General features: G+C 36.8%; 2 protein-coding genes across 2 annotated transcripts; both read right to left on the bottom strand.

The window, feature by feature from the left end:
- Positions 1-13,416: 13,416 nt before the first annotated feature.
- LOC141496845 (selenide, water dikinase 2-like) lies at positions 13,417-14,993 on the bottom strand. Its single transcript, XM_074199426.1, has one exon. The coding sequence runs from the start codon at positions 14,772-14,774 to the stop codon at positions 13,503-13,505; it is 1,272 nt and encodes a 423-aa protein (XP_074055527.1). The 5' UTR covers positions 14,775-14,993; the 3' UTR covers positions 13,417-13,502.
- A 3,348-nt stretch (positions 14,994-18,341) lies between these two features.
- Positions 18,342-50,765, bottom strand: SERPINB12 (serpin family B member 12). Its single transcript, XM_074199427.1, has 8 exons — positions 50,729-50,765; positions 36,107-36,292; positions 29,181-29,297; positions 28,290-28,433; positions 26,366-26,483; positions 22,462-22,604; positions 21,172-21,339; positions 18,342-19,802 (listed from the first exon to the last, which is right to left on the bottom strand). Exons 2-8 carry the CDS (start codon positions 36,272-36,274, stop codon positions 19,398-19,400), a joined length of 1,263 nt encoding a protein of 420 aa, XP_074055528.1. The 5' UTR covers positions 36,275-36,292; positions 50,729-50,765; the 3' UTR covers positions 18,342-19,397.
- Positions 50,766-72,089: the final 21,324 nt, after the last annotated feature.

Raw genomic sequence — 72,089 nt, 5'->3', positions numbered from 1 at the left:
ATCCTCCTGATATCATTGGTCCTCTTTGAGAATAAAAGGACAAACAACAATAATCTCTCCTGTGAAATGTTTTACTTATCTGTACAAAGCTACTACAGAATGCTGTTGATTGACTATGTACTCTAAGTAAGCCTGAAAGGGTTTTTGGGGTTTTTTTTGGTTTTGCCTGAAAGGTTTTAAAAGCCAAATCTGTATCCTAGAAAGTTGAAGATGATATTCAATAAGAGCAGTATTCCTTAGCATGGGAATAAACTTTCAGATTTCCAGTGTGGTCTCCTATCTTTGATCCACAGTCATCAGACCTTCACCAATCAGTACACCTGTCCCAAGAGGTATCATTTCTCTTAGTCCAGAAAATTCCCATATCTCCCAGGCTGTTGAGAAGATAAATTGAAAAATAAGTAAACTGTTTTGCAAACCTTAAAGTACTATGTAAATGATAACTATTATTATTATTCTTTGTGGTATTTAATATTTCGAACTACCTTTTCCTTATGGACCAGGTTTCCTCTCTTGGCTTCTGTGACATTGACCCTAAATCCTTTAATATCTCTGACTACTGTATTTTTTGTCTTCATCACCTACTCTTCATCCTTTTCATATCATTTAAATTTAGGTGCCCCAAAATTTTATCCTTTTAATTTTTATCTCCTTTCTAATGTTCTCAAGGCAGTTAGGTGGCACAGTGGATAAAATGTTAGACCTGGGTTTAAATCTACTCTCAAGCACTTATTAGGCATATAACCCTAGACAAGTCACTTAATTTGTCTGTTAGTTATATGGCTAATATGAGAAATTCAGTGGATAAAGGGGAAATGTGAAAGAGAACATTTTAAGTGGAAGAAATCAGACACTTTTACTTAAGGAGCTTCCCTTATATCTGAGGTTTAGCCTATCCAAAAGGAACCCCTCTGAAACGAAGAATCATCCATACTAAATGATTTCAAACTGTGAAAGGCTTCAGAGGACATTTCTTTCAACTCCCTCACTTTACAGATGAGAAAACTGAGTCAGAAAGGTTAAGTGATTTGTAAGGTCATAGCAGGAACAGCTTCCATTTCTAGCTCAAAGGTAAATGAGATTTTAAACCACAAGGGACCTGACGTTATTTAATATGAAGGTAAAAACTCTTTTGTAACCTGAAAAGAAAGCTCCTCTGGTTTCAGATGATCATTTATTAAACACTCACTATGTTCCAGACACCATGCTAAGTGCTGAGCACATAAATAAATAAGACAGAGCTTCAGTTTCTAATCTTTAGTAGCACAGCATATCCAAGTTTCTTAAAATAGTCATGGGTTGTCTTTGTACTTTTCCAAAGCATTTGTTCCCTATTGCACCTTGCTTTCCACTGTCTTTTACCTCTCCAGGTTACATTGCAAAAGCAACATCTTTTATGTAAGAAAAAGAGGTGTGGGCACCAAGATCTGATGGCCTTGCATAAGATTCAGAAATTACACATAGGCTCAGCTGTATTACATTATGGCAACTATTGTGTCCTAGATAATTAAATAATACTACATAATCCCCGAAATTAAAAATGAGTAAAGAAATTTTGAATGACCCAACTAAAACATTTGTAGAGGCCAAATGCTGTTAGATGCCAAACCTAGGCAAAAATTAAGGATCCTCCCCTTTCTATGGCATGTTTCCATTTTCTCTAGAAGGATCACCAGGACCCACCTTTCATTTGATAGTTACCTTCCAACTAAAAATCATTCCTCAATAGGTACCAAACAAATGTTATAAACAAAGAATACTTAAAAGAAATATAAACTTTACAACTATAGGAAAGAATGTTTCAAACTACAAATAATAATAAAATGTAAATCAAAAGAACTCTGGGGCTTCACCTCACACCCAGAAAATTGACAAAAAAGAGAAATTAAGAAATGTTGGAGGAGCTATGAAAGGAGAGATTAATACACTATTGGTGGAACTGTAAATTGGTCCAACCATTCTGGGAAGCAATTTGGAATTATGTTAGAAAGTCCTAAAATATACCCATGAACATTCATTCGTTCAGAAATCCCATTGCTAAGCAAATACCTCAAGAAAGTCAATAATAAATATTTTTTATTAACAAAATACTGAAAACAAAATACATCCCTATCATTGGGAAAATGGCTAGATGAACTGTGAAACATGAACATAATAAAATAATATTGTGTTCTAAAAACTGAATTTTATGAACACATATATTATATACCTGTATATACACACATACATACAGAAAAACTTGGAAAGATATATGAACTGACACAAGATAAAGTAATAAAAACCAGGAAAATAATATTAATAAATAGAAAGAACACCCACTAAAACAACTGAAATTTAATTTAAACCAATTAAAAAATTTGATCCCAATCTATCCTTTCATGGAAGTATTAAACATTGTACATGTTTTTGAATTTTAAAAATGCATTAATTGTATTCGTTTCTTCTGTTTCTTTAGTTGCTGTTGGTCTTTAATAAATACTCTTTATCATATGAGATGGTTTTCTAGGAGGAAGGAGAAATAATGGAGAAAATTATGATGATGTAAAAAAGAAGATATTAAAGACCAACAGCAACAAAAGAAACAGAAGAAACTAATACAAAACTTATTTATAAGAAACTTATTTATAAGAAAACTTATTTATAAGAAAAACTTATTTATAAAAAGAAATCTAGTAACAATGAGAAGATACCCTCTACCCCATTTTTACAGAGGTAGGAGACCTTGGCTGTGGAATGCTGCATGCAATGTCAATTTTTTTTCAATGTACTGGTTGATTTTATTGGGTATTTCCCCTCTTTTCAATTCTATGTTATAGGGAATGATCATCTGTCAGGAGGAGAAGGGATATATTGGACAAAATAAGGGACAAGAAAACAAAACATATTAATCCCTCCCCAAATTTTTTTAAGTTTCTTTATCATTTCTCTTCAGGTGCATGCTCAGTGAGCTTCTTCATTCTTTTCTCAGTTGACGACCCATTTATAATCATGGGCTACTTGACTCCAGATTTTTCTTTTCCATCTCTAAAAGCCGCACACAAAAAAATCTTTACTTAAGCAATTCCAGAGTCATAGTCTCCATAAAGTCATAGACCCAAGTTGATAGAAATAGCAACTACAGTCAAATCTCATCATTCCTCCACTCTCTCTCTACTAAATATTGAATTCTTCATCTATCTGGTATAGTGACCTCATTCCTACTATGATCATCAGCTTGTGGTTAATCTCTAGAAATTATGAAATTTCCCTTGGATTTGGGCCTACAAACATATAAACCCCACAGCTCTACAAATGGCTTACATTGTTTCAAAGGGAGATTTACTAGGAAACAAAAAAAAAAAAGCAAAATCTAAGTGTCAGGATTTGTAAGTGTACAGAACCTGAAATCTTTCTCCACAAAAACTATAACTAGCTACAAATTTGCTGGCAGAGTTATGTCTAGTTGAAGAACCTAGTTAAGAATAAAAAGATTCCTCCTTATCTGACTGTTAAGAGAGTCTGGGATTCCTACATATTGTTTTTTTTTTCTTTCTAGGCCTCAGTATCCTTATCTATAAAATGAGAAAGTTGCAACAGATGAGCACTGAAGTTTCTTCTAGCTCTAAATCCAAAATTCTATGACCCTATTACTTTCTTGCCCTTCTCCTAGAGATCTGTATTCCTGCTCTCCTGGAAGGTCTATTCTGAGACATTTTTATATCCAGGTCAACAATCCAAAATATCCTGTTTAACCATAAAATTGGTCATATTATCCTCCTCCCACCTCCCTCCCATTGAATAAACTCCATGGATCCTTATCTCCAGGATCAAATGTAAATTCCTCTATCTGGCTTCTCAAGCCATTAACCTAGCCCCTTCCTGATTTTCCAAGCTAGGTACACCTTTGGCATATTGTGAGATCCAGGAACACTGGCCTCCTAGATATAGACAACCATCTCTGGAAACCATGCATTTTCCCTAGCTGCCCTCAATGCTTGAAGGTCCTCGTCTCCTTCCATCTCCTGGTTTCCCTAGCTTCTCTCAAATCTTAGGTAAAATCCCATTTTTTATAAGAAGTCTTTCTTAATTCTTAAATGATAGTGCCCTTGAGATTATCTCCAATGTATCCTGCACACACAGTCACCATGCTTTATTGAGCACTTGAGTCAACTAACTTTTTCTTCCTCAAAAGTCCTGTCTCCAGTTGTCTCTCAAAGAGGGAGTTTTTATCCCAATAGCTGGACTCTTTGGGTTTATCAAACAGCAGATTACTATAATCATCTCCTGCTTTTGCACCTAGTCTATTCCTCTGGTCCACCACTCTATTTCTTAGCCAATATCAAACAGTTTTGATGACTGATGCTTTATAATATAATTTTAGATCAGGTAGGGCTAAGCCACCTTCTTTAGCACTTTTTTTCATTAAGCTCCTGGAAATTCTTGACTTTTTATTTCTCTACATAAATTTACTTAAATTTTTTTCTAGCTCATTGAAGTAATTTTTTGGAATTTTGATTGGTAGAGTACTAAACAGGTAGTTTAGTTTTGGTAGAATTGTCATTTTTATTATATTGGATCTACCTATCCATGAGCAGTTGATATTTGCCCAGTTATTTAAATCTGATTTAATTTGTGTGAGAAGTGTTTTATAATTGCTTTCAAAAAGTTTCTGAGTCTATCTTGGCAAATAGACTCCCAAGTATTTTATATTGTCTGAAGTTACTTTGAATGGGATTTCTCTTTCTAGCTCTTCCTGATGTATCTTGCTAGACATATAAAGAAAAGTTGAGGATTTATAAGGGTTTATTTTATAACCTGCAACTTTGCTAAAATTGCTAATTGTTTCCAGTAGCTTTTTGGATGATTTTTTGGGATACTCTAGGTATACCATCATGTCATCTGCAAAGAGTGAGAGTTTTGTCTCTTCCTTCCCAATTCTAATTCCTTCAATTTCTTTTTCTTCTCTAATTGCTGAAGCTAATATTTCTAATATGATATTGAATAGTAGTGGTGATAATGGGCATCCTTGTTCCACCCCTGATCTTATTGGGAATGCCTCTAGTCTCTCCCCATTGAATATAATGCTTGTTGATGGTTTCAGATAGATACTGCTAATTATTCTGAGGAACAGTCCATTTATTCCTACACTCTCTAGTGTTTTTAGTAGGAGTGGATGCTGTATTTTGTCAAAAGCTTTTTCAGCATCTATTGATATGATCATGTAATTTCTGATAGTTTTGTTGCTGATATAATTGAGTATACTAACAGTTTTCCTAATATTGAACCAACCCTGCATTCCTGGGATAAATCCTACTTGATCATAATGTATTATCCTAGTGATAATTTGTTGTAATTGTTTTGCTAAGATTTTATTTTAAGAATTTTGCATCTATATTCATCAGGGAGATAGGCCTATAATTTTCTTTCTCTGTTTTAACTCTTCCTGGCTTAGGTAATAGCACCATATTGGTTTCATAGAGAGTTAGGCAGAGTTCCATCTTCCCCTATTTTTCCAAAGAGTTTATATAGAATTGGAACCAATTGTTCCTTAAATGTTTGGTAGAATTCACTTGTGAATCCATCAGGCCCTGGAGATTTTTTCTTAGGGAGTTCAATGATGGCTTGTTGAATTTCTTTTTCTGAGATAGTGTTGTTTAGGTATTTAATCTCTTCTTCATTTAACCTGGGCAACTTATATTTTTGTAAATATTCATCCATTTCACTTAGATTATCAAATTTATTGGCATAGAGTTGGCAAAATAATTTCAAATTATTACTTTAATTTCCTCATTGGTGGTGAGTTCACCTTTGTCATTTATGATACTAGCAATTTGGTTTTTAATCAAATTGACCAGAGGTTTATCAATTTTATTGTTTTTTTCATAATACCAACTTTTGGTTTTATCAATTCGTTTTTTTTGCTTTTGATCTTATTAATTTCTCCTTTAATTTTTAGAATTTCTAATTTGATATTTAATTGGGGATTTTTGATTTTTCTCTAATTTTTTTAGTTGCATGTTTAGTTCATTGATTTCCTCTTTCTCCCATTTATTCATGTAAGCATTTAAAGCTATAATATATCCCCTGGGAGTCACTTTGAATGAATCCCATAGGTTTGGGTATGTTGTTTCATTATTATCATTATCTAGGATAAAATGATTAATTCTATAATTCGTTTTTTGGTCCACTCATTTTTTAAAATGAGGTTATTCAGTTTCCAATTTGTTCTGGGTCTATATCTCCTTGGCTCAATATTACATATGACTTTTATTGCATTGTGATCTGAGAAAGATGTATTCACTATTTCTGGCTTTCTGCAGTTGATCATTAGGTTTTTATGTCCTAGTGCATGGTCAATTTTTGTGTAATCCAGTTGTCTCTCCATTCCAGCTTCTCTTTCCAGATAACTTGGATAGAGGTGATGCCATGCCAAGTACCTAAATTAGATTTGAATAAGTCACCAGCCTTTCTTCTCCAGAGCCATCTGGGTCCAGTGGCCAGATATGAACCAGGATTGACTATGGCCCTGGTTATGAGGTAATCGAGGTTAAGTGACTTGCCCAAGGTGTCAAGTGTCTGTGGCTGCATTCCAACTCTTGTCCTCCTGACTCCACAGTGCCCCCTACCTACCTAGAAGTATACATTCCCAGAAGAGAAATGAGGGTCACACCCAAGACCTAATGAATAATCACATCTTTCCCAAGGCTGATTATCAACTTCAACTCTTTTCCCAGCTTAAGTCATACTTGGGTGCCTTTACCTCCCCAGGTAACTTTCCATGATCCCACAAAGGATTTAAACATATGGTAATAATAATAAGATAACATCCCCCCATGGAAAGAGGAGTCATTTCTCCTCCCACCTAGGACACATCAATATTACTGAGTCTTTCGGATAGCCTAAGATACTTTTTTTTCCCATCAGTATTTCTAAACCAACATTTAATTTTTATTATAGCCACACATTCATCCCAACCTTCAATTCATATGCATTTGGGAAAGGGAGAGGGGACAGTAAGAGAGCCTTCTTCACTATAGGCTTTCATGTTTCATTCAGTACTTGTGAAGATCTCATTTGTAATCTACTCATTTGTAACTTTCTTCATAAGAACTTATTTCTAACTATTGACAATGCGTCAAAGATTTGGGGAATTCAGAACTCATCCTGACCTGAACTAGCTTTGCCTATTGTTACTGTTACTGCTATTGGTTGTTCAGATGTCTTGACTTGCATATGGATTGGATTTAAGTGAGGCAGAATTTCACAATTATTAACCTCACCCTCTCTTCCAGAGTCACTGAAGTTCAATGGTAGGATATAAGATACAATAACAGTAACTGGCCCAGAATGGAAGACCTTGGCAACTTGAATGTCTGATCAAGTTCTAACTCCAGATTAACCATTTTAGTAGGAAAAGCATGGTGTTGATAGTAGTCTGGTCTCAGTGTCAGGAAAATATGACTTCAAATCCTACCTCTGACATAGCATATCAATCAACAAATATTTATTAAATATCTATTATTTATATATACTAGCTATAAGACCATGGGCGGGAAGTCACTTCACTTCTCAGTTTTCCCAGAAATACTGTGACAGATTTAACATTAGTGGAGAAAATTTCTACACCAGATGTAAATTTCCTTTGAGTTCATCAAAGATTTGGATTCATTAAAGATCTTAAAACTTAGAGAAACAGGGCATTTGAATAGACAATGACATATACTTTAAAGTCCTTGATTATGAGAATAGGAGCTGTAGTGCACAGGTACTGAACTCCTTAATAAAGGTGAATGATCACATGTCATTGTCCATTAAAATGCCCTGGGCTCCCTATTCAATCAAATTCAACTCCCATAAGGAAAGCAATCTAACAGTTCTAGATCTTAAATTTGACTAATCATTCAAAAAAATCTGGTATTGGAATATTAAAAATTCATAACCCACATCCTCAATCTACTTCAGACGTAAAGATCACAACATAGATCTCACCATCACCCATAATTCTGTCCTAACCCAGAACTCTGAAATTCTTTTGATCATAACCTTTTTCACCCTTCCTCTTGACTTAGTCTTCCTATCTCTACTGTGATCTCCAGTTCCCCCACCCCTCAGTGTTCTCTCTCCATTGATTACCTCCTACACTAGTCTAAATTTCCTCCCTTCAGTATTAATCCTATGATCCACTAGTTCAATTACACTAATTTATGCTTTTCAATCCTTTTCCCCTTTTGTCCTGTCTCCAATCACTTCCAGTCAAATCTTTTTTTGTTTTTTCTTTAAGTGATTTGCCCAAGGTCACACAGGTAAGGTAATTATTAATCAGTCTGAATTTGAACTCAGGTCCTCCTGTCTCTAGGACCAGTGCTGTAATCTAGTCAAATCTTAAATTATGACTGACCAACCACTTTTATGCTTCATGAAAAATTATATGCCTTTATCAAATAGTTTAATTTTAACTGAGTCCTTTTTGCTTCATGGCATTTCTCCTATTCTCCCAGATGGCCCATAAAGCATGCCCTCAAGGATGGTTTTCAAACATTCTCTTATCTCCAGTCCTTTTCTTATTTCCCATCTCCTTCCCTCTCATCAAAGAACCAAGTTTTACCAAGAACCAAGATTACCCACAGTGAGTTCTTTCCTACTTCATTCCTCAAAATTCCTTTATTTTGTTCTCTTTTCCCTTGTTCCACATCGTGTGCAACAAACTCCTATGTTTTTAAAGAATGTTTTTAAAAGCACAAAATAGGAAAGACTACAATGGAAACCGATTATGTTGAAATGGTTATCCAATAAAAAACCTTTTAAAAGCTAACAATCTGTTCAAGTTTCAGAGAACAGGAGACCACAGGTAGGGCAGCCATGCTGGTGAGAAATCTGTAGTTGTGTTCAAGGACCAGAGATGGCAACAGTAAAATAGCAATAGCAGAAGAACAAAGTTACTAAAGAACCCTTTAGTAGAGGAGATGCTGGAACAAGCAGAACATTAAGGTAGAGATAATGTGAAGCAAACTCAGATCTTGCCTTTCAGTGGTACCAAGTCAAATTCAAGTCTGGGAAGGTCAACTCTAAAGAAAGAAAACAAGAACAAGTCTGGAAGGCTGCATACATTTCTCAGGAGAGGCTCTCCAGATGTTGATATTTCAACCCTATAATGACCCCAAGTGCCTTGTTATAGGTCTCAACCTTAAATTAGTACATGTGTGGATAAGTTTGTTGAAAGCTGAGACCCATAAAAGGGGAACACTGTATTAACCAACTATGAGTTCAGATGCAACTCCTTTGTAACTTGTGTTTTCTGTAAAGTTTGCCCTATATTTGTTTGTATACATGTTCTCCGTCTTTGCATAAGGGTTGCAAGTTCTCTTCGCTAGTGGTAAGGCAGCGGGGCATGAGTTAAAAATCTGATGTCCTCAAAGGATAACTCTTCATGAGGACACAAGCCAAAATTGAAAAATGTTCAAAAAGATTGAGTCTAGGCTGTTTGCACCCAGGTATCAATTTCTGTGCCTCCTGAAAAAAAAGGTAAAAGGAATGTGAATATTTGTTGTCCTATCAAGAATTATTTTTACAATACTAAAATCAAAGAGAAAAATGATAATAGGACAAGAAGGTAGAAGAATGTGATAAAGATATAGGGGGAAGGACCACTGAACACCTGTGTACCAAATGCATCCAGAGCCATCTCTGGTCATCCTGATCTCTATCTTGCCACTGGACCCAAAGGCTCTAGAGGAAAGAGTAAGTCTTGGTAACTTTGCATAGCCCTCTCTTCCCTTAAATCCAAATCACTCACAAATCATAGCATCATATTCCTTATGCCATGGAAGATGAGAACAAAGGACAAACAACAAGTAGAGGGAACTCCTCAGAGGAGGAAAGAGTCAGCTTGTTCTCAAAGAAATAAAGAATTGAATGTTATAGGTGTCATCAGGAAAGAAGTCATTAAAATAGAAGAGGCAAGTTGAGGTAGAAGGTGACCTATCAACCTGATACTAACAATAGAGTTCAGTTGTAGTGCTAAAATACCGATCCTAGCTAAGATAGAGAACCTACCAAGAATTATCAAACATGATTGCTATCAGCAATTTTTGTTGATTCACCCAGGGTCAAAGCACCAAAGGCATCTAGAAAGGCATGAGCATAAGGACCTCAGCAATACAGGTGACATTTTAATCACTGCTGATATTTAAAATGAAAGGACTTCTGAAGATATTTGGGAAGTAATGATAGTTAAGAAGATGGTATTTGAAAAGAAGTTTTATATTTCTGAACCATGGCTTAAGATATAAAAAATTATGGTCACTACCAATGATGGTACCTAACAAGGAACAGTCAAAAAATTTTAAATTGGGCAGCTAGGTGGCACAGTGGATAGAGTGCCAGCTCTAGAGTCAAAGACTTTTACCTAGCTGTGTGACCTTGGACAAGTCACTGAACCCCACTGCCTTACATATAAAAAAATCTAAATTATTGATAAAAACATTAAACCATACAAGGTCAACCACAAAATCCTGAGACACTGCATGCAAATCTATTTATTTGCCTAGTCATGCTTATCCAAAAAACATTTTTTTGAAATGAAGAAACTTGCCTAATTTTATAACTACCAAACTAGCTACAAGAAAATGGCAAATACCCATTAATCAGACAAAATTCAACAAAGCTTTCAATAAAACCCAGGCCTTAAGGTTTCTGTATACAAATGCAGTTTGGATAATAAGCAAGGTATATTAGAAATTTAGATTCAAAGAAACAAATATCCTTACAAAATATTATTGAGACATGGGATCCACGTCTAGAAAATTGCTCTGGAAGAATATGTTTCTTATATAAAAGGCTAAAAGGAGAATGGGAAATCATTTTAAAAACATGTGGGGGCAGCTAGGTAACACAGTGGACAGAGCACTGGCTCTGGAGTCAGGAGGACCTGAGTTCCAAACTGGCCTCAGACACTTAACAATTACCTACCTGTGCGACCTTTGCCACTCCATTGCCTTGCAAAAACTAACTAAATAAATAAAACATGTGAAAAAATCCAGAAGTCAGAAGAGAAAGCATCATGAAAAAGCACTTGAGCAAAAAAGCAACTGAAGGGAGGCAGAAAATATTGTTATGGGAGTAGATTATGGCTCACACATAGGGTCTTGGGAAAGAGATCCTTTTAAAATCCCTAACAGGGAAGTAATGAAAGCAAATGACATTACCCAGACATGGATAGCTTTCTCTGCCCAAAGCAGAGCAGTCAATAACGTTGACTTCCCTTTATAACTTTTTCCTTCAATAGCTAATGGAAGCAACAAGGTGAGCTGTATTCTAGATTTGATTCTCTAATAGAAACTGATTACTGAAGTAGAAATGATAGCCATCTAGAAGTGACCATTACATCTTAAAAGTTTATAAAAAATTAGCATGCACTAAGACAGGTGAACAGATTTCTAAATTCAAACAAAAATAGGAACCCATGGAGTAAAATTGTGCAAAGTCAGGCCAGGAATGACAGAAGACTCTCAAGGATTATATTTTGAAGATATGAAAAGAAGCAATGCTGAGAAGGAAAACGAAGCTTTGTCTAAAAAGTCTCATGTAAATGTGCAAGAAATTCATTAATTAACTCTGATTAATCTGCAAAAAATTAATCTGTAAAATGTAGAAGGATCAAAGGAAGGTTGGGTAATTGAGGGAAAATACAAAAGTACTAAAATTAGAATAAGCTGAGACTGACGGAGAATATAAAGACAAAATAGATGTATTTAAGCTTATTTTGGGAAATTAAAAGATGGAATACTACTACTACTACTGCCTAGAATAAAGATACAACAAGTAATAATAAACATATAGCACACAGCACTATCAGGTTTACAAATGCTTTACATGGATTAGCTCATTTGATCCTTGGCAAAATTACTCAATTTTTTCTCTCCCAAATAAAACACTAGACTGGAAAGGACAAAACAAAAGTGGATAACAGATAAAATAAGCAAGAATATAGAGAACTCATGATGGAATAAATTTCAGTGATCAGGTCCACACGACCTAGAGTACTTCACTTAAGACTTGGAAAATGTGATTGCTAAACCACTGTCAGTAATATCTGAAATAAAAAGTTGAAATGTATATATTCACTTTAAGATCTGCAAAGCATTCTCCATGCATTATTTCATTTGGGCCTCATTTACAACGCTGCAAGGTAAATATAAAAGTATTTTTAGTGATAAGGAAACAGAGAGTACATGAGTTGCTCATGATAACATAACTGTCAAAGAAAGGATCTGAAAGCAGGCCTCTTCTGTCTAGAACTCTTTCCAAAATATAATTACAGACTTGGAGAAGGGTAATGTAGTAATGATTTAACAAAACTACACAGGCCAGAAATATTATCTTTGATATTTATCAAAATAGAATGTATTAGGAAATAAAATTATTTAGAAAAGGCTACAGTTCAAACTGTCATAGAAAGGATTTGAAACCAGGCCTCTCTTCTGTCTAGAGGTCTTTCCAAAAATAAAATTACAGACTCCGAGAAGGGCAATATGGTAACGATTTAACAAAACTACATAGGCCAGAATTAAGTTTGATCTTTATCAAAATAGAATGTATTAGAAAGGCTACAGTTCTCACGGCAAACCAGCACAGCATCAAGAACAGGTTAAACCAAACCACCTTTTTTCCTTTTTTTGATAGTGTTACTTCACTGATAGATAAGAGGAATGCTAAGGATACAGTTTATCTAGAGATTTTATTTGTTTCTTTATTTATTGAGATCTAGAAATTAACTTATTGGTTGATAACCAGGAAATGACAATTTGAGATTATACATTTTAGTAACACCAAGTCCTGGGCTCTGAGATTCTGCTCAGCCTCTTCCAGCCCTTAATAGGGTTTTATAGAAGAAGCATCATAAATAGAGCCTAGGCAAGGTTAGCAGAATGGCTTCAGGTCATTACTCCCCAACCTTTGGACAAGCTGCTCACTTCTTGCCAGGGTAGGGAAGAGCCAACACTGCAGGGGGAAAAAAAAAAAACCCCAATAAATAATTCCAGGTATACCATCTATTACGAGTTTGAAAATTTTTGTTCCAGGCTTATTTGCATATGATCTAAGTTCTTTTTGGATGTGTCCTTCACCTTCAATAAATAATCTAATTTCCTATGTATGAATATAATCAACCAAGCAATCTCAATCACATTAAAGTTCAAAACTTTAACTGCTTCATCTTGTTGCTGGAAGGGGAAATCAAATTATTCTGCTTCTCCCATAGAAGGCCAAACCCATCCAGAGCATAAGAAAACATCTAAAATAGAATTTTTTTGACAGTGACATTAGCACAAAAGCAGCTGTTTTCCTTAACTGGCTCATTGTGGACAAGCCGCCCTCCCGAGGTGGGGGGGGGGGGCAACTTTTACCGTTCAAACAAGGTTCTTTGGAAATTTCCCCTTCCCCAGAACAACGGGTAGTCCTGTAAAAAATCGATCCATGATTGTGTCCAGAGTCTATCGGGTCCAGAGGCCCGGCGCCGGGCGGGCTCAAGAGCCGGGCTGCAGGCCGCCGTGGGAGTTGCTGGGCGCGGCCCCGCGCGGGGCCACTTCGATAATGCCCGGCTTGTCGATGATGCGCGCCGTCTGGTTGCCCTTCTCCACGATGCCGATGATCCAGGCCTGGTGGCCCTCGCCGTACTTGGGGGACTTGATCTCGGCGCAGAAGCGGGCCGCGTGCTCCCGGGGCAGGCAGATGAGCAGCCCCCCGGAGGTCTCGGCCGACCGGCCCTGCAGCAGCCCGAAGCGGCCGCTGGCCTTGCTGATGGCGGCCATCTTGGCGATGATGGGCAGGTTGTGGATGACGAAGGACACCTGGCTCCGCTGCTGCTTGGCCAGGTTCTGCGCGTGGCCCAGGATGCCGAAGCCCGTGACGTCGGTGGCGGCGTGGGCGTTGAAGGTGTGCATCAGGCCGGCCGCCGTGCGGTTCAGCATGGCCATGCTCAGCACGGCCTCCTGGTAGGCCAGCTCCACGTCCTCGCGGCTCACCACCGCCTTGATCTTGCCCCAGCGCTCCGGGTTGTCCAGCCACTGGTGGGCGTTGACGGCCACCTGCGTGCCCAGCGGCTTGGTCAGCACCAGCACGTCGCCGGGCACCGCGCTGTCGGGCATGATGAACTCGTTGGGCTGGCAGACCACGGTGGCCACGCCGCCCACGATGACCCAGGGGTTGAGCACCGTGTGTCCGCCCGTCACCGACGTGCCGCCCTCCTCGGCCGCGTCGCGGAAGCCCCGCACCAGCAGGGGCATGACCTTGTCGCGCTCCTCGTCGCTCATCTTCTGGCTGACGCTCAGCAGCATCAGCATGTTATCGCACTCGGTGATGCCCATGGCGTACAGGTCGCTCAGCACGTTGGCGCACGCGATGCGCCCCATCATGTAGGGGTCCTCCACCAGCGGGTAGAAGAAGTCGGTGGTCTGCACCAGCGACAGCCCGCCGTGCCGCAGCGGGATCACGCACGAGTCCATGCCGATGCCCAGGGTGGGCGCCAGGAGGGGCCCGGCCTCCGGCCCCGCCGCCGCCGCCGCCGCCTCCTCGGCCGCGCCGTCCCCGAAGCCCAGGCCCGGGCCGGGGGCCGGCGGCTCGGGCCGCCTCAGTCCCGCCAGGAGCGTGAGCAGCGCCTCCTGCGGGACCTTGCAGCCTCATCCCTTCAGGTCGGAGAAGCTGGTGAGGCGCCAGTTGGGGCCGAGCCCCAGCGCCTGCGGCTCGAAGGGGCGGTAGGAGCCCGGCGAGGGGCCGCCTCCGTTCCCGACCGCCGCCATAGCGCCCCGCCCGCGCCCGCCTCTCGCGAGGTCTCGAGCCGCGGCCTCGGCCGAGCGAGCGTTCCTTCCGCCGGGGCGGCCGAGGAGGGGGAGGGGCGGCCCCGCGGCACGCCGAGGGAGGGGGGGGGAGGCTGCGGAGCGCGCCGCCGGGCCCCGCGCGCAGAACTCCGCTCTCACTGGCTCCCCCAGGGGGGAGGGACTATGCCGCGCGGGCCGCAGCGGAGGGAGGCAGGTCCGGGGGAAGGGGCGGCTCGTGATTGGCCGCCAGGTGAGCTAGCCGGCGGCGCGCGCGGCCCGGAACGGCCCGCGAGGCCGTGGAATTCCGCGGAGACAAAGCGCAGAATCCAGCGTCCGGAGGATGAGCGGCGGCCCTGGAAACCCACAATTCAGGGACATTTTTTTTTAAAAAAATTTCCCCTTTTTTTTTTTTGCAAGGCAGTGGGGGTAAGTGGCTCGCCCAAGGCCACACGGCTAGGTAAATATTAAGTGTCTGAGGCCGGACTTGAACGAAGGCCGCCCCTTACTTGTTATCAAAACGTTAAAATCGTGATCGCTGCAACTTTTTACTGTAGATTCCTAGGCAAAGGTTGATTTTCTTAGCATTACCTAAGGAATGGAATGTGACCTTTAGTTTTGAAAGGAAGAACCTCCTGCCCTCCTTAATCCGGGAGAGAATTGTGCCCCCCCCCTCAGGCCCCGAGGATGATTCTTTTTTTGACATCAAATATTACTATGGTCTTCAGGGAAGTTTTTGTTGTGTATATTGTTCCCCTCCCTTTATTGCTGTAAAGGTTTTCTGATCCCCCTCAGCTCCCTCCAGCTATAGGTTAATGGTAAATCCCAGAAAATAACACTTCGTGTCTTACCTGCATTGCCTATATTTTACCTGTATTTTCTGTCATTTCATTCCAAGTAATGTTAAGGTTAGCAAGGTCAAAGTGGCCACAACTAGGTAGGTGATGTGCCTTCCATACTCTGGCAGACTCCACCTGCAGTACTGTATTCAGCTCCAGCCAGCACATTTTAAGGAAGAATGTTGACAAACTAGACAAGATACAGAGGCGTGCAACTAAGTGAGCCAGTGAATAAGGCTTGGAGTAGCCCCAGACCTTTCTCCCTGCCTAGGACCCTAGGTAAGTCACTAAAATGCTGTCTGCCTCGAACTTTCATAAGTTGTAAAAGAATCTGGAAGCCGCTAGGATGAGGCATCACCCCTGGAGTCAGGAGGATCTGAGTTCTAATGCAACCTCAGACACTTAATACTTACTTGACTGTGTGACCTTGAGCAACTCACTGAAGCCCATTGTAAAATTGTAAAAGAATAGAACCTACCTTAAGGTTGTGAAGAACAAATGAAATGTTTGTAAAATGCTTAGTACCACATAGCAGGAAGTTTAAAACTGCTGGTTTGCCTCACCACCACCTTTTTGCCCCCCTGTAGTTAGGGTCTGTCATGCTTCAAAGAGGAAGTAAATTAGATTTAAGTGAGGTAGCCTCACTCCTCCAGAGAGCCCTGGGTCCTTTGGGTAAGATACACAGATATCTGTACATATTTGTATAGCTATAGAATGACTAAAGAAGGCCCCAAATATAGTGAGACACTTTGACCTTTGGCTAAGGACTATCCCACCTCTCAGTTTATCTGAGGCAACACCCATTACTTGGTTAACACTAGATAAGAAATAAAACTGTGGCCTCTTTTATCTAGTCAAGAAAAAGAAAAAAAAACAATTAGGGAAGGGGAAGACTCTGGGCTTCTGGCCCAAACATAAGTATTGCTATTTCCCTTCACTCAGAACCATCAGAACCCCAATAATGACCAAATGAAGCCCCCTTTCTGCCTCTGTTCCCTTTTTAAAGGAATTGTTGCTATCTAGGCTAGAGAACAGAAGACTGCTATGGGAAAGAGGACAGGATAATGGTCAGCAAGTGTGTTCATAGTCTGTTCCTCAAGGACAACTCCATTTATTCTGCCATCAGAGGGCAAATAGGCTATATTTTATTGTTATTGTATATCACCATAGCAACAGTAATTCTAAGTAGAATCACAGAATTGTAATTTAAGTCCATTTAGATGGATTGGAAGTGGGTTGTCTTCCCAAGGGGAGGGAGAGTTGGCAAAGTTGGGGGATGGGGTGGGAGGGGGTGGATATAGTGAAATTTACATAAAACTGAAGATAATGAAGAACTGTTTTACTTCTTATGTATCTCCTCTTAACACCTCTCCCTCCATCTCTTCCCAAACCCATTTCAGACAGGACATCATTAAATACCTTCCAGTTTAATTATAAAATTGTAGATTTAGGTTAGGTGGAAGAGACTTAAGAGCTCCTCTAGTCCAATCTCCTTTGTATAGGGAAATGAGGCATGTAGAGGTTAGACCTAAGTATCAGCTGGGAATTAAACTCAGGACCTTAGAACAGTTCACAGCTGCAAAGATTGGATGTTAAAGTATAGAACTCTTAAACACACATTTAAGTAGCCAGGTTCCTACTAATGCCTGGTCAGAGTGTAGTAGTAGTAATAATAATAATAATAAATTAATTTTTCAGAACTAAATTCCTGGGGCAAAGGCTGATTTCTTTAGAATTGTATTCAGCATAGACTATGCCCTTATGTTAATTCTGAACTCCAGAAGACAAAGTTAAGAATGTTGGATTGTTTGGGCAGCTAGGTGGTACAGTGGATAGAGCACTGGACACGGAGTCAGGAGTACCTGAATTCAAATCTGGCCTTAGACACTTAATAATTACCTAGCTGTGTGGCCTTGGGCAAGTCACTTAATCCCATTACCTTGCAAAAAAGAATGTTGGAAGACTGGACCTGCCCTCCTGATGATTAAAGTCCAAATAGCATTGTATAAGCATGTTCTATACTTAATAGAATAGTCTCCAGGGAAGTTTAAGGTTTTGTCTACTCTTGTTAGTATATTTTGACCCCTTCCCCTTGCTGCTGTATAATATTCTGATCTCACTCAGCTTTGCATGGTCATTACCAGAATGACCTCCACCTATAGGTTAACGGCTAATCCAAGAAAATAAAACTTTATATCTAACCTATATTTTCTGTCATTTTATTTTAACCCTATACTTTTAAGATTTGCAGATTTTTAGTGTTTACAGCCTCCATCCCATACTCTCTATAAATGTTTTTGTATAGTCAGAAAAGGTGTCAGTATGAAAAGTGTCATGTTTGGTGTCCAGAAAATGAATCTCTTTTTCTATATCGTATTAATGAAGGGTCTTATTTGAAACTTTTCTTTGAACTTTTGACCATGTAAGAACTTTAAGCTTCCCTTAGATAACCTGAGATTGAATTCAGCAGTTCCACAAACTAGAATCTTTTATACTCTAATTTTTATATCCAGCTGTTTGACCTCAGTATGTCACTTTACTTCTGGCTGTCCCATTTTTCAAAAATGGGAATCATAATAGCTCCTACCTTCCAGGATTATTATGAGGATTATATTAGATAATATTTTTAAAGAACTTAGAACAATATTAATAAATGTTTATTTCCTTCCTTTCTACCATAAGTATATAAATAACAGTCAAAGGTTATATGCATTATATTTCACATCTTTATTGTTCAGTACAAAACAAAATTTTTTCATTACTTAGCAACATGGTTTGGACATTTTAGTTAGCAGTCAAAATGTCTCTACTTAAAAGGAACATTTTAAATCAATATAAATGATATGATAGGAAGACAGATCAGAAAGTTAACTATGCCTCCTCCCCAAATTTATCAGTATGTAAATGAGGATTTAATTTCTGAGCATTTATGGTAGACATTCTATGACTCAAATACTGAGAAATCTCATTTCCCTTCTCTCAGAAGAGGATACACATTGAACATAACTCCTTTTCACAAAGGAGAGAATTAGTGTAATCTGATTTTCAACCTTTGATAAGTGTTAGGTATCTAGCTGTTTTCCCACTTTAGGATTTGTGTTTACTGGAGCACTATTTCAATTTTCTTTAGTAGACTTAAATATTTGTTGGATGGAATTAAGACAGCAGTTTACACATAACAAATGACTGGATTGACTGATGGTAGAGAGTGATTTTTTTCCCTGCAGCTGAAGAGAATGTAACAAAACAGTACATTTTCTCTGCTGACATACCTTATGTCATCCTCAACCTATCCCCTCACCCCAGCCCCCCACCCCAGATTTTTATCTTTACCCTAGAGGCATATGTGAAGTATGGAAGATTTTTCCCATTTAAACTGTAATCCCAGGCTTCTATTTTTCCTACATTGTTCTCTAATAGAACCAGTTCCTTTCTGAATAGTCTAGGGAATCTAATTCACTTGATTCATTAGTAATACAGAAAAACAAAATAAGCAAGAAAATAAACATTTTTTCCTGAATTTTGTTGATGTGGAAACCTGGGGGGGGGGGGGGTCAGTGAAGTGTACCTGGGAGCTGGCAGGGGTACTGTCAACAAAGAGGTAAACAGTATTGGCAAAGGATTGTGTAAGTAAGTGATACTGGCAGTTAGCTGGTGGTTGGGGCTAGTGGGATTAGGTGAGTGACTGATAAACTCTAATTCAGGTCCCTTATACCCGTGTTATATAGCAAAGGGAGGCTATGCTACCATTTTGCTTGTTGACTCATTCTCAAGGAGAGCAGACTTTGCCATAGAAAAGGATGGTGTTTGTTTTGTTTTCTCTGATGAAAAATAAAAATGGGTGATTGACATTAAATGTTACGTAGTGTGAGGCAGACTTTGTAGTAATTGCAGCTCCAGTGGCAGCTGCTGCCTGGGTACCATCCTCATTAATTTCCACAAATGTCTTATGGACAGCTTTGGACAAATACAGATTGGGATCTGAAGACATTCCACTAAGATTAGATTTGGTTTCATCAAAGATATCTGTGATCCCCATTTTTTGGAGAATAAGGTTGAGATCCACATTACTTTCCATGGTCAGTTGGGGAAAGGAGACATCTACCTTTTCATCGCACATAATTGTGGGACTGGTCCATTCTTTTATTTTCTCAGAAGTCATCTGCTTTTTAAGCTACCAGGATAAAAAAAAAGGATAATTAGTAATATGAAGTCTATTTCCAAAACCCAGGTCCCTATGCATAGCTGTTGAGTGCTGCAAGGGTTTTTCCCAACCGTATCTCATTTTAAAACTCTTCCAGGTTAGACCCTTTTTGGTTTAAAAAGCTACCTTAAACACTTCTGTCCTCAACTGAACTAGGAATATACTACTTGATCCTTTAGTTATCTCTTTGGTGTCTACTCTACTTGGTAATCTATCCTCATGTTGCCAGGCAGCTCCATGTCTATATCAGAAAATTCATATACCCCAGACAGATGCCTCTGGAAAGTCTAATGTTGAAAATGAAGCACACTTCTCTGAGAAAAGTCTAGGCCCTTTCCTTACTTGTTGTCCATCTTCCCTTAATTTGTAATAGAAAAAGGTAATGTTTAAGAAGGTATAAATTTTCCCTTTGGCTATGAAGAGAAAGAGAAAGATCCATTTAGTTTGAACAGATTCTTGTTCAAGAATTTATTAGCCAGATATTTATGGAGAAATATACATATATATGTACATATATGTATATTTAATTAATTGATGGATAGTTTTTTTAAGTATTTATGACAGAAGTACAATTGGACTTCAGAAGCTAACCAGTGTCTATTCTATATGAATAATCTACAAAATCATGGATTTTTAGAGTCATAAAGGATCTGCGAACCAGCTATTCTGAGTACTGGCCACTGCATATCCCTGCTAAATGGTCATCCAGCCTCTGCTTCAAGGCCTACAAGGAAGAGAGACTACTTCTTCTTGAATCATTCCATTCCACTTTTACAGTTCTAAATGTTACCAAGTTTATCTTTTGGGATTAGGTGGGATTAAGTGAGTGACTGATAAACTCTAATTCAGGTCCCTTATACCCATGTTATATAGCAAAGGGAGGGTATGCTACCATTTTTCTTGTTGACTCATTCTCAAGGAGAGCAGACTTTGCCATAGAAAAGGATGGTGTTTGTTTGTTTTCTCTGATGAAAAATAAAAATGGGTGATTGACATTAAATGTTCTTTGCAACACTCACTCATTGATGGCCACTGGTTCTTTATTCTAGAACCAAGAAGAACAAATTTAATCCTTCTTCCACAAGACAGTCTTTCAAATTCTTGAATACAACTTCCATGATGTACCCCTAAATCTGTCTTTCCCAGAGTAAACACCCCCCCAAGTCCTTTCAACTGCTCCCCTTAGTGGCATGAACTCAGGATTTCATTATCCTGCTTCTATCTCTGACACACCTTTGTTTATCAGAGACTAAAGTTAGTTAATTTGTTCACTTTTACCTGACCTATGAATTCATTGGTTTAGTTAGTTCTCAGCTCAGAGACAAAAATAATAATTTACCTCTTCTAGTCCAGTGGAGTCCTCGGCAGGGAAAGTAGGCAGCAGCACAAACATGCTGAGTTTTCCTTTGATATAATTCATCTCAAGAATCTGTGTCTTTAAATCTTCAATGTAACCAATTCTAAATGTATTCTTCTGTCTCATCATCTTTACACTTTTTTGTTCATTCTGTCAACAAAAATAGGAAAAGTTAAGAGAGAAACTAGTCCTTTTCACACTCAGTCTTGCTCATGATTGCCTCAGACAAAGGGATACATTTTTTTAGGAATTTAAAAACCTTACTGAAGTTAAAATAATTAGCTGATCTAAATTACACTGAATTCAGGTTTGAGGCATCATTCTCTGAAGAAAGACACTGCTCCGTAGTACATGGGACTGACCATATTATATTAATTAGTAAGGGATGCTAAGGATAATGGCAGGTTAGAATTTAAATATACATCCTATCCTCTTTCCACTTAGTCTGATTTTTTAAGAATAATAATCCATAGACAATGAAACAAGTAAAACTGATACTCTCATTCTCCAATGAGTTATTCATGTCAATATATTTAAAAGCAAAAAAAGATACTTAATAACTTGTTATTTGCATGTATGGACTAGAGAAAACATACTTAACTATAATATATTGAGGATATATAATCTCATCCATACAGAAAATTCCTCCACTAATATAGAGCGCAAAACATTTACAATTTATCTGAATCTCAGAAGGGTAAACTGGTCTTGATCATGATCAGACAGAAGTGTCAGATTGAAGACTTAAACCCAAGTCTTCTTCCCTCCCAAGTTCCATTAAGCCATGATGCTTGTGATTAACCATAGAACCTGTGATATCATTGTCTTTGGGGAATCATAGGTAGGAAGTTTCTCAATGCAGGTTATCACTTTCTCTGAAATTTATATTCTTTGACAGTTACCTAGAGCAGATGTGTCAAACTCAGTTAGAAATGGATATCTCATCTGCTTATTGACTTAGAAAACCCATGTTAACATTATCTATTTTGCACTATATTTTTTACTTATTTTGTCAAACATTTCCTAATTACATTTAAAACTGTTTCTGACCTTGCTTGCTTCTCCTAGGTGTGAGTTTGACACCTTTGGCCCAGAATACTAAGAAATTAAGTGAATTGGCCAGGGTTGCACAGCTGATATGTACAGGAGGTAAAACTTGATCCCAGTTCTTCCTGATTTTGAAGTGGACTCTTTATCCACCACTACATGTCGAATCTTTTTAATATTATTCTCAAAACTGAAATAAAGATTGTCGACTTTAGAGGTTGCTACCTTGTTTAGCCAGAAAGGTGAGTCTTCAGTTTTGTCATGGTCAAAACTTTTTTCCCATTTGGCCTTGAAATAAACAGCATTCACCAGCACCAGTACTGTGGAATCAGTAATGTTGTCTTTGTCAAAGAGATCCTTGATTTTACCTGAAGGAAACAGTCCAGAACACATGCTAAATGTGAAATATTTTGTGGTTATTCAGTTGTTTCACTCATGCCTGAGTTTTCATGACCCCATTTAGAGTTTTCTTGGCAATTCTACTGAAGTCATTTGCCATCTCCTTCTCCAGCTCATTTTATAGATGAGGAAATTGAGACAAATAGAGTGAAGTGACTTGCCCAAGGTCACATAGCTAGTAAATATCTGAGGTCAAAGTTGACCATGGGAAGATGAGTATTCTTGACTCCAGGCCTGGCACTCTCTCTCTCCACTGCACCAGTTAGCTGCCCATGTATGAAATACAGTAGTTATGTTAAAATTTTTGAGTGGATATTTTTAGCACCTTAAAATCTGAAACATTCATTTCCTCCCTATAAGAACCAGTAAGTAATTACCTAGCTGTGTGGCCTTGGGCAAGCCACTTAACTCCATTTGCCTTGCAAAAACATAAAAAAAAAAAGAACCAGTAAAGCAGGTGTTGTTCTCATTTTGAAGATGAGGAAACTAAGACTCATAGACTTAAATGGTTTACCAACGGTCACCCAACCAGTGTCTTAAAGAATTGATTTGAGCCTAAGTCCTTACTCTGAGTCCAGATACTTCTCTACTAAGTCATGCAACTTCAACCTCATGAGCCAAGATTTTGTGATGTTTCTTTTTTGTTTGTTTTTAACTTTTTTAAAAATTTTATTTAAGGCAATGGGGTTAAGTGACTTGCCCAAGGTCACACAGCTAAGTAAATATTAAGTGTCTGAGGCTGAATTTGAACTCAAATCTTCCTGACTCCAGGCAGGTGCTCTATCCACTGCTCATTGAACCACCTAGCTGCCTCAGCTCTGTTTTTAACAATACAGTAGGTTTTAGAATTTGCTAGAGTTTGAAGTCAAGCTCATTGTTTGCAAACCCCACATTTGTCTCTCTTTGATCCTGCAACATCTGGCCCCTTCCATTCTCCGTGATCTGTCAATGATTACTAACAGTAATTAGGAAATCACAACTGCAGTGGTTTCAGCATTATCTGGGTCAAGTTACTTGGACTCATAAAATATCTCCCCTGTGATTAGATAGACTAGTTAATTAATTCTTAGAACACTCTGCCTTTTCTTGTTGTTGACCTTTTTATTTAAAAGAGACAACATGTTCATGTCAAAAAAGCACAGTTTGGGGAGTCAAAGGACCTCCTGTTGTCCTATTTCAACTCTAGTTCTTATTATTTGTGAGTTCTCTGTTGTGACTCTTAACCTTTCTGAGCCTTGATTTTCTCATTTCCAAATTAATAGGTGGATTAGATGACCGCTAGAGCTCTTCTAGCTCTAAATCCTATCATTCTATATAGACATCCTTTCTCCCCACCTGGATTATAAATTTCCTGCATGCCTTAAATATCCATTTTCCACAAAGAGACAAGAGCAGGGCTATATATACACATATAGCAAGAGCTCAGTAAGAATCTGTAGATAAATGAAAAATAAAATGCAGAACTCCATTGTTAGAAACCCCATCAAGTAGCCTGATAGTTAATGAAGCTTGCTGGCATATTGATTCTCTAGGACACATATGTGGTTAGAATGTTGTCCAACCTAGTTTGTATCATCGGCAAGGAGCAGACCTGGACCATCTACCTTTTCACTAATTTTCTGTATTGAGTGGGAAGGGGGAAGGTATATGTGGTGTTCAGAACCATAGAATGGTAAATGCAGAAAACATAGTTATAAATCAGGAAGTTCTACTTTCTTTTTTTTACAGCTGAGGATATTATAGCCTATAAACTTCAGCACCTTACCCAAGATCACATAAGTAGCTGGCAAAAAAATGAGCCAGCACTAGAATTTTGTTCTACAGATTTGTTTTTTGTTTTTTTAATACAATGATCATGCAGAGGGAAGTAGATATAATTAGAAAAACTATATTTATATAATAACAATATCATCAGAAAGACAGCTTTGAGAGTCTTAAGAATGCTGATCAATTTAATTACCAATTGTGATTCCAGGGGACTGACAGATGAAAAATGTTACCCATTACAGATGATTAGACATAAGTTTTTGGTCAGTAATAATTTAGGAGTTTGTTTGACAACACCTATTTATTAGAAGGGTCTTGTTTTTCTTTTAACTTGAGGTGTTTAAGAGAAAATAAATATTTATTGAAAAATTAAAAAATAAATAGATGCATTAACATACATTTGCATGAAAGCCCACATTCACAAATAAGACCCAATAGTCTTAAGAACAATCTTAAGTTTATCAGAGTTAAGCTTCTTTTTCTACCAACTTCAACACAAACTTATAATTAGTTTATCACAAAGGCAACATCTTGTTCCCAAATATGATAGAGGAAGTAGTGGAAAGAGTACTTGTCTTGGAATAGAAAGACCAAAATTTGGGTGTGACCTTAAGCAAATCATTTTAGCACTCTGGGGCTCATTTTGCTCATCTATAAAATGAAAGGGTTGGGACCAATTACTTCAAAGGTCCCTTCTAACCTTAGCAATCTGTAACCTGCTTATTAGAGATAACCAAAAGAATACATAATTATGAGAAGGGGAATAAAGTTGGAAAGAGGATCAAGGGAGAGAGCTATAACTTCATAGTTACTGGGTCGTGGCCCACAAAATCACAGTAATTAACCTTGAAGAAAATGTGTTTGGTATTCTAGGCTGTAGGTGAGCAACCTAGAACCTGTATTTAAAGGTGACACTTAAATATGATTGGAATTGATAGCCACTTTTTGAAGCCTCATCCCTGGAAGGTTCTGTCCAGTGACTTCCTAAATTTAGACATGTCAAAATTTGAAGTATTTTGATCCCACCCATTAGTGACCTAATCATAGTCAAAGGAAGGGAGAGATCTCATTTTTAATGGGCAGTTTTTCTGCCTTTTCAAAGTCAAGGACTCTGTTTTTTTAAAGGGTTATGTGTATTCTTATGGCTTTTCTTTTTCAATTCATACTACATTCATATTGCCTTTCTCCACTCTCTCCTGTATCCCTCTTCACTCAGAACAAAATACACTATAATGAAAAAAGTCTGAGGAAAATTATCCTTTATTCTTCAGTTTTGTTTTGAAAAGTCTTTATCTCTGCAGAACTTAAATTCTGAAAAGTAGCTTCTGGATTTCTTGCTTTGCTTTTCCTTTGACATGTTGGTGATATTTTCCTCACTATGCAAATAAAAATTTAAAGATAAACTTCTAGATTCCATTGCCAACCATGTAAGCACAAGCAATACAAACTTTCTTTAAGAACTTGACAGAACACTTAACAGTTCACTGGGTAGGATATAGCCAGTGTGATATAACAGACAAAGGAGAAAAACAACTTTTATTTAATACAGAAAAATCAGAAAGATAGCTTTGAGACACTGAAGGAATTCTGACATGCTCTGTGACCCTAGGTAGGACATCTTTTTCATCACCCAAAGCTTTCTTACATGCAAATTGAGAATAATAACACCTAGAGCCCTAACCTCAAAGGAAAGTTGTGAGGATCAGTGAAATAATTATATAAATGACTTTTCAAACTTTGTAGTGCCTTTAGATGTCAGTTTTTATTGTCATTATCATCATCATCATCATTATGTACTCTCTTAACAATCAGTACTCTTCAGACCTAAGTTATTTCATCTTTAAATGAAGGGGTTGAACTAGATGTATACTAAAAATCCCTTCTAGCTCTAAATCCTATGAAAAACATGAAAACTTAAAAATCCTTAGCTTTCCAACTTTACTCTCAACTCCCATTTTCTTACCTTGTGTTTGACATTCAACCCAGAAATTAATCTGTTGTCTGGATTTTTCTGTATCTTTTCGGAAATCCACACTTTCAATGGTTGTATGGTAAAATTTCATCACATTATCTGAAAATTCCTGTTAGATTAGAGAAATGGAAGACTTTTCAATACCATCTAAGTAATCCAATAGTAGAAGGAAATAAATCTCAGGTAATATCCAGTCATTAAATACTGTAGAAACCAATCTTTCTGTTTCTACCTATAGGCAATCTGAAATGAGGCAGGACTATTTGAGTAATCGCATTGAATTAGCATGATCATGAATTAGAGCAAAATTAGAATGATATCTTCATAATTCCATTTGTGTCCTTTATATAAACTAGATTATTTTTTTCCTTGCCCAAGGCCACACAGCTAGGTAATTATTAAGTGTCTGAGGCCAGATTTGAATTCAGGTACTCCTGACTCTGTGTCCAGTGCTCTATCCACTGTACCACCTAGCGGCCCCATAAACTAGGTATTTTTAAGTGATACTGACTACACCATCATCATCATCATCATTATTATTATTATTACTTCTAGAGAATCAAAACCTAGTACACAAAAATCTCATTTTATATGGAAGATAGGAATTTGATTTTGTTCTTAATTAGAAAATACCTTGGAATAGCAGTCCTTTCCAATGCTATTGCATTTTGGTATCCTTCCACAAATTTAATTTTTATTTCTAAGAATTGTGCATCCCTATATAGCAAAAGGCATACTTCACTGTTGTTGTTCGTTGTTAGGGCTACAAAAGGCTCTATCATAGAATCATTAGTTTAAAACTGGAAATAATATTATAGGCCATATAATCCAATCTCCTTATTTTCCAGAAGAAAAACAAGGCCCAGGGAAGTTAAGTGACTTGACTAGTGTCATAGAACTAGTAGCTGAGGTGGGATTTGAACCCAGGTCTTCCCAATTCCAATTTTGGTTTCATATCTGCTATATGATATTGCCTTTCTTTACCTTTAGACTATCTCAACATCAGTTGAAAGGAGCAAATGAACCCTAGTGAAATCAACTACACAGAATCCATTGTTGCTAGAGAAGATAATTGCTAGCATGAAACAAGACTGGGTATGGCAGGAGAATGGTGAGTATGGCAAACTGGGATGATTCTGGTCTAACCCAATACCTTGTTCCTCACTAATTCAGAATCAACACGAATTTCATGGATTTCAAACCTTGTCTCCTGTTAGACATATACCCTCCCCCTTGTTTATAATCAAGTTTTACTTTTTACATGACTTTCTCTTAAGTTATATAAATACTAAGACACTACTACCTCCACTCAGGAAGTTCTGTAATTGGCAACCCCAGCTACTGACTTTGACCTTTATTGCAGTATCCTCTTATCCTTTTAGTTCTAAAAATTGTACCTCTGTTCACTGACCTCTGCTTCAACCTGTGAATAAGATGTATGGTGGACATACATCTTGATTAAAGTTTTTCCCTCTCCCACAATGAAGGAAGGCTTCATGGTAGATCATCCTGTTCATACCTGGTTAAGCCATCAGTAATAGAGCAGAGGAAATACTCAGAGACTTGTAAATTGGAGCTGTTTCAGTGGGACAGCAGAGTTAGTTGTGAAATTCTGCCAAACTAGGGTTAGAGAAGAATGACCTGGTATGTACCACTTATGATACTTTCTCAGAAATAGCAGGAAGAGCACATGATTATCAGTGGTAGAACTACAGAGAGAAAGCAGGAACAGAGAGAAAGCAGGAACTACAAGGAGCAGCCCATTAGTCATAATGCAATATTCAGACACACAAGCACAAATGGTAACCTGTCATCATTTCTACTATGTTCTTCTGCCCTCAAAAGGAGCATTGTAAAACACTGCCCTAGAAGAGGAAGAACTTCAAAATTTACTTAATAGTTATGGTTTACTTACAGCACAGATTGGAAATTCCTGTTCTCCATATAGCCTGTTGGCCATACTCAATGTATAATCTGATTTTATCTTGTCCAGCTTCTTGAGCAGTTTCCCAAAGTAGGAGTCAGAATCTCTGTACCCATCATTCAAGGACTTTGTATTCTTGATAGGACATAACAAAATTGGACAAAATTTCATTAATCTGTCCCTTGAAGACACACTCTATTATCATATATCTATTTGTCAATATTCAACTAATTTCATTCAAGTATAGCAGCATTTCTATGTGGCTAAAATTTTTTAATTGTAGTGATACTTAAGTAACAATAGATACTTTACAGGGAGCTTCTTTCAGCCTACTGAATTGTTCTTTAAAGAGACTTTATAAAATATTGCCAACCTTCATACAACCCCCTTACCTGGATTTCAAAATCATGACAAGAACTTACTATTTCCCCTAAATTCTACAAAATGGCCCCAAGAGAATTTCTTAACTACTGCAGCAGCCACATTTCTGATAAAGAACAAAGAAAATTTCTTTTGTATTTATTGTGTGAGAATCACTATGGCTACCTCCCTGAACCTGTCCTATTCTAAGTCACAGCCTCATCTAAGCTAATGTCACCCTTAGATCTCTGAATGGAATAGGAATTCCCACTTTTCTAGCAACTATACATTAGTTCATGCAGTTTGGGGGCGGGGAGCCAAATTCACTAACCCACAGACTGGCAGGTGAAAGAAATCAGAGATATTTTCAGTCTCATATTAGTTTTCTGTTTGTTTGGCTTTTTTACAATGTATGGGGCCTAATACTGTCCTGGGCTTTTATCTTCAAAGAAAACCTAGCCAGCAAACTGATAACGATCTTTATTGAGAAGGGAGATCAGTCTATTATTATGAGATAGATACCTGTGAATTTGGAGGTTCTGATATTTTTTGCTGGTCTCCTTGTTCTTGACTTGCTCCTTTCGAAGAAATTTCAGGTTCTGTGCTTTTACATTGTGAAACTTCATTGAAGTATAGCACCTGACAGGTCAGAATATGGATATAATGTAATTTTTTAAAAAATCAAAAAAACAAGCCAAGATTCAGAAGTCTTCATTCCCAATTCTGACTCTATCCCTTAATAGTCCATGCCACTATGAAAGTCATTTAACCTCTTGAAAACTCAGTTCCCTCTTCTATAAAGTAATGACTCTGTCTACATTCCCCCCTCCTTTTTTTTCAGTGTTGTTATTAGAATCAGAGGAGTTTATAAAGTAAGTGAAGGCACTTGAACAGAATCTAAGAGTTGAAAAAGACCTGGAGGTAATCTAGTCCAAAACATACTTGAATGTGATCAACCCCCATTTGATCATCCAGCCTTCCCTTGAGGACTTCCAGGAATATAAAGCCCACTCCCTCACGAGGTTGTCTTTCCACTCTTGGATAGCTCTGATTATTAGGAAATATTTCACTAAATAGAGGCCCAAACCAGCCATTGTGTAATTTCCCACATTTTTATTCATTCTGCTCTCTGGGGCCAAGTAGAACAAATCTAATATTCTAATTCTGCCATCTCTGTCGATCCTCTAAATATTTTAATATAGTCATATTCTCTCTAAGTCTTCTCCATAGGGCATCTAGGTGGCACAGTGGATAGAGCACAGGCTTTGAAGTCAGGAAGATGGGAGTTCAAATACAGCCTCAGATACTTAGCACTTCCTGGCTGTATGACTCTGGGCAAGTCACTTAACCCCGCTTGCCTCACATCCAGGGCCACTGGACCTAGATGACTCTGGAGGAAAAAGTGAGGCTGGTGACTTAGCATAGCATCCCTTCACTCAAATCCATTTCAAGTGCTTGTCATGGCATCACCTCCCTGATGTCATGGTCTTCTTCAAGAACAAAGAATAAAGAGCGGCTAGGTGGTACAGTGGATAGAGCACTGGCTCTGGAGTCAGGAGGACCTGAGTTCAAATTTGACCTCAGACACTTAATAATTCCCTAGCTGTGTGGCCTTGGGCAATCCACTTAACCCCATTGCCTTGCCAAAAAAAAAAAAACTTAAAAAAAAGAACAAACATTAAACCTTTTCCAATAGTTTAATGCAAATCCATTCTTATAGGGAATAGTTTCCAATTCTCTCACCAACATTGCTTCTTGTCTTCTGAAAGCATTTCAATTTTTTAGTATCCCTGCATGGAAGTGATCACAAGAGTCTGGTTGTAGCCAGATCATGGCAAAAGAGAGTAGCCATTTTATCTTCATGTTGGACACTGTGCCTCTTAATGTTAAGTGGTTATGTGATTTCCCCAAGGTCACACACAGTTATGACAGAGCTGTGGCTTGAATCCAGGTTTTCTGTTTCTAATGAACTTTTTAAATGTTAGGATATAATTAGGTAAATGACTAACTTTGGTTTCCTGTTTTTAAAGCCTTTTCCGAGAATTAGAATTATTAGGTAAATGGCTATAATGTTACAAATATTAGGGGAAATTTCATACTGTCCTTCAGAGAGGCTTTTGTAATCAATCAATTAATAAGGCACTGTGCTGGACAGTAGCAACACAAAGATGAAAATAAATAAGTACGTAATAAATACATAAGTAGCAACACAAAGATGAAAATAAAACAGTCCCTGTCTTCTAGGGGCTTACATTCTCTAAGGAGGTGGAATGGATTCTGTAGTTTTCTCTATCCACAAACTCTTTAATGATTGACTACTTTTTAAAAATTTCTAGTCAAAAAACTCCATTTATTTATCAATCATCCATTATAGATGCTGTCACAAAACAGAGAAACAAAAGGAAGTATGGTTTGAAATCCTGGAATCAACATGAAGAGAGTGATTTCATGTCTTTAATCTTGTGAGAGCTGGGATAGCCCCTTATTTTCTCTTCCTCCCCTTCCTCCCCCCAATCCTTCAGCCACCCCACCCCCACTCAGTATCCTTGTCTGTTAGAAGAGGGCATTGGGCTAGACTGAGATTTGTGCTCTCAGTTCATTCCAGCTTTTAATATTTTGCAATTCAGACTGTTTCAAAGGCCACTCTGAAGGTAGATGAGGGTTTCCATGGTGATGTTTTGCAGTGAGCAAATAGTTATTTAGAACATAGGCACCATTCTAAGATTAAGGCAGCAGCAAGGTGGATAGTGCGGTAATTAGAATGCTGGCCCTAGAGTCTGAAAGGCCTGAATGCCCCTCCAAGATTACCTTGTAATTCTTTTGTAACTTTGTTTTTGTATTGGTTAATACATGTTTGTATTGTTTCTGGGCATTTGAACATAAACTCCCTTAAGGGTGGGAACTATCCTTCTCCCTTTGCATAAACCAATTGCTAACACTGGCACATGACAACAACAAGCTTGTTGATTGATTGATCAACTCCATAGTCGATATTAAATATATATATATATATATATATATGTGTGTGTGTGTGTGTGTATGTATATATACTGTATAAGATCACCTTAATTTGGGGGCCTGAAATTTCAAAAAAAAAGTTATTACATAAAGTTATTGAATTCAAGTTTTATTCATCATGAAATTCAAGGACTTTCTGCTTATAGCTTTCAGGCATCTTTTGGGCATGTCTGGTGCCTGGACACATACTTAGTTCATTCTGTTTCATGAACCTGAAGTACTAATTAATTGTGTCTCCTTTGAAATCAGCCGCTTCTTTTTCATCAGCATTTCTTCTTGCCTCTGGCTGAACCCTCTTTGTGGACACAGGAATTCCATTTGCCCTTCGCTCTTCATCCTTTCAGTTCTCTCTCTAGATCAGGTCATTTGGTTGACTTGCTGCCCATGGCCTCCTTCTGCTGGGCTTTTTCAGTAAGGTTTCTTCTTCTCATAGCCAATCTTGGATGGTTTTCTCAGTTGGAGGACCAAACTGACATTCAATAACACAATTTCTATTCACTTTTGAAAACTGGATCACTTTTAAATTGAATTCAACACTGTATGAAAATCCTTTCTGAGCCATTACTGGACAGAACTTGGCAAAACATAACCTAATATACTGGTAACATGTGGAACAATAGCACAAAGACAACAAGTACAAAAATGTGTGAAATGCAAGTAAAAAAAATCTACAGGAGGGCCGGGCAGCTGGGTGGTTCAGTGAATAGAGCACCAGCCTTGGAGTCAAGAGGACCTGAGTTCACATGTGAATCAGACACTTAATAATTACCTAGCTGTGTGGCCTTGGGCAAGTCACTTAAACCCTTTTGACTTATAAAAACCTAAATTTTTTGACCCCAAATTTTTTGAAAAAGAGTATGTCTTAAACATGGGTAAATATGGAAAGTCACTTAACATCTCAACTCTTGTTAAGATTGTAAGTTGTAGGTGTAAGTGCTGATCTGCTTTAGTAGAGAGAGATTCCTATGCCTTGGAAAGGGAAGGGGAGGGGAGGGGAGGGGAGGGGAGGGGAGGGGAGGGGAGGGGAGGGGAGGGGAGGGGAGATAAGGGAAGCTCATATAGAGCTTCTTCTGGTCTAGTCTGTTTGACTCTCTGCAAGACTATTGAGTGGGGAGGCTAGGTGGCACAGTGGGTAAAGAACCGGCCCTGCAGTCAGGTGTACCTGGGTTCAAATCCGGTCTCAGGCACTTAATAATTGCTTAGCTGTGTGGCCTTGGGCAAGCCACTTAACCCCATTTGCCTTGCAAAAAAAAAACTTTGTACATAATCCTAAACTTTTGGAGGTTGAGTTATTGTAAGGATCAAATGGCATTTTATAAACATTAACCACATATAGGAATGTGAGTATCCTCCTTCCTGCCTTTCTTCCTCCTCTGATCTGAGTCTTCATTTTGGCATTGTCAAAGTATAATAACAATAATAATAATTACTATAAGTTTTTACAACAATCAAAGGTTGATTTTCTTAACTGTTATGAGGAATGCATCTTCCTTTAGACTTTGAAAGGAAAAACTTAATCTAGGAAAGAATTATATCCTCCTTTAGACTTAGCCTGCCCTCCTTATTCTTAAACTCATAAAAAAAAAATTATTTCCCTCAGGCAAAATGGTGTGGTAGAAGGATGATTCTTTTTTGATATTAAATAATAGAATGGTCTCCAGGGAAATTGGAAATCCTACTCTTGTTATGTATATTCTGTTCCTCTCCCCTTGCTGCTGTATGCGTTTTCTTATCTCCCTCAGTTTGGGATGGTCCTTACTAGAATGGCTTCCATCTATAGGTTAATGGTAAACTCCAGATAATAAAACTTCATATATAAACTATATTTTCTGTCATTTTATTTTTAAGGTTCATAGTACTTCCTAGTTGTGAAGCCTCTGGCAAATCCATTAACCTCCGTGAACCTACTTTCTTCATCTATAAAATGGAGATAATAATACCTGTTCACTTTCCTCAGAGTTATTGTGAGAATCAAATGAAATAATGGATGTTAAGCACTACCTAAAAGAAACATATTGTTATTTAGCACTGAGGTGCCACCTTCAAGAAGCTAACTATACAGTTGAAGAGACAATGTGAAAAACATAGATTGGAAGGCAAGAAACCTAGGATTCTAGTCTCAGCTCATCTACCAAGCTTCTGTATAACTTTGGACTTGACCTATCAGCCTCAGTTTTCTAATCTATAAATAATTAAATACTAATGTTTATTATGAGGGTATATCGAAGACATTTTATTGCATTTAGGTAATCAGAAGACACTGGGTGATGAGAAAGTCTTGAGATGCTCAAGTCTTTGGTAGCTGTTGCTGTTTCCAACTCTATTTCTCCCAAGGACTGCCTGCCATGTCTGGTAGTTTGAGCCTACTCTAGCATTTAAGTCACCCAGAATTATAAGCTTGTCCTGTTTTGGCACATTGATTGAAAGAGTCTCCAGGATGGGAGCTTGATGGTGTTGTGGTGTTTTCCCACAAGCAGCAAATTACATTGTCATGAGCCTGTCATCCACTCCTTTTCAGAGGCATACAAGCTTGTTGACTAGATTAGTTTTGATTCTGAAACCCACACCAACTTCACAGTTGCCCTTCAGTGCAGATACTTTAGAAAAACATGTATCCAGCTCCGACTTCACTAAGCTGGCCTTTATTTGCCATCCTTGTTTCATTCAGGGCTGCTATGATACCTGCAGAGTTCTCACACAAGAACTGTTTGTCTTTCAAGTCTACTACAGTTAATGTAGTGTACACAATCCATGTAATGAAGGTGAATGGAATTTTCTTTGAAGAAGTTTTTGCACATTTTTTTTTGTGTGTGTTTCAACCACAGGGTGGGATTCCAGCCTGTTGTGGCAATAAGGTCCAGGTTGGGTAAGAGACATTTTTTAGGGCACCTTTTCTAGCCATTTCCTCACACCAGAAGGTGTGATCCTTAAAAAGGTTGCCCAGACACCTAGGGGTCTGGCCAAATCCCACTGCTGTTTTCAGTGGCCTGAGCCACCTGAATATAAGGTTGTGACTACAGCTCCCAGTGTATCCCCATCTACTGTTTTGATACTTTCCCATCACCACAGGACTTTGAGAAAAATGGTAAAATGGTATGGGTTGGGGGTGATGTCTTTTGGTTCATGTGTAAATTAGATTTAAGTGAGTCTTAGTGCAACTAAGTCCTCACAGCCTCACTCTCTCTTCCACAGTCATCATAGAGTTAAGACAGCTGGCAGTCACTCTATAAATAATAAGGTTGACCTGGGCCCTTTCCAGTTGTAAAAGTCTCTTTGTCTTATGAATCTATAAAATATACAAACAGAAAAATAATGTGCAGTACCAAGCAGGATATCATTGGTATCCCATGAATGATACAAACCTTCAGTGTTACTCCTGGGAATTTGGAGAAATGACAGATCATCATGGCCAGGGCAGGGCTGGGGAAGGAAGGCTTTGTGGAACAAGTAGGAATACTTGGTTGGTGCTTGAGGGACTTAGATCAAAGAAGAAGGAAGGCTGTTGTAGACACTATATCAGCAAGGTGCTGAATAAAGGAGTAGGGAAGTTATCCCTGGTCAGAGTGAAGGATTCAGATTCTTAGACTGAGCTTTTATTTAGGAAGGAAAAGGGGAAAACATTTCTTACATACTTAACATATAACACATAACATTATATAACTTACTCATATAATAGGCACTATACTAAGCATTTTGCAAATGTTATCTCATTTCATCCTCATTTCATAATTGAAGAAACTGAGGCAGGCAGAGGTTAAGTTGTTGGTTCTTCAGGGGGATTTTTTAGGAGTTCTTTTTTTTTTTTGCAAGGAAGTGGGTTTAAGTGATTTGCCCAAGGTCACAGAGCTAAGCAATTATTAAGTAGCTGAGGCTGGATTTGAACTCAGGTCCTTCTGCCTCCAGGCCTGGTACTCTATCCACTGCACCACCTAGCTGCCCCATGGTTCTTCAGGTTTTGAAGAAGACCATGATATCAGGGAGGTGATGCCATGACAGGCATATGAATTGGATCTGAGCAAGGAGTACTGTCCAATCACCAGTCTCACTTTGTCCTTCAGGGCTATCTGAGTCCAGTGGTGAGATGTGCATCTGGAGACTGCCCTGGATGTGAGGCATTCAGGGTTAAGGGACTTGCCCAAGTTCATACAGCTAGAAAGTGACAAGGGTCTGAGATCAGATTTGAATTTAGATCCTCCAGACTCCAGGTCCTGTGCTCTATCCACTGTACCACCTAGCCAGAGGTTAAGTGATTTCAGGGTCACACAGCTAGCAAGTGACTGAGATCAATTTTGAATTCAAGTCCTACTGACTAAATCTAGTACTTAATCCACTAAACCACCTAATCACTTATAGAATAACTTTGTATGAGAACTTTCAGTGATTACAGAGGTATATATAAAACAGAGGTATATATAAAAAGAGGCACTTACTTCATTGATCTGATCTGCAGTAGAACTTTTAGCCCCTAGGCTGATCATACCAAAGGCAACTGAAATGCTCAGAGGACAGATAAAGATGTTTGTTGGTGCATCATCTTTACATAACTCTTGGAAAAGGTCCAAGCAAAACTTGGTATTGGCTGTCACAAGGGAGTCCATTGTGAAACTGAAAATAGACTAAAAAAAGAAAAAGAATTCTTGAGTTAAAATGTGTTAGTTGTACTTATCTTTAAGATTTGAAAATGTGAAATATGAAATTCATACTCCTCCTGACTCATCTCCTCCACTGCTTGTGCAATGCCCTCAGGAGCCTTTTTTTTTTGCTTTTTAGGAATTGAAGTGAATTATTGCTCTTCTCCCCAGATAAATGCTCACTCCAGTCATCAGTCAAGAAAAACTTTCTTTTTTTTTCTTTTTCTTACAATACAGTATCTGGCTTGGTCTAAATGTACCATCCATTTCAGTTTAATTTATCAAATGTCCATTATGACCCTACTTCCCACCACACTTTGTCTTATACACCGGAGATGCAAAAAATAAAAATAAAACATAATCCAAGCCCAGAAAGAGTATACAGTCCAGTAAGGGAGTTGAGAAATATACAGAAATGACAGAGGAACATTTCACATCTAATACATAATGTATAACATGGTTAGATCACTTAAATTCTCAGTCTTCCTGGAAAATCTCTAGGAGGATAAATTGCAGGGAAGATGCCTATCTTGTCTTGCTCCTGGAAGTTCCTCCCAGTACCAAGTCATTAGTCCAGTAGAAAAAATAGAATATAGATGAAAAAACAAAATAGGACTTGATTAAGTATATGGAAGTCAAACAGAATGAAATGAACAATTCACAGTGGTAGAGATCACATCTTGCTAGGGAGATCAGAAAAGATGACACCTGAACTGGACTTCTTTGAAGGAGGTGAAATATATTAGTAACTGAAGCTAGGAAATGTGAAGAGAGGAGTCTTTAGCAGGATAATTATGAGCATGAATACACGGAGGCAGAACACAACAAGTTCAGGGAATGGCAAGTAATCTAGTTTGGCTAATATATATGAAGAGCAACGGTGTGAAATGAGACCAAAGGTTATTTAGAATGAGATTTTAAAATTTAGGCCTAAAATAGAGTGGTGTTGATGGGAGTTGTTCCAATCTAGGATTGGGAGGGAAGAAGTTCCACATCAAGGGGAGACTTGGATTACCACTCGCTAGAGCTATTACAGAGGGGTTTTCTGATCAGATGATGATGATTATGATCATGTTTGTCCTTCATTCTTTTTTTGTTTTTTGCAAGGCAATGGGGTTAAGTGACTTACCCAAGGTCACACAGCTAGGTAATAAGTATCTGAGGCCACATTTGAACTCAGGTGCTCCTGACTCCAGGGCATCACCTAGTTGAATACGTTCAAATGACTCTAGGTTCTATAATTCTATTGAACAGGCTTTAAAGATTTTGCTGAAATAGAAAGGACTGATTAACTGATTTGATGTATGCAACAACAGAATTTTAAAGAATGACTTTACACAGGTTCTAAGTGACCTTACACAAATCATTTAACCTTTCTGTCCTCTTTCCTCAACTGTAAAATAAGGAGCAGCTAGATGATGCAGTGGGTAGAGCACTCGACATGGAGTCGGGAAGATCAGAATTCAAATTTGACTGCAGACACCACCATGTGACTCTGAATAAGTCATTTAACCATGTTGCCTCAGTTTTCTCATCTGTAAAATGAACTGGAGAAGGAAATGGCAAATGATTCCAGTATCTTTGCCAAGAAAACCCCAAATGGGCTCATGAAGAGATGGACATGCCTGAAATTGATTGAACAGTAACAAAATAAAGGGGCTGGGCTCTGAAGTCTTATCCATGAATCAAACTATAATCCATGATTCTGAGGTTTCAAACCTGGGTAGTAAGGAAGATGAGGAGACACAGACAAAAGTGGGGAGGGAAAGAGGAAGGGCAAGTTTAGAAGGAAGGCAGCATTAGTCCTCACTGGGCATATTTGAAGTGTCAGTGTGACATCTCGGGGAGGTGTTCAGCAAGCAGCTGAAAATGAGGAATTGATGATGTTTATGGGAAAAGTTGACTCTAAAGTTAAAGATTTGAAGGTTTGGGAGTCATATTCAAAGAGAGATCATTAAACCCATGCAGAAAGATAATATTGCTGAGAAAGAGAGTATAAAGAAGAAAAAGGTAGATAGATCCTTGACAGGAATGACAGGCAGGAGGAGGAAGAGGAGCCCAAGATTGAGTGAAGATCAAAAAAGCTCTCTATTTAGTCTTTTTTGTTGTTCATTTGTTTTTCAATGTCTGATTCTTTGTAAGCCCTTTTTGGAATTTTCTTGGCAAAAATACTGGAATGGTTTGCCATTTCTTTGTCCAGATTTTTTTTTACAGATGAGAAAACTGAGATAAACAGGGTTAGGTGACTTGCCTAGGGCCACATACCTAGTATGTGTCTGTTTATTCTTATCATTCTACATTTTCTGCAATTAATTATATGTTTAGAGATTATCTGTAGGAAATTATTATGCCTTTTTTGTTGACCTTTAGGTATAACCTTTTGTATAACCTTTAGGACCTTTCATCAATTCCATCTCAAAAACTACAGAATATTAAAATTGAAATGGACCTTATAAATTGTCTCAGTCCAGCTTTGACTCTAAGAGGTTGCCAGGGGAAAGACCTTGACCCCCCCCCCCCCATAATCTATTTCTTGTATTCACTTTCTTAGAGATCTCTATCCAGGAGGCAATCTATGACCTCACATGCTATAAGAAGATTTCAAGGAAAGATCCTAGAGAATAGAAGTAATTACTGACTGGGAGATCAGGAAGATCATACTAGAGGAGATGTAGTTTGATTTGGGCTTCAAAGGATGAGTTGGAATTCAGTCTGTGTGAGGAACAGAGATGAAATGGGGAAGATACTGAGTGGAAATGTGAGCATGGGAATAACATGAACAAAAACTTAGAGGTAAGAAAGCATAGAGCAAAGCACAAAGTGGTAAATAGTCAAGATTAGGAGACTCATTGGTTACCTGGAATTTCTATGAAATAAGTCTTGAAAGGCAAGGCGGTATGGTATTATGGAGGTCCTTGAATTACAAGTTAAAGAGTTTGAACACTCCTGATTAAGCAATAGGGAGCTATTGAAGAGTTTGAAGAGTAATAGAAGTAAATTTATGCATAAGGAAGATGCTTAACAGTAGTAAAAAGAATGGAATATATTGGAGGTGGGATAAGAATGGAGGCTGGAAAACCTGTTAAGAGGGTACTACTTTAATCCAAGCAGGTGATAAAGGTCTATATTAGTGACAATGGAAATAAAGAGGAGGAAATTGGGTACAGCTGGGATGTCTTTTTAACTGGTAGGGAGAGGGCAATAGAAGAATCAAAGAAAACAACCTCAATGTCAAACAAGTAGCACTGTAATATAGAGGTGCATATTAAACCTTTAAAATCTGCTCCAACTCTTTCTCTCTGTTTTGGTATGTTGTGCCAATGAGTAATAAATCATCTTTGTTATTTCTCAATTCTAAAGTTCTCTGTTCAATTGGCTATTCTTGTGTTTGTCGGTCCCAGAGACCAGCTTGCTTGCTTTGGGTGACTGAAAAGGCAACTTTCGGGGTGGGGGTGGGGATAAATTGGAATAAGGAAACTGTATTATCTTTCACAAGAACATCTTGACTGAGAATTGTTTCCTCTCCCTGAGGCCAGCAAATTGAACTGCTAACAGCCCATTTTTAATTGCTTGGGAAAGATTAGGTCATTAATCACAAAAACTTTTATTTGGAGTCTCTAAACCATGAATCATTTGTACAAAACAATTTACATTTAGAGCTTTTCTGGTTCAATTACAGTTGTAATTTTGTGTTGTTACAGCATTTTGTTATTAGGATCCAGTATTTCTTGTCTCTGTTACTATGTATGCATTTACATAGTAGGTTTTCATATGAGAAAAAAGTCTGTTCAGCAGAATTTGGGACTAAGTCACAAATAGCTAGAAGTTATAGTATGGTAAGTACATAGGAGTACAAATGAAATGCTAAAAGAGATTCCAGAAGGGAGAACTGTCCATCTAGAGGTTAGGGGTGGGGTTGGGAGGTGGGAAGAGGGAACTCAGGGAAGACTTTGTGAAGTAGGTGGACCAGGCTGGACCGTGAAGAGAGGGAAGGATTTCAATAAACAGGGATGTGGAGAGCAAATCTTTTTAAGTAGCAATGTTAACATGTAGCAAGACACAAAAACAAGAAAAGGTAAAACAATATGGCAACAGTGGGTAGTCTGGTTGGGCTGGAACATGCAGTAAATTATGGAGAGCATTTTCTCTTTTAACAAAGTTTTTAAATTAATTTTTATTTATTTATTTAAGGCAATGGGGTTAAGTAACTTCCCCAAAGTCATGCAGCTAGGCAATTATCGAGTGTCTGAGTTTGGATTTGAACTCAGGTCCTCCTGACTCCTGGGCCAGTGCTCTATTCACTCTACCACCTAGCTGCCCCCAAGAAGAGCAATTTCTAATAAATTAAGATACTATCTTGGAGCCAGATTATGAAGCATCTAACATGCTTGACCAAGAACTGTATTGTATTTGGTTAGCAACAGTCATTAAAAGATGTGAATAAGAACATGACCTTGTCAGACTTCTGAATTAGGAAAATTACTCTCTGGCAGTGGTATGATCTTTGAATTAAAAAGGAGGAGAAACTAGAAGTAGAGAAACTAGTTAGGATGCAACTGCAATAGATCAAGTGGGTGGTAATGAAGGCTTTAATATATTAAAGTGATGGCAGTGGGAGGAGAAATGAAAGGGTGGATACAAGAGGTTTTGTGGACATATAATGCACAGGGATTGGCAAATGATGAAATGTGGAAACTGAGGAAAAAGATGGAGTCAAGGATAATCCTGAAATCTCAAGACTGAGTGACTGTTAAGAAGGGTAGTGTCCTCAAAAGAAAGAGCAAAGTTAGGAGGAGGGATAGGTTTGGAAGGAGAGTTCAGTTTGGGACACATTTAATTCATGATGATAGTAGAATATTAAGGTGAAAATCTGCCCCAGGCAGTTAGAAATGCAAGACTCGGACTCCAGACTAAGTCAGAGATGAAGACATATAGATATAGTCCTTCAAAACCATAGGAGAGGAGAAAGTTAGCAAATGAGACTGTGTGGAGAAGAGAAATGAAGAAAGGAACAAAAGCCTAAGCAACCCACATTTAGGATACAGGAAGAAGAATAATAGAAAAATAAAAAACTAGAAATAATAAATAGAAAAATAAAAAGACAATGGACTTTTAGAAACACAGAGGGAAATCCAGGGGATTATAGAACCCAAGGGGGAAAAGAGAAAGATCAAAGTGAATAAGGACTTTTCATTTTCAGGTTATAAGGGCATGATTGTTGGCTTTAGAAAGGGTATCAATATATTGAAGATGGAGGCCAGATCTCATGAAGTCAAAACTTCTTTGTGAGGAAATATAAATATTATTAGCCCCATTTTCCAAGGCCCAGAGCAGTTGACTTGCCCAAGTTCACACAGTGAGTTGGTCCAAACATTGGTCTCCCTATCTTGCAGAACTGGGACTTAGAGATATTACATGACTCGCCCAATATTATATAGCTAACAAGCTTTAGACACAGAGCTTAAACTCAGACACAAGTCTTCTAGCTCCAGGTTTACAGTGCTACCAATGATAAGCCAAACCAAATAAGATAAAAATTAATAAGAATAAATGTCAAGTTCCACACTAGGCTTCATAAAGATCAACTTCACAAATCTAGCCTGGGGAGAGTTGTGACTAGATAAAAATTCATCTGCAAAAGGGTTTTAATTGACCACAAGCTCAGTATGAGTTAACAATGTGATATGGTAGCCAAAGATCAACTTATGCTTTCCCAACCTTCAGTAAAAATAACAGTGTCCAGAACATGTCTGGAATACTGGCTGTCCTTTGCAGAAATGATGTAGACAAGTTAAAGCAAGTCTAGAAGATGGTAGCTTACCATGACTACTATGCCAGCTATCTTGTTGTGTGATAAATGATTTAAGGAAATAGGGCTCTTACTTAGAGAAGACATGGGGGGGGGGGGGTTGATTGCTAATTACAGATGTTTGAAGGAGATTTGATTTGATAATCCCCAGAGCTCATATTTAGGAACAATGTTCCAAATAATTCAAAGTCACAGATTTTGGCTAAATATATGGAAAAATTTCTTAATAAAATTGTCAAAAAGTGAAATAGGCTGCTTTTAAAGGTTGTTCCCCCATCCCCTTCCCTTCCCCAAAAGTCTTTTTTTTTAAGGTTTTTGCAAGGCAAACGGGGTTAAGTGCCCAAAAGTCTTTAAGCAGGGGCAGCTAGGTAGCCAATGAATAGAGCACTAGCCCTGAAATCAGGAGGACCTGAGTTTGCAAAAACCTTAAAAAAAAAGTCTTTAAACAGCAGCTGAATAACCAGTTTATTTATTGGAGAACTTGTAGATTTGTTTTCAATTTGAGATTGTATTATAAGATATTTGAAGTCTTTTCCAGAATTTATAGATCATGACTTTATGATTGCTCCTAAAAAGTTAGCCTGCCATTTTCACCAATCTATGACACATTTAGTTAAAAAGTGCTGTGTGTGTCTGTGTGTGTGTGTGTGTGTGTGTGTGTGTGTGTGTGTAGGAGGGCTGTGATCAAACATAACTAAGAAAACAATAAAATTTAGTTATTTGTGGTTTGTCTTTCCATCTGTACTGATCTGAACTACTTACCAAACTACTTACTCCATGTTCACTTTGAGATCAGGGCATCAAGATACTAACAAGTTATTCTATGGGAAATTCCTCGGGGTATATTTATTTAAATGATTTCTAAGTTAAGGAAACATTTTATTGTGGCTTTTTTCTATTGTATGCTGTAACTAAAAATATAGTTATTGGTGTCATTACAGGGTGAACTGCATTTACTAAAATAAATAAATAAATGATTGAGGAAAACTAAAAATTACCTTTTCAAGATGGCATTTCAATTAAATAAGTGGTTACTTTACCCAGGAATAAACAGTAGGCACTTTTAGAAAAATCTACCACACTAAGAAATTTCTGTAGACCTGGGTGTGATATAGGCTATCCCAATAAGGAACAACTTGAAAAACTTGTACAGTATTATAACTCAGTCATCATTAATTTAGATCAGACTTGAAATAATTTTCTAAAATAATTAGGGCTTGAAAGTCTATTCATCCTATGTAATTGTTACTGTTCTTATGCCCATTGTCTTAATACCACTCCCTCCATATTCTTCTTCCAAACCCTATAGTATTAAGGCAAATGATTAGAAAATGCACTTTAAAAATAGAAGAAATCTTAAAGGGGAAAAAAAGAATCTTAAAGAAGATTGTACCCACAAGGCAATGGATATCATATCAGGAGCTCTCCATGACTATAGTCATACTTCTCAGTGTAGTTACCTGGAACTTGGGCTAGATTTGAAGTTAAAGGGTTGGGGTGAACTTGGATAAATTATTTAATCTCTGTGGACCTCAGTTTCATCTTCTGTAAAATGAGAAGAGTAGACTAGATGGCTGCAGAAGTCCTTTCCATTTCTAAATCTATTATGTTGGTCCTATTCTATTTATAAATAAAGTAAAGATTAATTTCCAAATTTATCATTCTCCTATAATTAATACTCAGAAACATACTTCTCTGTAAGCCTAGCTTATAGATTTAAAACCAAATTTATTTATGGTTTACAGGATAATAGAACTTTTTCCCCAAAACAGCTTTTGATTTTCCTTTTTCTGAAAATAGTGCTATTCTCCATTTGGGCTTTAAATCTTAGCATGCTTTATTTTTGACACCTCTTTGTCTTTCACTACCCATCTCTAATCAATTGCCTAGCCCTGGCAACTATGTCAGAACAATAACTCTTGCATTCATCATCAATTTTCTATTCCTACTGCTACCATGTTAGTACCATTTTGAAGTAATAGAACTTCTCCAGTTCCAAACTCTCCATCCTCCTACCCATTCATCATGTCACCACTTGGCCAATCTTCCTTATTCATGAATCTGATGATGTCATTCCACTGCTCAAAACCCTTCAATGACTTCCCATTGTTAGATAAAGCTAAACTACTTACTTAGTCTGAGATTCCTGGTCCTTTACCTTTTCAATATTATTTCACATTATTCCCCAGTATGTGCACTAAGCTTTATCTAAATTAGATTCCATGGCCTATTTCAAACCAAGCCATATAGTTTATATATTCTCCCTTCATCTCCCCATTGAAATCTTGTCTATTCTTCAAGACTCAGCTCAAATGTCATTTCCTCCATAACATTATCCCCAATCTTTCCCACACCACAGGGCCTCCAACACTCCATACTTTTGTGTACCTCCCATTCTATTATATTCAGTTCTGCACTATATTTTATTGTATTACTGTGTAGTTATTGCAAATATCTGTATGTTTTGTATTCATCCTTCCCTACTTGATTACATATAAGTTCTATGAGAGCAGATGCCATGCTTAATTATATTTGTATTTTCCCTAGCACCTAATAATTATGATAATTAATATTTGCATGGTGCTTTAAGGATTACTATGTATTTTGTGTTTATTATCTCATTTGATTTGATGTGTCATCAGAGTACTTTTCACATAGTAGATACCTAATGAATTTCTGATTAATGAATGATTGGATGAATGAATGAATTTATCACTAAAAACTATCCTTTCACAGAATTAAGATTATTCATATATTAATAATTTCCTACTTCAACTTCCAGAGATTGCTAATGTGTAATAGGCAAAGATCCCCTCAGCCTTGACTCAAGGGGAAATTTGAGACAAGAATAACCCTACTTGAATTGATATTTATTTAAAAAAAAAATCAAACAATAACCACTAGGTATCTTTATAACTTGTCAGAATGTGGTAGTAGAGTGAAGAACTGGTAGTTATTCCCTGAACCAGTGCAATTGTACCAATAATCATACTGTCCTCTGTGCTAGTCTCTCTGTTATACTGATGTTCACAAGCTAGGCAGTGTTTGTACAGTAAGGAATGGCTCCTTACCCATGCTGTGATGTCCTCTCAGACATCTCTGATATCAAGACAATGGCTTCATACTCTTTAAATTTTTTATAAATAACTCTACCACAAAGTGGTAGCTTCAAATAAGGGTATTTGGCATACAACAGATATTCAGTTTAACTGATTATTTTTCCCCTTCTAAGAACTGACAGGTTGTTTTTAGCATCATGTAAACAGAATAATAAGTTGGGTACAAAATATAAAAACAGCCAGCTAATTCTCCCTACAATCCCAGAAATCCAATAAAAATGGCAGTCAAACCTTAGGGATGTTACTGAATGAAGTGACCAATCAACCTCAGTAAAAGTATCTGTTAATCCTGAAAAGACCATATAGTTAGAGAAAAAAAAACCCATTTAGTAACAAGATTCTTAATATTAACACCATAAAGAATGGCAGGATGATTGATAGTGAAGAAAGAAGGCCCCATGGGGGGAGGTCCCATTGCCCCATTTTTAATAAATATGATTCATGTGAAAAGAAAAATATAGTACCATGTTTTTTGTGTATTAACAGGTAAAGAATTACAAGGAAACACTGTGGAAAACAGGGCAATCCATGCACCAACATCTAAGACAATGAATGCTCAGCACACCATAGGCACACTATATATGTTACTAACTTTTGACATTAAATGCTAAATTAAATGTAGACCTAATAAGATCAATGGTTAGTTAAGTCCCAAAACCTGATCACAATAAGTTAGAACTCACAAAAAACAAAGACAAATGGCATGAAGGTGAAACCAAGGTGAAAGCCATTTAACAGATCCTATGGGAAAGATTCCTGGGATTCCAACTCCATTTGACAAAATTGTAGTCTGAGGTCCAAGAAGATAAAATGACTCACTCAATTCCTTCGCAAATGATTGTGATTTTCTAGTCTTCAACTATGGTGAAATGGTTCATTAATAGGTATAGCACCTCAAAAATGTGACAATGCATTGCCATTAGAGGAACAGACACTCTAAGAATTGTTCTAGGAAAAACATGCAGCCAAGTTTTCTATCATCCATGGTTTTATTTGTTGTAAGACCCATTACAATATGGAATTCATCTCCACTCTTTTTCTTCAAAACTCAAGTACCATTTTCTATGTGAAACCTTTCCTGGTGCCCTTAACCACTCTCACCTTAGTTACCTTGCATTTCTCTCACCTTAGTTACCTTGCATTTCAACACTTCATATATATTTGTACTTTCATATATATATATATATATATATATATATATATATATATATATATATATATATATATATATATACAGCTTTGTTGTTTCCCTGTTTGAATAAATATTTATTGGTTATTTGTATGCCTGCTTCTTAAAGTAGGGATTGTTTTTAATCCTTTGTTTTTATATTACCAACACCAAGGATGATTCCAAGTGCTTAATTAATATTTGGGAATTTGATTGAATACCTGTTTTATTGATAACTGGCATAGTTTAATCTCTTGTGTGAGGATTCTGAGTGAGGGACATCATTCAATATATCTTTTATTTAAAATTTCAACTCTTTAATCTTTTTACAATGTAAATTCACTAAGTCCTATAAGTATTTCTTCTCTAAAGTAAAATAAGAATAATTGTCATAATGAAGAACAGCATGGTGGGATGAAAAGATTCCTGGGTTTGGAGACTGAAGTCCTGGGTTTGAAATCTGCCTCTGCTGTTGACAATCAAAATTTGTCAACCTGTGTTTTCATTTCCTTATTTGCAAATAGAGAACACTGGTCATGATGATATCTCAGGTCCCTTCTAGGTTTAATATTTTGTGACTATGAAACAGAAAAGGATTTAGCTCCTGTTATCTTTCATCATTTGCTAATTCAGCAGATATTTATGGGCAAGGTAACTGTGAGACACTGAAGGCCAGGGGTCATAAACCAAAATTGTCTTTATCACTAATTGTACATGTAACATTTAAAATATTTTTTCTCTTCTCAAAGACACAGAAAAACAATGTCAGAACTGAAAGGAACTTTAGCATCTGTAAGATCTAAATACTCGAGAATTGATTTAATCTACAGTTTCTTAATGTTTTGTGTGTGTGTGTGTGTGTATGTGTCTGTGTTATGGACCCTACTGACATTCTGGTGAATGGACTCCTCAGAATAGTGTATTTAAATAAATAAAATAAAATACCTAGTATTGCAAAGAAGATCAATTATATTGAAATAAAGTTATCAAAAAAAATTTTTTTTTTAGGTTTTTGCAAGGCAAATGGGGTTAAGTGGTTTGCCCAAGGCCACACGGCTAGGTAATTATTAAGTGTCTGAGACCGGATTTGAACCCAGGTACTCCTGACTCTAGGGCTGGTGCTTTATTCACTGCACTACCTAGCCGCCCCTATCTAAATTTTTTTTAATGAATTCATAGACTGCCTGTTAAGAACCCCTATCTGTATGAAATAGGGGCGGCTAGGTGGCACAGTGGATAAAGCACCGGTCTTGGAATCAGGAGTACCTGGGTTCAAATCCGGTCTCAGACACTTAATAATTACCTAGCCGTGTGGCCTTGGGCAAACCACTTAACCCCATTTGCCTTGCAAAAAAAACCCTAAAAATTTCAAATCCGGTCTCAGACACTTAATAATGACCTAGCTGTGTAGTTTTGGGCAAGCCACTTAACCCCACTGCCTAGCAAAAACCTAAAAAAAAAACCAAAAACTAAAAATAAAATGAAAAAAGAACCCTTATCTAATCCAACCCTCACATTATTATAAATAAAAAAAATATGAAACTTTGAGAGATGAACTTACTAGCCTAAGATCACTTGTCTGATAAGTGGCTGAATCAGTCCTTGAAGCTAGTTCTCCTGACCCTTTTTCCAAAGTGTTTTCTATTTGGTCACTTAGCCTCCTTTGTTAACCCAATTACATATTTTTCTGAATGAAGGGGCAAGGCAAGGAAGGTTAACAACATAGTACAATGGAAAGTACATTGGTTCTAAAGTCAGGGGACCCAGGCTCAAACCACATCCTTGACTTTATGACTTATATGTCCTGGGTAAGTCCCTTTATCTCTCTGGACCTCAGTTTCCTCTTCAGTAAAGAGGGAGGGGTTGGATTAGATGGTCTCTGAAATCCCTTTTAGATCTCTAGTCTAAAGTGATTGAATAAGCATTTATTAAATACCTTCAATGTATTAGATATTGTGCTACATACTGAAGGTTACAGAAAAGGATAATGTCTCAACTGCTTTTTTATTACTAAGTACTATTACTTTTATTAATTACTACTAAAATACTAAAGGACCCATAACATTAAATCCCCACAATTAGCATGTGATAAATTCTGGTTAATTTCTTCATTAACTAACTTGGAAGGAAACAAGTGGTGGTTGGTGAACTAGTCATTAAATTTCCCATCTGAATTTCAAGTTTAAGCACATTTGTTAGTAAGAAAATGAAACTTAAAAAAAAAATAAATAGATAGATAAAAAACTAAAATGAAAATGAAACTTAAATCTAACTTATCTATAATCATAAAAAGTACTAAAACTTAGCAAACAATTCTTTTGGGGAATGGGACCATAATGGATGAGTTTATTATCCCTGTCCTCAATGAGCTTACATTCTAAAGGGGGGGGAGTGGGCAAGATAACATAACTTTCTATAAGGTAATGAAATGAAGATGTCACTAGCAGCTTAAAGGAATCAGAAAAGGTCTTCACATAGAAAGTAGTCTTTGAGCTAAGTCAGAATAAACTGTAGAATTTAGAAGGGGAAATAGGTCAGTTCAAGTTAGTTTGTGAAGGACTTAAAATGCCAGAGGAGTTTGTAGTTGATTCCAGAAGTAAGATAAAGCCTCTGGTGTTTATCAAATAGGATTGTGCAATAGTCAGACCTATGTTTTAAGGTTTGTTTGAAAGAAGGATTGGGGAAGAGAGAGAGATTTGGGACAGGAGACCAATTGAGAAGTTATTTCACTAGCCCAGGAAAGAGATGTTGAGATGGTGGCTGTGGCACAAGTGGAGAGAAGAGGAATGGATTGAGATCTCTTGTCCATATGGTAAAGGAGGATAAGGAGCCTAGGATGATGCTGAGGTTGCAAACCTAAGTGAGTGGAAGGATGGTGGTAATAAGGAGTTCAAAAGAGGATTGGAAAGAAAAGATCATGAGTTATATTTTGGACATGTTAAGTTTGAAATGCCTATAGTACATACATTTCAAAATGTGTGATTTGGGCTTTGGGAACCCTATACTCTCCAGCCTTATTTATTCAAAGAATAATAAAACAGATTACTTTCCCTTGTCAAACTTATACTCTTTTTTTTTGAGAGGGGAAGGAGTGCAGAAATTCCCAAGCACATAATAACTATAATACAAAGTAGAATATGTAAGTTCAATGAGAGGGAAATTCAGTGTGCTATGATGGGTCAATTTTAATAATGCACTTTTTTTTAAGGTTTTTGCAAGGCAAATGGGATTAAGTGCCTTGCCCAAGGTCATATTTGAGCCAGTGCTCTATCCACTGTGTCACCTAGCTGCCCCTAATAATGCACTTCTAAAACCCTCTTTCTAAAGTATTTTTCCTGTGACTTCTCTGTTGCCTAGTTTGTGCTTTGCTAAAAATCTGCATTATTTGTGGTTATAATACTCATATGGGAAAATAATTTTCATTTTTTATATTTTTCCAGTAAATTAAGTAGTTGAGGTCAGTAGCTGTTTTAGAACCAGTCTTCAATTGTCTTTCTTAAGCGCTTCTTAAATACTCTGCAAGTATTTAAAATACCAAGAGACATCTTTGTCCATTTGGGTCAGTTTAGAGAAATTTCCTGCAAATCCAACCTTACAAATATCATTCATTCTCTTTTATGTTCAGTAAGAAGTGTAAATTATGAAAATAACTATTTACATCCTCAATGTACTTTTTCCCCAAGTGAATCATTCATATATCCTCTCCAAATCATGCCTGCAACAAGAATTCATTTGCAGCTATGGTAACCAGGTGTTTCCATAGTAATGCCTATGTTTGAGTTCTGTGCAAAACTAAATAATTATTTAAATAATCGCTAAATAACTCTCTATGACACATCAATTTTGTCACAGTTACAGCCCCCAAAGTTCCTAAATCTTTTTGAAAACATAAAAAAATTCTATATTAATTGTCCAAAATATAGATGTCCGAGATATCTGGGTGCTCATTTTCCTGCTTGAGTATAATAAAAGATGAAACAGAATCTTTTAAATTCTACTAAGTAAGATGATCAGCCATCCTCATAAATAGTTATATTGGTAACACAGACTTCTTTTTCCCAGTATGGGTGGAGGAAGTTAAAGGAGAAGAGAGGACAAGAACTAAGTCAAAATCAAGAAAAATCACTTTACTTTCATTAAGTTATCATTCTATCTACAAAGGAAAGAATTTTGCTGCTTCCTTAAAATAATCTGATTTTACTCAATTAAATGATCACATTCTTCAATTTAAGCTATAATTCCTTTAAAATTTTGTGATTTGGAATCACTTTATCAATTATCAACAGTCATTGGAAAGAATAGAATTTAAAACTGCAGAAATTTACCTTCTTGTCTTCTGAGTTGAAACTTGACAGCTGGTCAGGTGAGTTTGAATCTGTGCTCAGTTAGTCACTTATTAAATATATGAAGTCTTTGCCACTCCCATTTGGTAATGTTCCATTTTAGAACACAAAGCTAAAATTATCTTTGATTTACTCAAGGGGGAAGTTTGCAAAGTTTTTTTTTTTAAAGGTTTTCTCATTTCAAGAGCAAGCAAGAAAATGATTGTCTCTCAAAATTTTCAAAAACGTGATAAAGCTGATAAGTTTGATAAACTCATCCATTATGGTCCCATTGCCCAAAAGAATTGTTTGCTAAGTTTTAGTACTTTTATGATTATAGATAAGTTAGATTTAAGCTTCATTTTCCTACTAACAAATGTGCTTAAACTTGAAATTCAGATGGGAAATTTAATGACTAGCTCACCAACCACCACTTGTTTCCTTCCAAGTTAGTTAATGAAGAAATTTACCAGAATTGATTGCATGCTGATTGTGGGGATTTCATGTTATTGGTCCTTTAGTATTTTAGTAGTAATTAATAAAAATAATAGTACTTAGTAATAAAAAAGCAGTTGAGAGATTGCCCTTTTTTTTAAACCTAAACAAGAGAAACACACAAAAGTGAAGGACTTTTTTAACTCACTTATCATGAAATAAATATGAGAGCTAGAATTGTAGAGTTTCATTTTATAGATGAGAAGCCTGAAGACTACTTCCTAATCTTATGATATGTACTCACCAAGTTTCTCCCTCATATTAGTGTAAGACAATTAGACTGAGTACTGAGAAAATCTATGAAAGAAGACTGAGAAAAAAAAGTGAGAAACTGGCCAACAGCTTCTTTTCTTTTTACTTCACAATTATTTGAAACCAAGTGTTATCTCTAATCTTCTCATGTCCAAATTCTGGCATCATTTTTATAATGATTCAAAATTTCCTGTCATATGTAAAACACTGAGAAATATCATTCTACCTATCCATGTTTTGTGCCAGTCTGTTCCTGTGACATAGCCATGGAATTGCTATCAAAATATTGCTGTTGCTGAAATGAGCCGTTATTCAATCATGAAAATCATACCAATCCTTGGTTTTGTGGTTGACATTATTACTATGATTGACTGTCTAAACAGGGTTCTTGCTCAGCCTCTAGGTGCATATGGTGATTCAAAATAATATTTGCTTATCTCCAATCTGAGTTTGTGTTTATTTTTCTAAATAAGCATGCACAGCTTTGATGATATAGGTGAAGGCACTAAGTCCCAAAACTTGGTGTGCTGATTGTTAAAACAACTTGTTGGCGATGCTGATGAGTTAAAAAATTCATTCAATCCAGAGGTCATTAGATGTAGCTTGATGTGCAAAGATCTTGGTAAGGGACTGAAAAAAGAATGTTCCTTTTCTGTCAGTGACTTGAAGAGAACTTGGCATGTGCTAAACACAACACACACACACACACACACACACACAATACTCTACAGAGTGAGTCATAAGAATAACATTTATTCATTTGGCAGCTGAGTGACAGAGAAGATTGAATTATGGATTTAGAGTCAGAAAGACCTGAGCTCAAATCCTATCTCACACACTTAGCAGCTGTGTGACCTTAGTAAGTCACTAAACCTCTCTCAGTCTTAATTTACTCATCTGTAAAATGAGGATAAAAATAACACCACCCTTATAGGGTTGTGAGGATCAAAGGAGATTATATTATAAGCAGTTGAGGGGGTTACAATAGCTTGAAGGGTAGATTTGGAATTCAGAAGACCTAGTTCAAATCCTGTATCAGATACTTTTTTGTTGTGTACTTAGTAAATTATTCCCCCATCTCTCTGTCTCTCTTTGCCTCACTTTACCTATCTATAAAATAGATCTAAAAATAACACTTACATTACAGGAGTATGGTAAGGATCAATTGAGTAATATATATAAAGTGCTTTGTCAATCTTAAACCATTTAAAAATGTTATCTATTATATAAATGTCATTTATATATATTTAAATTACAAAAATGTCAGCTATTATTTTTATAGGGTTGTTACAATGATCAAATAAAATAATGCATCTAGAGTATTTTTACAAATCATAAAGTCCTGTATAAAGATAAATTATTCTTATAATTTGTAATGTATAGATTCATAAAGTTTGCTTTTGCAAAACACTTTCCTCAGAATCTTGTGAGATAGATAGTCCTTATATTATTATTCTCATTTATCATATAAGGAAACCAAACTGAGACCCAAGTTCACGCAGCTAGCAAGTATCTGAAGAAAGATTCAAACCTAGTTCTCCTGACTACAGGTTCAGAATTATATCCACCAAGTAAATATTGCTAACTTAAATTGCCTTTTGCTGGTATGCTTGCTTTCATCTAGAGCTTAATTGACTCAGGCTATGATAATAGGGTATATCTCAGCCAGTAGAGAATTGAGTAAGTACTTACAGGTTTTTACTTACTCATCAGGAATTGTGGGCAAGTTTTATAACCTTTTTGAAACCTCAGTTTTTCTATCTGCAGCCTGGAAGAATGTTATGATAATTCACTAAACTGTCATAAAAGCAAAACAGTGGTAACAAAAGATCTCTGAAGGAAAAATTTCTATATCAAAACTTTACTTGATAAAATAATTATTTTCTCATGTAGGTTTATGTTATAACTCTGAGGAAGTAAAATGTATTTTACGTAACCATCTATATAATGAAAAAACTCTGACTCTAACATCTGATTTTATATGGCCTCGGATCTCTCTTGTAGTCCCAAAATGAAAGGACTGCCATCTGGAAGGGACCTTAAAGATCATTTAAAACAGTGGATCTAAATTTTTTTTTTTTGCTCACTTGATATTCACTGCTCTGACGATTACTCTGACCACTGGAGGGGACATATGAAAGAGTTGGGAGAAAATTGGTGCTATTTCCAATGGGGTGCTCAGAGAATTAGTCTGTCAACAACTGCAGCTACTCTGTAAAAAGTAATTTTCTTTGTGAATTTGAGGTCAAACGTGGTTTGAGTTTAGTACACAGGTGTATAAGGCTAATTTGTGTGTGTGTGTGTGTGTATGTGCAGGTTTTTTTATTTTGAGAATTGTACACTTACTCTACAAATATTCTGGGCAAATAAAAATGTATATCAAACAAATTTATAAATGTTCTCTTATCTCTAATAATATAGTGTGCATGAAATTGTGGCATATCCTTGGAGAATCATTGTTCTAGCCCAAGTTCCTTCAATTAGGATAAAGAAAATGAGACCAAGGGAAGTGACTTATCCAATTATTCAATCCTAAACAGCCCTTGTCCAGATTTAGGGCTCTTTTCATTGTCCCATGCTGCTTCTCTGAATAGCACAAGCAGCTCCAGAAAGAGTACACCTTCGGTTCACACAATCTCAGAAAAGGAATCTTGGTTCTCACAGCCAGGACTGATATTTCAGGGATTCACAAGGACAGTCAGCTTGGCTCACCTAGGACACAGGTCCTGGTGCAGAACACTCACAGACAGATATAGCAGTAGGAATCATACCACTCAATGCAATGGATATATCCATAATATATGTTGTGTCTCTCTGTGTGTATGATAAGGTTTGCTCCACAAGATTATTCCTCTTATTTAGCATTCCATAAATCTTGTTTAACCTGAAAAGGCTACAAGCCACAACTAAAGTGGGGGAAGAATTGGTACGTGATTTTTTTAATTCTCAGATGATTGTGCACTCGATGCAGCCTCTTGGGCTGAGATGCAACAAGGCTTGTGCTAATTTTGGTCTGATGATTAACACCAAGAAAACAGAGGTTCTCTGGCAGCCAGCACCACACCACCCATATGTTATGCCATTCATTACAGCAAATGGAAGAATGTTGAATGCTATGAATAAATTCACTTACCTTGGCAGTACAATTTCCAGAGATGTATACATAGATGATAAGATTGGTGCATGCATTGACAAAGTTAACTCAGTGTTTGGAAGGCACTGAAAGAAAGTGGGAGAGAAGAGGTATGTTTTGTTTTTGTTTTTGTTTTTTGTTTTTTTTAGATTTTTCAAGGCAATGGGGTTAAGTGGCTTGCCCAAGGCCACATGGCTAGGTAATTATTAAGTGTCTGAGGCCGGATTTGAACCCAGGTGCTTCTGACTCCAAGGCCGGTGCTCTGTCCACTGCACCACCTAGCCGCCCCTGAGAGAAGAGGTATGGACTGAAGGTCCACAGAATGTTGTGCTGACCTCATCGTTTGTGTGTCTGTGACATACTGGACAGCATATAGACACTATGCCAGGAAACTGAATTCCTTCCATTCGAATTATCTTAGGAAGATTCTGAAGATCCCCTGGCAAGATAGTACCAGACACTGAGGTTCTTTCTCAAGCATCACTGTCAAGCATTCAAATTCTAGTACAGAGAGTACAATTCCGATGGACTAACCACATTGTTCAATTGCCAAATGTATATATTTGCCAAAAAACTTTTGCAGAGAGCTCACATAAGGCAAGCACTCACTTAGAAGTCAGAAGAAGTGATCCAAAGACACTCAATGCTTCTCTGAAGATTTTTGGAACTGATGTGACATGGGACAAAGTCAAAGGACTATTCAGGCTGGGGTGCCCACATCAAAGAAGGTGAAGAATTGAAATACCTCAAAAGAAATGTGAGATACATAAATTGAGAGATATCCCCACTCTAAAGGTTCATGTGGACTATTTAGCATGTGGTAGATCTTATTGGTCTGATCAGCCTTAGTGGATTACGCCATACCTTGACCCTCTAACATAGTGATGTCATTTTGGTCCTCCTCCACAATAAGGAATAACAACCAACCAACTTCCAAACCTTTTTTTTAATGGTTCCTCCTGAAAGAACTGGCAGAGCTTGAATGCAAATTGAACGTCCTTTTCTTTCATAGAATGACTTAAATGGAAATATGCCCTACATGATTACACACACACACACACACACACACACACACACCACACACATACACATATATACTATGTCAAATTGCTTGCCTTCTCCTTGAAGAATAGGAAGGAGAAAATTTAGAACTCACAATTTGAAAAAAGAATGTTAAAATTGTTTTTCATGTAATTGGGAAAAATAAAATATTAAACTTTTAAAAAAATTTAAATTTGCTCTCCTCTGTGGTTGCAAGCCTCTGATTAGTATGACTGTTACTGTGTGCAGGACTCTGGGCCTCACAATATTTTTAAAAGCCTGTGAGCTATTTGTCCCCTCAATAATGAGATAGCAAAACTCCTTCTACAAAAGATAGAATTAATATGTAGATAAAGATAATAGTAGCAATTCACATTGATACTAGATTTTAGGGTTTCTGAAGTGTCCTCCCAGGGAAAGACTTATGACATAAATCATGCAAGTTCTATGATGTTGTTTCCAATGTTGTGCTAAGAGAGTCCAATAATAAGCATTTATTAAGAGCCTATTGTAGGGGCAGCTGGGTGGTGCAGTGGATAGAGCATCGGCCCTGGAGTCAGAAGGACCTATTTCAAATTGCCTGGCTGTGTGGCCTAGGGCAAGTCACTTAACCCCATTGCCTTAAAAAGAACTTACTGTATATCAAACAGGTGGCTAGGTAGCACAGTGCCAGACCTGGAGCCAGGAAGACTCATCTTTTGAATTCAAATCCAATCTCAAACATTTACTGACTGCATAATCATGGGCAAGTCACTTAACTCTGTTTGCCTCAGTTTCCTCAAATGGCAAACCACTCCAGCACATATAAATGGGTCACAAAGTGTTGCTGATACTATTAAATACAAATAACAATATACTAATAATTGTGTTAAGTACTGGTGATAATAGAAAGGGTAAAATAGTCTTGTCTTCATGGAGTTGACATTCTAATGAAGGGATGGACAGTATATAACTATCCAAAGCATACAAGATACTTAACAGAATGTATGAAAGGAAAGAAGAAGGTATTAGCAAGAGACTCGAGAAAGCCTCTATAGAAGATTGGGTTTGAGATGAGTTTTAATATAAGTCAGGAAAGCTAAGAGAGGTAGGTTGACTTACCCATGTACAATGCATTCTCATGTTAGGCCTAGTTGGGCCAAGTTAAAAGCATGGGTTTCTTAGAGGAAGATCCCTTCCCCCAGTTTATACAGTCATGAGGGAAGGCAAAACTAAATCATTTGCTTCCCTCTACCTAACAAATACTAAGGACTTTTAACAGGAGTTTTTCAGCCATCCTCAACTGCCATGTCAGAAATTATGGTTGAAGAAGGAACCTGTTATTGTTAGGAATCAAACACTGAACTAAGTAACATGATCCCACTTCAACTCTAACTGGGAAAACCCTTCTTATCCCTCAAGGCCTTAGTCCTATGCCATTTTCTCTAAGAAATGTTCTCAGGTGACAGTGATTGTTTCCTCCTCAGATTTTCCTAAAACATTTTGTTTGAAGCTCTCCTTGGACCTTATTACTTCTATCTTATATAGTATATGTCTATGTGTGTAAATATATATATATATGAAAGGTTTATAAATATATATATATGTTTATATGAAATGATGTGTATATGTATATGTTAATATATGTTATCTATGTTAACATAATGTATATCTGTATATATGTTCATATATATATATATATATATATGAAAAATATATGCACCTTAAGGACAAATATCTTTGTATTACTAACTTCTAGTTTTGTAGATAATAAGCACTTAATGTTCAATTACATTGAATTCAAAATTATAAATTCTTTACTTGGAAAGAACTGATTGAAGGAACACTGAAATAATGTAGATGATAATTGAGGTTGCACAGATATAAAATAAATTCTGAAGAAAAGGGAGTGATATTGAGTTTTATGTGGCCATTTTGCTTATATATTGAACACAGAATTATATGCTTAGTTGGCAAACAGTAAATAATTGTGGAATGTCTGAAGAAATAATTGTCTGACCAAGATTAAGCTGTTCTTAGAAACATAAAACACTCCAAAAAAAATCTTGGAACCCAGATATTAATCCACTCAGGTTCCATGTTGTCCTTTAAAAAAAATTCACAGTGAGGTAAATTTCAGTTTATTCTATTTTTTATTTTATTTTATTTTATTTTATTTGCAAGGCAATAGGGTTAAGAGATTTGCCCAAGATCACACAGCTAGGTAATTATTAAGTGTCTGAGGTTGGATTTGAACTAAGGTCCTCCTGACACCTCTATCCACTGTGCCACCTAGCTGCCCCCAATTTCAGTTTATTCTAAAGAAGAACTTCCTAATAATTAAAACAGTATAAAGACATCATAAGTTCCCTCCCCGATATTCAAGTGAAAGCTGAATAATCATCTTCCAGGAATGTTCTGGAAGGCATTTATGTTTCAGGTAGGAGGATGGTCTAGATGATCTATGAGATTCTGTGATTCTGAATCTATGACTGTACTATCACTCCTATTGCTATTACATCAAATTCACCTGAATAATTTGCTATAATGTTATAATTCTATAACACTATTGGCCTAGTATCTTGAAAGAGTTAATACTCCATCTGAAATATGCAACTTAAGGACAGAAAATGATTTCACCACTGTAGAGAATATGACCTATTATACTTTATTTACATATCTTTGAAAAATAACATAACACTTAGCATAATAATTTATTCAAATATTGCTAAGTAAATTCAAGGCAGGCAAATTCCTGGAGACTATAAATTACAGAAGAGTTGCTGATCTGCAAAAGTTAAAGGAGTTTTCTTACTTGGAGTTCCCTAAACAAACAGAATAACAGATTCCTAAATCTCCTGCTCCCCTCTGCCCCCCATACATATAATATGATACATAGTCACTGAGGTGCTTAAGCATATAATGATTATTATCACATTTCTGTCATCTTGAAGCTTTACTGGGAAATGCATCATCAATCAATCAATCAAGAAGTATTTATTTTCCTTTCAATTAGTGAACAATCATGTATTCCAGATGATTCATTGGGGATAAAAATAAAGTCTAAAACACAGAGCCTATCCTTAAGAAGTTCACAGTTCCTTTTCTTTTAAAAAGCATTTTCCCCTGAATTCCAAAGAATGCTTTCCATCTCTTCCCTCAACAATTGGAGTTCTAGGTTCCCTGGCTTTTTTGACATCTCAAGAAATCTGAGTTTCATGAGAGTCATCTGCCTGGTACTATAAAGAAAGAGAATGATGAACCAGTGGATTAGAGTGGGTACAAAAGAAACAGAAGATCATAGCTTCTGGGATAAGAACTCACTATTCAACAAAATTGCTGGGAAAACTAGAAAAGAGTATGGCAAAAACTAGACATAGATCCACATCTCACACCCTGTACAAAAAAAGGTCAAAATAGATACAGGATTTAGATATAAAGGGCAATACTATAGACAAATTAACAGATCAAGAAATACCCATATCTGTTGGCTCTATAGAGAGGGGATAAGTTTATGACCAAACAAATAAAGTAATTATAAATTGCAAAATGGATGACTTTGATTATATTAAATTTAAAAGTTTTTGCACCAATAAAACCATTGCAGCCAAGATTAGAAGAAAAACAATGCTGGAAAATAATTCTCACAGCTGATGTTTCCAATAAAGGACTCATTTCTAAAATATATAGAAAATTGAATCAAATTTGTAAGATTACAAGTCACTCCATTTGATAAATATTCAAGGGATATGAACAGGGAGTTTTCAGATGAATAAATTAAAGCCATATGTAATCATATGAAAAAATGCTCCAAATCATTATTGATTAGAGAAATGCAAATTAAAATAACTATGAGGTAACACCTCACTCCCATCAGATTGGCTAAGAATCCAAAAAAAGGAAAATGATCAATATTGGAAAGAATGTGGGAAAATTAGGATATTAATATACTATTGGTAGATTTGTGAACTGATCCAGCCATTCTGGAGAGCAATTTGACAATAAAACTGATCATATCCTTTCACTCAATACTAATACCAGGCCTATATATCCAGAATTTAAAATTAAAAAAAAAAAACAGGAAAACTCTCACATGTTCAAAAATATAGCAGCTCTTTTTGTAGTGGCAAAGAATTAAAAATTGAGGGGATGCCCATTAATTGGGAAATGGCTGAACAAGTTATGCTATGTGAATGCTATGGAGTTCTATTGTTCTTTAAGAAATCATGAGTGGGTACGGCTAGGTGGCACAGTGGATAGAGCACCGGCCCTGGAGTCAGGAGTACCTGAGTTCAAATCCGGCCTGAGACACTTAGTCATTACCTAGCTGTGTGGCCTTGGACAAGCCACTTAACCCCATTGCCTTGCAAAAAAAAAACCCTAAAAAAAAGTACCTACTTTAAGAAGTACCAAATACTATGCTAAGTAATTTATAGACATCCTACTTGATCCTCACAAAAACCTTGGGAGATTGATGCTAAGATGGTTCACATTTAAAATGGAGGAAACTAAGACAGAAATGCTCAGTGACTTGCCCAGGATTATACAACTAGTAAGAGTCAAAAATCAGATTTGAACTTAGTTCCCCCTGTCTCCAAGCCCAGAACTCTTATCAACTGTGTAACCTAGCTGTGGATAAATCACATTATTCTCAATAACATAATTTTGGAATTATGAAAGCTTTTCACATATATTATTGTCATTGTTAACATGCTATTATCTATTTATCCCTGTCTTTATACTTACTGAGTCTTTAAATTGTCCTTTGGAATGATTTATAACATTAACCCTCTTTATATTATGGCATCTCAAGATTTGCAGTCATATGCCATCAAACAGAAATATTGATCTTCAAGAAAAGGGTCTTGTAGTAACAAAGTCTTGGGATCAATTAGAGTTTAGCACAAATAAAACCCAGTATCAACCTAGGACAGACAGGGTAGATTTTTGTCTGAAGATGTTTGTTGCATCCAAACAATTCATGAAAATTTGAATTTAAGATATCAGGTAACAGAAAAAAGAAGCATTCTTGACCATTTGCCCAACAAATTATTGCTGACCACATCTGATGGAGTGACTATTTGCAAGGTTACATTCACCTATATGACCAAAGTGTAACCAGATGCATTTTTCAAAACAGCCCGAAAAATGACACAGAAAATAATGGTCATTAATCATCATCCCAACCTTCCAGTAATAAATTAGAGTGAGTAAGACTGAATGATCACCACAATGTGACCTGATACAATAATTTTAGAATAGAAATAACACATAATAATACCTTGCATCCCCAACAATTATTGCCTTTAGAATCTCTGGGAAGTGAGAAAATTAGTGATGTGTCAAGAGTCCACATCAGAATTGGAATGCTTTTTATTTTCTAAGAAACAATCTGAGAAGGCATTTTAGTACTACTGGGGATACACATGGGGCTACACTCTGCATAATTTCATTGTGATTAAGAAGTGCAAATTCATTTTAATATTTCCCTAAGTCAGGCACCAACAGGTCTATCAGAGGCAGTCAACAAGACAGCTACAAGACAATCATTGCAATAGGGGACCAGAGCAAAATCATCTGGTAGATGTATAACCTATATCAGATTCCTTGATGTCATAAGGAGGGAGGAGGGAAGGAAGAGAGGTAGAAAAATGTGGAACTCATTGAATGTTGAAAACTATCCATGCATGTAGTTGGAAAAAAATAAAATAAAATAATATGTATCTTTTTAAATCACCATGTGAAGTAAATTTGATTTTGATAATCTCCCAAACTACCCCAAAGATTTCTTTCTTCCTTAAAGATGCAGTTCGGACACTGATGAGAAAGAAGGAAATATTAAGGCGCAAGCTGCTAGAAGAAGAAGGAAGATAAGTAGGGAGCTGTTAAACTTAGGCAAGGGACATTTTTTTTTCTCAAATATTAGAGCATCAAAAGAGAGTAAGAGTAAAATTGTAGAAGGTATGGATTAGGTGCCATTAGGGATTTCACAATGAATGACCAACACTTTCTCAATAATATAGAAAGGGAGACCTAAGAAAGGGTGGAGAACCTATTAGATACTTGGGGAGAGAGATTTGGCATAGTTTCTATGGGGATCATAATAAGCAGTCAATTAGGAAAAAATAGAACACTTCCTTGAAGCAGTGTGACCTAGACGGGATTAAATAATATGACCCTGTAAAAAAAAAAAACCAGTTCTGCATGACTTACTCTAGCACCATTAATCATTAGCAGAAGGAGCTAAAGAAGCATAAGATGAACATGACCCAAGGTTAAGAACTGATAGATTAGTGTCAAGTGATTCAAGAATAGAATAGAGAGAATGAAGAACTATTATTATTCTTATTGTTATTATTCTTATTATTATTAACTATAGAATCACAAATAATCTGGCAAATAAAGCCAGAGTCAAAGAAACATCAGAGAAGAAAAAGGAGGTGTAGAGAACTGGAGGCCATGGAGGATGAAGAATAGGTTTAAGGAGTGTGTTAGGAGAAACTGAAGGACAAGAGAGCATTAATAAAACTGGTACAATTATGGCTTATGTTAAGGTCTAAAGTGTGACCGCCTCCTGTGGATGGTAGACTTAGGATGAGGTGAGGAGTTGGCCAGTTGAGAGGCTATGGTATTTGATGGAATAGTCAAGTGAATATTGAAGTTCACAAGTATGAGGTTAGAGGTTAGGATGCGCATTGCTATTTTCCAGTCTGTACATCTTTAGATATCAATAATAATAATAATAAAATAATTATAAGGAAAAGTGATAGAAGTGATAGAAGATAAAGAAATCCCAAATGTGACCTAAATCTCTGAATTCTCTCTTCTATGCCAAAAGCAGTTTCTAAATGTCATTCAGAATATAGTGATCCCTATTTATTTATCTTAATCTCTTATTGGAAATTCAGTTAGAATCCTTTTGTTTTTCATCTCGTGATTTTTATTACTCTTCAATAATAACTGACTGGGGGAAATATTCACCTACACTCTCTACTTAATTAGAAGGATGGGTGTGGGACTAATTTGTCATTACATTTTTCAATACCTTACTCAGTGGTTTCTATGATTGCTCCATTGTTACTTACCTATACTGTATCATTAGTCACCAATTAACATTTACCAGGGAGATGATTGTGTTTTTATGTAACAACCTAAGAATACAATTGAACATGCCACATTTAGACATGTTGCCTTAGGTATAAAAGGAATAAAATTCAATGAACTTCATAAGATTTTTGTTTAAACCAGGACTTAAATTGTATGATGGATCACAGGATCGCTTATATGGTCCTTTTTCGTAAACAGAATCACACAGAATTACATACAGTTGGAAGGACCAGAGGTCATAAGTTCATACACCTTGAACCAAAAGGGATTTCAAAGGTTATCTAGTCCAATCTTTTCTTTTTAAAGCTGAGGACATTGTCCCTAAATGGCTGGGTTTTACTCAAGAAAGAAAAATCCTAGATACCAACTAATAATATTATGATGTGATTTGTAATTCATGACTACCCTAAATGACAAACCCTAAATATTCTCTCATTTGATTATAGTGATATATTTGGATCAGAATTACACTTATTGACACTTATGCTTCACAAAGAAGTAGTCAGTAAAGCTAAATGACTAGTCCATGGTTTGAGAGACAGAATTTGAATCTAGGTCCTCTGACTACCAATTTGTAAGCATCTATCAAGCACCAATTCCATTTCATATCCTGGTAAAACAAAGAAAAAGCGAAATAGTCTATGACCTCAAAGAGTTTATGGTCTAAATTGGGCAAACAACATCTACTTATAGTGAAAAACAAAATAGATGCAAGGTGATTTTGAGTAAGAGATGCTAACCAATTTCTTGCCACTATACTATGATAACCAATTTCTCCATAGCAGATCCATACACAACACTGAAGGCCTGCTTCTAGTCCTTTCAAAATCTTGAAGTACCGATGTTCTATTCTTGCTGTCCATTAGGTGCCTCAAATTCTTGCCAACTGACCAGGATCATCTCTTTTCATGGTCATGTCTTTCATGCCAGTTCACACATGTGAATCATTGTTGGGAATAAGTTGTAGTCTACTTAGAAACACCACATTTGGATATTTCTAATGCTCTTGGGTCTGCTTCACATTTAAATTCTTTTAAGAGCATTATATGAAACCATATAGCATCACCACAAGAATATTGGTGTCAAAGACATGTTTTTTTCTGAATCATTCAAAGCATTGTGCAGTTTTCAAAATTAACCAAATCCAAACTTTAATTCTAGATTCAGCTTATTGTTCATTTTCAACCCCTTTTCACACTCACATATATATTTATGTATGTATGTATGCACAAATATATATATATATATATATAGTGATATATATTGGGTGATATATATATATATCATATATTGTGATAGTGTGTGTTGTGTATGAGAGACAGAGAGGCTAATGGACTCAGTGGGTTGCCCATGCATCTTCAAATCAAAGTTGTTGCAATCTGCATTATTCATCACATTTTGTTTTTCCAGTGTGATTAGGCCAATTTCTCACATAATTGTTTATTGCACTAAAAAGTGTTTCAGAGTCTAATACAATTATTACAAGGCAATACAAGTGTCTGAGACTTTTTTATTTTTCCAATGACATGTTTCCGAAATTATCTGTGAATTTATTTATATTGCTTTTTTGTTTGTTTTTGCAAGACAGTGGGCTTAAGTGACGTGCCCAAGGTCATGAAGCTAAGTAAGTATTAAGTCTCTGAGGTAACATTTGAACTCAGGTCTTCCTGACTCCAGGGCTGGTTCTCTATCCACTGCATCATCTAGCTGCCCCTATTTATTTACATCTCTATAGGTCATCTATTCTAATGGAATGTAGGCTTTTAGAGAATTTGTTCCATGTTTGTCTTTGTACCTCTAGTTACATAACTCACACACACACACAGTAGATCCTTATTAAATTCTTATTGACTTGCATTCAAGGAGGTAACCAGAATAAAGGGTACAGTGGGAAAGAAGGTTTTGGAATAGACTGCTATGCATAGTCTGGGATCTCTGGCATAACATTTTAAGATATTGGAGAAAATATATTTCCATCTCCCTTTAGAAGGTATGAAGATCTGGGTAGATTGTGATGCCAATGCCAGATCTGGGAACAAAGTTCTGGGAACAAATATATGTGTATTCATGCAAATACACACACACACACACACACACATACATTCATAAGCAAGAATCTGGCAGCTCTGCCCTACCCATCCCCTATGACAAGAATGGAATCCAAGAGTCTAGGTTCCCAGACCCTTTTGGGGGTGATGAAGGTGAAAAGGTAGGAAAATAAATAGAAACTAAGAATTTCTCTTCTGAGTTTGAGAATAAATTCTTATGGGAGTTTTACCTGGGTTCCTCAAATATTCCCCACCCCCAATCAAATATGAGTCCTAAAGTACAAAACCATCCATGGCATGTTCTTTCTTTTTTTTTTTTAAAGGATTTTGCAAGGCAATGGGGTTAAGTGACTTGCCCAAGGCCACACAGCTAGGCATTTATTGTGTCTGAGGCCGGATTTGAACTCAGGTGCTCCTGACTCCAGGGCTGGTGCTCTTATCTTCTGCGCCACCTAGCCGCCCCAGTGTGTTCTTTCATACTTAGTACTTCATATTTCAAAGATTTCTGTTTTTCTTGATCTGGGCATTCCTTCCCAACACACAAATCTCAATTCTTCTGTTACTCAAGGGGCATTTTCAGAGTTACTGTGAACAATAACAACAACAAAAAAACATCTGGAACCAGGTCAAGGATAGTCTTTCATCAAAATAGGGATAACAATTGAAAAGGAAAGTGACAAATGTTGGAGAAAATGTGACACTAATTGAGACACTAATTTCCCTGTTGGCAGAACTGTGAACTGATCCAACCATTTTGGGAAACAATCTGTAATTATTCCCAGACATTAAAATTCCTATAGCCTCAACACCAAGAATGTATATGTTTTAAAATATTTCTAGCAGCTCTATTTATGGTGGCAAAGAACTAGAGATTGTAGGGAAGCCCATTTATTGAGAAATGACTGAATAATTGAGATTTTATGATTGTAATGGAATACTACTTTGCCATAAGAAATATTGAGCTTGATGATCTTAGAAAAACATGAATAGACTTGCATGAAATAAGAGTGATATGAGCAGAACGAAGAGAATACATATATACAGTAAACAGTAACAGCAATATTGTTTCAAGAACACTTTTGTAAGACTGAGTCAATTTGGCTATAATAAACACCCAAATTAAATACAAAGGATATAAGAAGGAAGATGCTATCTGAGTCATAGAAAGAATTGATTAAATAGAAGAACATATAGAATGGCTTTACATTTATTCCCACATACATTTTTATGTCTAATGGTAGCCATGGCATGGGGGAAGGGGGATAGAAGTAGAAAAAAAAAGTTACATGATAACTTTATCATATATTTAAAAGGAATAGCAAGTTATACATGATAAATATGTGGTTTCATGAACAATAATCTTTTTGGCTATTCTATATTATGGAAATGCTTGTTTTATTTCTTAAATTCAAAATAAAATAATTTTTTTAAGAAAGAAAAAAAATGGGAATAGGAATTGCTCCAGTGATTTCATTGAAGTAGGGAACTTCAAGGTAAGAATACTTCCTCTACAGAATATGCAGGTTGTCATTTTTTCTGTAAGTTATACTTATAAAATACTGAATGATTAAGTGACTTGCTCTGGGTCATAGAGCCAAAAAGCATCAAAGGCAAGACTAGAACCCAGGACTTCCTAGTTTCAAATTATGCACTTGTAGATCTAATTCTCTTTAATAATGTAATAAAAGCCACATTTGCTCTATTTCATAAAAATAAAAACAAAATTTAAAATTGATAAAAATATCACTGAAGGAATATTGGAATAAATCAGTAAAACCTGAATAACTTTCATTTCAAAATTAAGTAACTTATTCCTTAATATTGTTTAAATAGGTAGCTTGTTTATTGGTAAATTTTGGTAAACAACTGAATATGCCCTCACTCAATGAATAACAATTTAGCTCTTTACTATGCCTGGCATGCAATGGGCTGTCCTTGATATCCAAGTTGCTACACAGGAATAAGTTGTTAGTCAAAACAATCAAGGAAAATTTATGGAATTCTCATGCGTGCCTGGCAGTTTTCAGACAACTGGAACATATATTCAAGAATGAATTCAGTCCTTACCTTCTAAGACTTTCAGATAAACTGGTATATACATATAAATATATATATATATTTAACACAATTATGTACATATAAATAAAATAGAGAAGCAATATTGAGTTTGAGTAAGAGAAGAGGAGGATGAAGAAGACTAACTAGAAACAAATTTTGGAAGGAGATACACCTTGAATTATTTAACAGGAGACAATATCACTCTTTTATCATTTCAGCTCCTTTGGGTTCCAAAACCTTACTACACTAATTATTTTTAAATTTTATTTAAGGCAATGGGATTAAGTCACGTGCCCAAGGTCACACAACTAGGCAATTATTAAGTATCTATACTGGAATTGAACTCAGGTCCTCCTGACTCCAGAGTTGGTGCACTATCCATTGCATTACCCAGCTGCCCCCCACACTAATTATTAATGGAACTCTGATAGAAGGAAATAAGCTCCCTAACCCCTGTTCTATCCCTCTTATAAGGATTAGGGATAGAGGTAGAAATGTCAAAGTAAGAGAAGACCCTGATGTTTGACCCAACTACAGACCTAAAATTTAAAGCCCCTTCTCAGATGTAGTCCAAATAAATCTCAAACTTTTAAATTCATCAGATAGAAATTTTGTTTCATAGTACTTCTTCAGCACTAGATGAGGATGAATAGTGGAATCATTGACATTATAACTCAATGATAAAGCAAGAATCTAGAGGACCAAAGATGAATCATGATACCCACTTCATACCAGAAAGGTAATGGACTCAAGAATGAGATATGTATATTTGGACATGGTCAGTGTGGAAATTTCTTTCCTTTTCTTTTTGCTATACTATCAGTATTTAGTTATTGTGAATGTTTGGGGAACTTTTATTAGCCAAGTGATATAATTGATAGAGTTCTAGACTTGGAGTCAGAGATCTACAAGTGCATAATCCTCTTTTGGACATTTACTGGCCCTGTGACCCTAGGGAAATCAACTACCTCTCAGTCTCATCTTCCTCATATATGAATAATTACAACACCTACATCATAATGAGTATTGAATGTATTAAATGAGATAGCATTCAGAACATTTTAAACCTTAGGTCATGATATAAATTCTAGCTTTTTCCCTTTTATTTCTCTATGGGAGAGCAAGGAAAATAGGAAGGAAAAATTATAATTGATTGATTTTTAGTGTCTAGTGTCTGAGATATGGTGATGCTCATGTGAAAGGAGAGATCAGATATTGTAGAGGTAGAGAACTTAAGACCTAATTATATGTAGGAGGTGAGGGAAGGAATCAAAAATAATACCAAGAAGGGGCAGCTAGGTGGCCTAGTGGATAAAGCACCGTCGTCCCTGGAATCAGGAGTACCTGGGTTCAAATCCGGTCTCAGACACTTAATAATTACCTAGCTGTGTAGCCTTGGGCAAGCAACTTAACCCCGTTTGCCTTGCAAAAAAAAAAAAAAAACCTAAAAGAATAATACCAAGTTAAGAACTCAAAAGAGATAAAAAAAAATACAAAAGAAGTTTGGAGGCATTGGGAAGAGGGAGAGATGAGCTCTGCTTTGTCTATGGTGGATTTGATAAAGTCAAGGGTAAATTCAGTAAAAATGTGCAACTGAGAATAGGAAATGCAGGACTGGTTCAGTAGAGAGATTGGGGTTGGTTATATAGATTAAAAGCTATGCAAAAGTAAAATGGACCACTTGCCAGGGATACTAATCTTGTCAGGATTCTTAATCAGATATATGTTAGACTAGAAAAAAAAGAAAAGAATTAATTATGGTTAACCCTTCCATGTTGCAATTTTCCCCACCATGCTTTTGATATATCACGGGTTGGCATAAGAAATTAAGTAGGAATTTTGGGGGAACTTTGCAGAAGCTGCAGATGATACATGAAAGCCAGCGGATGACATAAAGTTTAGAAATTCAGTAGTGCATAAAATGTGGGTATTGTATTGCATTGTATGATATCAACATATTTTATCTTTTAATACTATAATAACTCAGATTTCTTTTCTGGTACAAAAAAAGGACCAAAAATTTTATTTGGATTTTGTACATCATCAAGATGTTTTATGCCCTTAAGTGATTAGATGTTGAAGGGATGATTATATTGAGCCAGAGTCAAGTGGAAATGTTTTAGTGATGCTATAGGCTTTTGATTATGGTATTTTGAATGAGAAAAGTAAACACAAGTTTATGATACAGACCATTTTTGTTCCATTGAGCTCTTCAGATATGGAAACTGTGTGAAAAGAAGCAAAACTTGATTAACCTATGATTCCTAAGTGAAATGTGTATTTGAAATGTCCACAGAATATGTTAAGGGGCCCAGTAGAAAGAGCACCGGCTCTGACATCAGAGTTCAACTCCGGTTTCAAATAAACAAATCACTTGACCCTGAATGCCTCAAAAAAAAAAAAAAAGCATATGTTAATAACCATGGAGCCTAACAAAACTGTTTTGCTGAAGGCATCTAAACAAAACCTCATGATAGTGCGCTCAACAATCCTGAAATAAGAGCACTAGTGGAAGAGTGTATATAAGACTTGGGGAAGAATATAAGACTTTGGAAAGAATGATGAAAATATCAGAAGAAAACCAATGCCTGGGAAGGTTCAGAAAGGTAGCGCATACAAATAAATCTGGAGCAAGCCCAGTCATGTCTTTAAGAAAGAATGCTACCAATCCTCATCCTTCACTGCTTTTGTAACTGAAGTTATTTTCATTGCATTCTTTCTAGGGAAATTCATCTTGTATTTTATCTTTGTTGATATCATATAAATTTCCTATTATCTCTTGTGAGATAGTTGCTAGCTAAGTTTTCTATCCTGATGATTCTGTCCCACAGTATTTAATGTAGTCTGGCTAAAGGTTTAAGAGAGACTCCCTGTGATCCCAGTCACACTAGATTTAAAGCTAAGAAATTGAGTTCAATACCCTCATTTTATAAATTAAATGAAACCCAGAGAGGCAACTGATCTTATCTAAAGCCACTCATGCAAGGAATGCAGATATGATTTGAAATTAGGTCTTCCGACTCTATATCCTTTGCTCAGCAATCAACATCATGCTACCTCTATTTTGGATGTGGGTGAATGGGAAGGAGTGGACTGGCAAGAATTTAACAGTAAGTTTAACAGAGTCAACTCTCAGCATTTTCCTCCAAACAACTTTAAAATAATGCCTAACATCAAATTTTGAAGCAGTGGAGTAAAGAAAGAGTCAGGGTGAGACATTTTTTCCAGTCTAAGAAAACTTAAAAGGTCAGTAGAACAAGTTGGTGACATGAGATGAAAGCCTGTCCAGAGTCCACATAGTGGTGACAGAAATAGAAGCTGCAACAGCAGTTTTGTGAGCTCTTAGCCCAGAGATGGTGAGGGGAGGTCAGACAACTGATCAAGAGATTATATGGGACCCTTTGCTGGTACTGGGTACAGCAGACATTGATTGGCAATTCTATTACTCATACACTATTCTGAATTGCTGTTACAGGTTGGAGAAGAATGTTGGGAGTGAGTCACAAGGGGGCAGGGGCCTTGGTTTTAGCTTCAAGTCAAACTGAACAATGGCTCTTTTAACTGTGAAGGACCTGGGGCCTTTCCCTGGTAAAACAACAACAACAACAACAACAACAACAACAACAAACAGAACATAGACCCAGAGAACAGTCACCACCCTTGTTTCTGAAAACAACAGAATGAAAAAGTCTGAAGCTTGGAAAAATGGCTCCCCTACCCCTGAGTAAATAAGAGTCCAACTTTAACATAAAGTTCAAAGTCAAGAAATAGACTGAGAAAATGAGCAAACAAGAATTACAATATTAACCATGAAAAGCAGGGGCAGGAAAGCCCTAGACACAAACTCAAAACAAAACCAAGAAAACACCTATCAAAAAGTCTGAAAGATGGGGTGGCTAGGTGGCATAGTGGATAAACCACCGGCCTTGGAGTCAGGGGTACCTGGGTTCAAATCCAGTCTCAGACACTTAATAATTACCTAGCTGTGTGGCCTTGGGCAAGCCACTTACCCCCATTTGCCTTGCAAAAACCTAAAAAAAAAAAAAGGCTGAAAGAAAAATGCTAATTGGATCCAAGTTCAACAATAATTCCTGGAAGAGTTAAAGAAGGAAATGAATGGAAAAAGAAAAATTAGGGAAAGAAATGATAGTGTTACAAGAAAATTATGCAAAGATTGCTTGATAAAAGAGGCACAAAAATGCTGAAGAAATGATACCTTAAAAACAAAATTAAAATAAAAAGAGGCACAAAAATCACTGAAGAAAAGAGCTCCTTAAAAAGCTGGATTGGGGAGCAGTTAGGTGGTTCAGTGGATAGAGCACTGGCCCTAGAGTCAAGAGGACCAGAATTCAAATCTGGCCTCAGACATTTAATAATTACTTAGCAGTTTGAGAATGAGCAAATCAGTTAACACCATTGCCTTGCAAAAACAAACAAAACAAAAAAATAGCAGAATTGGGCAAATAGAAACAGAGGTACAAAAGCTCACTGAAGAAAATAATTCCTTAAAAATTAGAATTGGGCAAGTGAAAGCTAATGATATCTTGAGACAACCAGAAACAGTAAAATAAGGTCAAAAGGATGAAAAATAGTAGAAAATGTGAAATATCTTAACAAAAAAACTAACCTGGAAAAATTGATTAAGGAGAGAGAATTTAAGAATTGGAAGCCATGGTCAAAGAAAGAACCTGGATGTTTTCTAGGAAAACTCCCCAATATCTTAGATCCAGAGGGAAAATTAGAAATTGAAAGACTCTACCAATTTTGAAAGAGATCCCAAAATGAAAACTCCCAGGAATATTACAGTCAAATTTCAGAACTCCCATGTCAAAGTGAAAATTCTTCAAGCAACTGGAAGGAAATAATTCAAATACTGAAGATTCAGAGTCAGGATCACACAAAATTTAGCAGCTTCCACATTAATGGATCAAAGACCTTAGAATATGATAACCCAGAAGGCAAAGAAACTAGGATTACAACCAAGAATAACTACTCAGCAAGACTGATTATAATTAGGGGGGAAATGGATATTTAATGAAATAGAGGGTTTTCAAACCTTCTTGATTAAAAAAAAAATCAGATCTAAATAGAAAATCTATCATTTGAACAAAAGATCCAAGAAAAGCATAAAGAAATGATCATAAGGACCTTAACAAATCTAAACTGCTTAAATTCCTAAATGGGAAGATGATACTTGTAACTACTAGGAACTTTATCATTGTTAGAGCAGTAAAAAATAATTTACATAGGT

The sequence above is a fragment of the Macrotis lagotis genome, chromosome X (genome assembly GCF_037893015.1).
Source record: "Macrotis lagotis isolate mMagLag1 chromosome X, bilby.v1.9.chrom.fasta, whole genome shotgun sequence".
In the NCBI taxonomy this organism is placed as follows: domain Eukaryota; kingdom Metazoa; phylum Chordata; class Mammalia; order Peramelemorphia; family Peramelidae; genus Macrotis; species Macrotis lagotis.
The sequence above is the reverse complement of the archived record's forward strand: the minus strand, read 5'-3'. Positions and strand labels throughout refer to the sequence as shown.

Excerpts from the sequence above, each read along its gene's own strand:
- SERPINB12 (XM_074199427.1), bottom strand. The coding sequence starts at position 36,274 with ATGGACTCCCTTGTGACAGCCAATACCAAGTTTTGCTTGGACCTTTTC. Across the intron at positions 29,298-36,106 it reads CTGCAGATCAGATCAATGAA|GTGCTATACTTCAATGAAGT; the intron begins GTAAGTGCCTCT and ends CTGACCTGTCAG. Across the intron at positions 22,605-26,365 it reads GGTTGAATGTCAAACACAAG|GTAAAATCAAGGATCTCTTT; the intron begins GTAAGAAAATGG and ends TGTTTCCTTCAG.